Consider the following 72,089-nt stretch of genomic DNA (forward strand, 5'->3'; position numbering starts at 1 on the left):
GATGACTCTTTTTTTCCCCTAAATTATAAGATTGAATACTTGATCTGTTGAGAAATCTGGGTTTTTTTTTTGCTGTATGCAATTGTGAATCATCAAAGTAGACTTTGTCATTGGGAAAATAAATAATGCCTTTATCCCTTCTGGACTGGAAAACGTTTGCACCAATAGATAATTAGATCAGTCAATATTGTCTAGGCATGCCTGGTATTAGTACTGGGATTAGTCTGATTATACAAACATTTTTTTTTCTTTTTGGCCACACCTGGTTATGTTCAGATCTTATATTCCTGGCTCTGTGCTCAGGGATCACTCTTGGTAGTGCTCAGGGGACCATATGAGCTAGAAATCCAACTTAGGTTAGCCGCATAATATCCAAGTACCTATCCTCTGTAATATCTTGTCATACACATGGAAAATCACTTTACTTTTCCCTTTTATATATTCTGAGTTAATTAGTACAAGTACTCTTTTTTTTTTTTTTTTTTTTTTTTTTTTAGATTTTGGGTCACACCCGGCAGTGCTCAGGGGTTACTCCTGGCTGTCTGCTCAGAAATAGCTCCTGGCAGGCACAGGGGACCATATGGGACACCGGGATTCGAACCAACCACCTTTGGTCCTGGATTGGCTGCTTGCAAGGCAAACGCCGCTGTGCTATCTCTCCGGGCCCTAGTACTCTTAATTACATCAATTCTGTCCCTCAGGTGATTTATGTTCAAATATGGATAATAGGGGCCAGAGAGATAGCACAGCAGTAGGGTGTTTGCCTTGCATGCAGCCAATCTAGGAGGGATGGTGATTTGAATCTCTGCATTCCATATGGTCACCCATGCCTGCCAGGAGTGATTTCTAAGCACAGAGCCAAAAGTAAACCCTAGGTGTGACCTAAAGCCAAAAACAACAACAACAACAACAACAACAAAAGTATTGATAATAAAAGAGACAGAGAAAGCAGAAAAAAACAGAGAGAGAAGCTTAGCTTACTCAGTAAGATCCAAGAAGCTGCTCAACAACCCCTGACTGAAATGAATCTTTTCCTGTGATTCTGTCTGATTTCTTGTGTGAACCTGTAAGCTGAGATCCCACATACAAAATATCTCTCCAGCTCAGTACACAAACTTTTAAAAATTATTGGAATGTGGGGTTGGTGAGGTGGCGCTAGAGGTAAGGTGTCTGCCTTGCAAGTGCTAGCCAAGGAAGGACAGTGGTTCGATCCCCCTATGTTCTATATGGTTCCCCCAAGCCAGAGGCAATTTCTGAGCACTTAGTCAGGAGTAACCCCTGAGCATCAAACAGGTGTGGCCCGAAAAACCAAAATAAAAATTATTGGAATGAAAATCATTATTAATGAATACAAGCTGAACCAGTCTAAGGCAGATAGATAATTCAATGGCATTTCATCTATTCACAATCTTGGGCAGCCTCCATTTTCTCTATCACCCAAAAGGAAATCCCTCACCACCAAATGGTCTGCTCCAGGCTCCTCCTGGCAATCACAAATCTGCTTGCTGACTCCTTGTATGGTGTGACTCATAGGGTTACCTATGCTAGATAGTCCTTTTTAATTAGAACCATACATTAAATTTACTTTTGTGACTGATTTTTTCATTTAGTATAAGTTTCTCAAGAGTTTCTCAATATTGTATCCATATATCAAAACACCATTCCTATCCAAGACTGAATAATAGATAACTCCATTGTGCCTATATTCTGCATTTTACCTAGACTCATTTTACTTCTTTTTTAGTTATTATGAATTTGGGTTACTATGAACATGGTACATATGCTGTATTTTTATGAGATTCTATGGAGGAATGCTTGCAAAAGGTAACCCAAATTTCCTGACATGATGATGCTAATTTTCTTCCAAAAGCTAAAATGTCAACTAGCTGATAAGGCCTGTAGAAGAGCTTGCTCCATTTCATACGAGGGTAACAGAATGAGTTTCCACAAAAGTAGAGAAGCAGGTGGACATCCACAAACCATTTAAGACTGCTTCATGTAGAGAAAAATGGCCAGCAGATAATAGTCATCAAAATATCCCCAGTGCATATGGGGAATGCCAGAGAAAGCTTCTCTAAGAACAATGGAAGGGCATTCTTTTTTTTTGTTAAAATGGGGAGTAATAGGATTGTTGGGGTATAGGAGAGGATTTCCCATCATTTAGACAGCTTAGTCAAAAGAAGAATCCATTTAATGCCTTACAAAAATTTTATTTGGCAGTAAATCCCAAAGGAAAAAAAAAATAGGGCAGATCTTGGATATTTGCCCTGTGTTAAGGATCCTGAGGTGTCAAGCTGACAAAATGAGGAGATGGCCCACAACAAACAAGAGAATGACTTGACTCGAAGGGAAAAAGAATGAGTTTCCAGATAGGGGAATTTATGTTCACTGATAAACTTACACCAGTACAATACCAAAGCCCAACATCATTTTTTTAAGTCATAACAGGGGGAGGGAGGGTCAGAGGTTGCTTCAATTAGGAAAAGGGCAAAGTAATAAGAACAGGCCGTGGCTAATCCTCACTTAAAAGAATCTGCATTCCTGAATAATGGGGCCTACTTCTCTGGAGGCCACAGGAACTTCTTTGATCATCACATCCCTAGAAAAAAGTGACATTTATTAGATGAGGCCTACTCTGGACAGAGAGAAAGTGATCTTTTGGAGGAGAGTTATACTATAGTACTACTTTTCTCAGGTTGTTTTGAAGAGTAAATGAGGGGGAGTTATAGATTATCATGTACCATAGAATCTCTTACTACTACTACTACTACTACTACTACTACTACTACTACTACTACTGCTGCTGCTGCTGTTGCTGCTGCTGCTGCTACTAATACGATTACCACCACCATTACTACTGGTGATGATGGTGGTGGTGGTGGTGAAAGAATTTGCTAGTTTAGAATTAGCCCCTCCTACCTGATCATAGAGATTTTGTCTGCTTTAAAATAGGCAAGATCTGTGTATAGATTATTCTTCCTCTGAGAGAGATCTTGAACCAGGTATTCCTGAGTTTATCATGGGACATAAAAGTCTTCATTAAAAAAAAAAAATTAGAGAGTGTTAGGACCAAAATTCTCCCCCTAAGTCCATGAAGACAAGCCTGAACCCTAGTAAAGTGTACTTTTTTACTCCTAGCTGAAAGCAGAAAAAGAGTTAACTCAGAAATAAAACCAAAGTTAGTGCCCCAGGAATAAGGAAGTAGGTAGGGGTTAAGTGAGCTTGAAAAAGGCTCCCTTAACAACCACCCCTGGGCCCTGAATAAAGTTGTTGCCTATGTCAAGGACTGCATTAAGTTCTGTGCGACTCTTAGTATTAAGTCAACAACACCAAGTAGTACTGGAGGAAGATTCCTCAGGTAAACCAAAAACAGGGGAGAGTGTGAAGCCCAAGAAGTATAAGCTTGGGAAAACAAGGGGGAGTGTGGAGCCTAAGAAGAATAAGCTTCGGAAACAGAGTGTGGAAAACTGCTTTTGTTATGTGCTTTTGCTATGTGTGTCAAAAGCAAAACCTGTGGGGCCCAGAGAGATAGCACAGCGGCGGTTTGCGGCGTTGCCTTACATAGCAGCCGGTCCGAGGACCAAAGGTGGTTGGTTCGAATCCCGGTGTCCCATATGGTTCCCCATGCCTGCCAGGAGCTATTTCTGAGTCAGACAGCCAGGAGTAACCCCTGAGCACCACCAGGTGTGGCCCCAAACAAAAACCAAAAAAAAAAAAAAAAAGAAGCAAAACACTGTGCTTGTTGTTTTAACAAAAAGTTAACTCCCCACAGCCTCCAGGGTGATCTGCACCCCCCCCCCTTTGAGTGTACACAGGATGCCTTTAAGAGACAGGGATGTGCTGACTACCACAGACCTTCAACAAGAATGAGTGACCCAACATTGGAAAACTTGTATAACTCTTGTACCAGAAGCTGTACCCCCCCTCCTACCTCCCCTTTCTGAACTATAAAAGTTCCCTCTTTTTCCTTGTTCTGTGCTCTCTGGTCTTTGTCCAGAATCCCTAGCTAACTAGAATTAATAAACCAGCTTTGCTGTCTGCATCTGGTTGAATCTGGAGTCTTCATTTGAGGTAGTTGGGGCTTCCACAGACCCAACAGAGAGCATGAACTTGTGTGCAGTAAGATTAAAGCTAGTATTGCAAATAGTTAATGACTGAAAATAGGTAAAGAGTATCTGAGAGATCTGTGTAATGTCTTTCTTAATTGAAATTTGACTGTAAATATAAAATAATTTTTATTCAAACTTTTAATAAAACCCCTTTTTGTTTGTTTTCTTGCTTTTGTTTTTGGGCCATGCAATGCTCAGGGATTACTCCTGGCTCTGCACTCAGGAATTATTTCCTGTGCAGGCTCAGTGGAACTACATGGGATGCCAGGGATCAAATTCAGGTCAGTCACCTACAAGGCAAGTACTCTAACCACTGTACTATCTCTCCAGTCCCCAAACTACTGTTTAATTAGTAGATATTAAGATTTATGATTTTATGGCATAAAGGGAAATAGACTGAAGTTTCTGCTTCAGGTGACACTTCTTGTTTATGCTGGTGCTTTCCTTGATGTTACTTGGACTTCCATTGGCTTTAGGATTGAATACATCCTATTTTAGAATATTTTTCTTTTCCAGTTAAGAATTTGGCTTTAGTGCATATTTATTCACACAATTTTTTCAATGAAATTCTTTAATTTTTTGTGAACTCTTCAAAAATTTGTTGACTATTGTTAAAGTCCAGGAGAACGATGCGCCGTTCAATAGAGACACCAAGACCACAGTCTCATGGCAAAAACAGGGGGTTTTATTTTCTATTACAAGCATGGCAGGGGCTGTCTAGAATCCAGCATAAGCCAGAAACTGCCAGCCCTGAGCCATGAGCTTACAAGCTGTATATAGTATTTTCAAACAATAAAAGGTACAGTAAGATTGATTGGCTTTAGGGGGAAGTACATGACATCTGGCATTTGCTCAATCACATTTTTGCAAGGTACAGGTGCAAGCTTACAAGGGTAACATGACCAGGTTAAAACCATGTAGTGAACAGAAAGAGAAGTTAAACTATAACAGGGTCTACACTTCCCACAATTGTGAAGATAGGGGAATGATTTAAGGCGGTCAGGAAACTCAGGGGAAACTTAAGTTCCCAGAATTGTGAAGGGGGGTAGGTATCAGGGCAGTCAGCAAATCCAGGGGAAACTTTTCCTTTACATCCCCCCCTTTTCTTTTTGTTTGATCTCTAATCCTAGAGATCTTGGGCTATTTGATTGAGTGCCTCATATTTCTGCCTAATAATCATAAGGTCCTATAGTCAGTAATAGCAGCAGGAGCACAAGTGGGCCTGTAATGGCAGACATTAGAGTTGTTAGCCAGGGGGACTACTTGAACCAGGACTGAAACCAGTTGTCTTGAACCCGGGATTTTTGTTCTTTTTTGTCTAGCCTTTCTTTAAATATGTCCATGGATGCCTGTACAACCCAGTGTTTTTTGAGGGCCACGTATAGCCCACTTTTCTGTTCAAAGAGGAGATTTAACCCCCTTCTATTCTGGAGCACAACTTCTGACAGGGAAGTTAGCGAGTCCTTGAGAGCTGGAACTGAGGTTTTTATTTCTCTTAGGTTTTGCCTGACGGTTGTTTTAAGCTTACTGATTTGATCTGCCCCCCTTAAGAGCGCAGTTGTTCCTGTTTTAATTTCAGCAGCTAACCCCATCCCTAGGATGACTGCGAGGGTGAGGGAAACTAGTTCTCGAGGGTAGAGTAGCTACTAAACCTTGCCTTAAAGAAATCAGAATTATAATATAGCACTCTGGGCAGTTTCTGAATTAGCACATAATAATGGGAAGCCAGATTAAAAACTTCAAGGGCAATGCAAGGCATTTCTTTTTATGCCCCCTTCCCCAGCTGCTCTTCAAAAAGTGTGATTCACTACAAATCTGGTTATCACGATTCAGTCCCAACTGGAAGGGAGCTTCCAGTATGCCTGACCGGTGGTTTTACAGTCCCATGCTGTCATCTGGTACAGTAGGTGATCTTCATTTTGCCCCGGTCCAGGAAGTTGAGTCAGATGGAAATGCAGGGGGGTCCTTTGAGGTCTCAGATAGTCCATCCAGGCCACTGACCACCTGGGCTGTGGGCTTCTGAGAAGTATCTGAAAAAGACTTATGAAGAGGTTCTTGGGGGGTTTCTTACTTGTTCTGTATCTAAGAGAACTGTCTCTTACACCTGGCGTGTAACAATTAATGATAACACAAGTTAAACAACAGAAATTAAAGCATCATAGCATTATTAACAAACAGCTCTAAATTATTTTTAGTTGGACTTATGTTTGCATTTATAATTTATGATTTGTTCCAGTACAATTAATGAGAATGCTTTTACACATAGGTTACTTTACTTTAATTATAAAAATTATTTTTCTCTCCACCTCCACCCTGCACCTTACCAGATATTTGAAAAAATTTTGGCTCTTTTCTTTGCATAAACACAATACTACTGGAGAAATCTTCATTTGGGGCACCCCCAATACTCACAGAGAATTTTTGAGGATAGGGTGGGGACACAGCAGGTTTGTCACGTTACAATCACTTAGGCAAGGCTGATGTAAGAACGAGTTGGTTCTCGGATGGCTGTTGTCTTCTCACTCACTGCAGGATTTTCCTAGAGGTAGCCTGTTCCACTCCTCTTCAGGGTTGGAAGAGACTCTGACCTCAAGTCCTTTCTTGAGACTGAGAGTGAGGGTGAGAGTGGTCGTGGCCAGTTAGTGCAGGTTCAGAAATCTCCCATTTCCTTTTTCAGGCCATTTATCTTGATGTCTTTCCTGGTTTTGTTAGCCAGATGCCTAAAAGTGCCTGCTTGTCACAACCACCTCAAAGCCTGATTATTTCCCCAAAAGAGGGCTTTGGGGTCCCCTTACTAATTTTAAGATTCCCTGTTTGCACGGGGATTATTCCTCATGCAGAGAGGAAATTTATTTGTTTGTATTTTATGCAAAGCAAATTGATGCCATGACATAAATATGGAACTAAAAGTGCTAAGGAGGAGAGAAAAAACAAATGTTACTTAATTTTGCACAGAAAATTCTAAACCTGATTATTGTCTGGAGGCTTTTACAATAAGATTTTTCATATTTTTAATTCTTTAAACCATGACTATATTCACAAAGTTCCTTGTGATACACTTATTAATATTCTTGGCAGCAAATAAATTTACATACAGAGAGTAGAAGTTTGCTTATTCTTTTGGACTCAGCTTAAAGCAGAAAACATATTAGACACCAGCAATTTATATTTTACAAAATTTTCTGGCAGACTTTAGACTTTTAAAAAATTTACAATTAACAATTACTATATTTTTAAACACCTTTAAACTGAACCTCAATATTTTAAATTCTTGATTATTTTCTTTTAAAACCTTTATATATATTTTAGGTGTTTATAATACCTCATTATTATTTCATTTTCACCCAACAACATATGAACACTATAACATGGTTTAAAACATTTAAACTTCTTTTACATGAACATTGGCTAATTCCTGAGTTAGAGGCATTTTAATAATAATAATAATAATAATAATAATAATTCGACTTAATCTGATAGTTTCTTTCTTAGTACACCTCCTTAGTTTTTTTTTTTTTTTTTACACATTTTTACATTTTTTCTTTTTAAATTCACTTTACAAATAGTACACTTCCTTCAGTTTTACCAACTGGCTACTCTTTCTCAGAGTTTTTTTTTTTTTTTTCAGTATTAAATTTATATCTTTTTATTTTGCATAACCACATATTTTCCTACATAAATAATATTTGATAAGACTTTTAATTGAAACATTAAACAAATTTTTAAAAGCTATGCTTTCATATGTATTTCATGTTAAAATTTCTATATGCCAGATTTGACTAAATTTTTAGACCAAAGCAAAACATAAATTTTCTTAAAAGTATTTTAAATTTACAATTTAGAGAAGTTATAGTTCTTAAAGTCTGATCCTTCCACTCAATTTTAATTACTTTATTTTTGTGAACAACTTAGTACATTATCCAAAATGGTCTTTTGTCTTTAACTATTTTCAGACATAGCATTTTGCAGTTTCTAAAAATTTATTTTACAATTTTTTACTGCTTTATAACTTATCATAGGTCCAAATGAGTTTACTGCAAATATACCTTGTTTATTGATTAAAATGCTAAATTTATGACAGTGTTCAGAACATATTATATCTTAAATTCCAGTTACCAAGTTACTTAAGCTTTACAAGATGCAACTTCAGCAAATGAGAGGAAGGTATTGTAACCATCCAAGCACTACAGTATAACTTAAGTTATAAAAACCTTAGAGATATTAAATATGACTAATTTTACTTCAATTTTAAAAGGTCTGCACTTTATACAAATACCTAAAACTTTTATTTCTTTTATTTTTCCAATTAGAAAACAAATTGCTAGAATTACTTTTATCTGACAGGAGCAAGTTTTTTTTTTTTTATCACTTAGTAAAGACAATCTAGGCATTTTTACATTAAGACCTTAAAACCACATTAAATTTCATATTGTTATTTAGATTTAGTTATTTCAACAATATTAAGCGGTCACAAGATTAACAATATTATCAAAATGCTAACCACAACATTTTTTTACACAGTTTTGGCCTCTTAAAATTAATATTATTTTTTTTTTTTTTATATATTTTTTATCTTTATTTAAACACCGTGATTACAAACATGATTATAGTTGTATGATTACAGTCATGTAAAGAGCACCCCCCTTCACCGGTGCAACATTCCCACCACCAATTTCCCAGATCTCCCTCCTCCCCACCCCCCTACACCTGTACTCGAGACAGGCTTTCTACTTCCCTCATTCATTCACATTTTATGATAGTTTTCAGTGTAGTCATCTCTGCAACTGCACTCATCACTCTATGTGATGAGCTGCATGTCCTGAGCTGCACCTACCAGCCCTCATCTCTCTTGTCTCTGAGATATTGTTAAAAATGTCCTTCATTTTTCTTAAAGCCCATAGATGAGTGAAACCATTCTGCGTCTTTCTCTCTCCCTCTGACTTACTTCACTCAGCATAATAGATTCCATGTACATCCATGTATTGGAAAATTTCATGACTTCATCTCTCCTGATGGCTGCATAGTATTCCATTGTGTATATGTACCACAGTTTCTTCAGCCACTCATCTGTTGAAGGGCATCTTGGTTGTTTTCCAGAGTCTGGCTATTGTAAATAGCGCTGCAATGAATATAGGAGTAAGGAAGGGTTTTTTGTATTGTATATTTGTGTTTCTTGGGTATATTCCTAGGAGTGGTATAGCTGGATCGTATGGAAGCTCAATTTCCAGTTTGTGAAGGAATCTCCATATCGCTTTCCATAAAGGTTGTACTAGACGGCATTCCCACCAGCAGTGAAAAAGAGTTCCTTTCTCTCCACATCCCCGCCAGCACTGCTTGTTTTCCTTTCTTGTGATGTGTGCCAATCTCAGTGGCGTGAGGTGGTACCTCATAGTAGTTTTGATTTGCATCTCCCTGACGATTAGTGATGTTGAACATCTTTTCATGTGCCTTTTGGCCATTTGCCTTTCTTCTTTTTCAAAGTGTCTGTTCATTTCTTCTCCCCATTTTTTGATGGGGTTAGTTGTTTTTTTCTTGTATAGTTCTGTCAGTACCTTGTAAATTTTGGATATTAGCCCTTTATCTGATGTGTATTGGGTGAATAATTTCTCCCACTCAGTGGGTGGCCTTTGTATTCTGGGCACTATTTCCTTTGAGATGCAGAAGCTTTTCAGCTTAATATAGTCCCATCTGTTTATCTCTGCTTCCACTTGCTTGGAAAGTGCTGTCTCCTCCTTAAAGATGCCTTTAGTCTCAATGTCCTGGAGTGTTTCACCTACATGTTGTTCTATATACCTTATAGTTTCAGTTCTGATATCAAGGTCTTTAATCCATTTGGATTTTACCTTTGTATATGGTGTTAGCTGGGGGTCTGAGTTCGCTTTTTTACAAGTGGTTAACCAGTTGTGCCAACACCACTTGTTGAATAGGCTTTCCCTGCTCCATTTAGGATTTTTTGCTCCTTTATCAAAAACAAGGTGGTTATATGTCTGAGGAACCTTCTCTGAGTACTCAAGCCTATTCCACTGATCTGAGGGTCTGTTTTTATTCCAATACCATGCTGTTTTTATAACTGTTGCTTTGTAATACAACTTAAAATTGGGGAAAGTAATGCCTCCCATATTCCTTTTCCCAAGGAGTGCTTTAGCTATTCGAGGTTGTTTGTTGTTCCAGATGAATTTCAGAAGTATTTGATCCACTTCTTTGAAAAATGTCATGGGTATCTTTAGAGGAATCGCGTTAAATCTGTACAATGCTTTTGGAAGTATTGCCATTTTAATGATGTTGATCCTGCCAATCCATGAGCATGGTATGTGTTTCCATTTCCGCGTGTCCTCTCTTATTTCTTGGAGCAGTGTTTTGTAGTTTTCTTTGTATAGATCCTTCACATCTTTAGTCAGGTTGACTCCAAGATATTTGAGTTTGTGTGGAACTAATGTGAATGGGATTGTTCTCTTAATGTCCATTTCTTCCCTATCATTATTAGTGTATAAAAAGGCCATTGATTTTTGTGTGTTAATTTTGTATCCTGCCACTTTGCTATACAAATCTATTATTTCTAGAAGCTTTTTGGTAGAGTCTTTAGGGTTTTCTAAGTAGAGTATCATGTCATCTGCAAACAGTGAGAGCTTGACTTCTTCCTTTCCTATCTGGATTCCCTTGATATCTTTTTCTTGCCTAATCGCTATAGCAAGTGCTTCCAGTGCTATGTTGAATAGGAGTGGTGAGAGAGGACAGCCTTGTCTTGTACCAGAATTTAGAGGAAAGGATTTTAGTTTTTCTCCATTGAGGATAATATTTGCCACTGGCTTCTGGTAGATGGCTTTGACTATATTGAGAAAGGTTCCTTTTATTCCTATCTTGCTGAGAGTTTTCATCAAGAATGGGTGTTGAACCTTATCAAATGCTTTTTCTGCATCTATTGATATGACCATGTGATTTTTATTTTTGTTGTTGTTTATGTTGTGTATTATATTGATAGATTTACGGATGTTAAACCATCCTTGCATTCCTGGGATGAAACCTACTTGATCAAAGTGAATGATCTTCTTGATGAGGCACTGGATCCTGTTCGCCAGGATTTTGTTGAGGATCTTTGCATCTGTGTTCATCAGGGATATTGGTCTGTAATTTTCTTTTTTTGGCAGCATCTCTATCAGGTTTTGGTATTAAGGTGATGTTGGCTTCATAAAAGCTATTTGGAAGTATTCCTGTTTTTTTCGATTTCATAAAAGAGCCTGGCCAGAATTGGTAGTAGTTCCTCTTGAAAGGTTTGAAAGAATTCATTCGTGAATCCATCAGGCCTGGGCTTTTGTTTTTGGGTAAATTTTTGATTACAGTTTTAATTTCCTCAATAGTGATGGGGTGTTTAGATATGCTACCTCTTCTTTATTCAACCGTGGAAGGTTATATGAGTTCAGAAATTTATCCATTTCTTCCAGGTTCTCATATTTAGTGGCATAGAGTTTCTCAAAGTATTCTCTGAATACCCTTTGAATCTCTGCAGTATCTGTAGTGATCTCCCCCTTTTCATTTCTAATACGCGTTATCAAGTTCTCTCTTTCTTTTGCTTTGTGAGTTTTGCCAATGGTCTATCAATCTTGTTTATTTTTTCAAAGAACCAACTTCTGCTTTCGTTGATCTTTCGGATTGTTTTTTGGGTTTCCACTTCGTTGATTTCTGCTCTCAGCTTTGTTATTTCCTTCTGTCTCCCTATTTTTGGGTCCTTTTGTTGAGCACTTTCTAGTTCTATTAGCTGTGTCATTAAGCTACTCAGGTAAGCTCCTTCTTCCTTCCTGATGTGTGCTTGCAAAGCTATAAATTTTCCTCTCAGTACTGCTTTTGCTGTGTCCCATAAGTTCTGATAGTTTGTGTCTTTATTGTCATTTGTTTCCAGGAACCTTTTGATTTCCTCCTTGATTTCATCTCGGACCCACTGGTTATTGAGTATGAGGCTGTTTAACTTCCAGGTGTTAATTTTTTTCTTCTGTGTCCCTTTGCAGTTCACATCTAACTTCAGAGCCTTGTGGTCAGCAAAGGCAGCCTGCAAAATGTCTATCTTTTTTATTTTATGGAGGTATGTTTTATGTGCCAGCACATGATCTATCCTGGAGAATGATCCATGTACATTGGAAAAGAATGTGTATCCAGGTTTCTGAGGATAGAGTGCCCTATATATATCTACTAGGCCTCTTTCATCCATTTCTCTTTGCAGGTCTAGTATATTTTTGTTGGGTTTCCATTTGGTTGACCTATCAAGTGTTGACAAGCCTGTGTTGAGGTCTCCCACAATTATTGTGTTATTATTGATATCCTTCTTCAGATTTGTCAACAATTGTATTAAATACTTTGCTGGACCCTCATTCGGTGCGTATATGTTTAGGAGAGTGATTTCTTCTTGCTGTACAAATCCCTTGATTAGTACATAATATCCATCTTTGTCCCTTACAACTTTTCTGAGTATAAAGTTTGTGTCATCTGATATTAGTATGGCCACCCCCGCTTTTTTAAGGGTGTTGTTTGCTTGAATGATTTTCCTCCAGCCTTTGATTTTGAGTCTATGTTTATTCTGACTATTCAGGTGAGTTTCTTGTAGACAGCAGAAGGTTGGCTTCAGTTTTTTGATCCATTTCGCCACTCTGTGCCTCTTAACTGGTGCATTTAGTCCATTGACATTGAGAGAAATAATTGTCATGGGATTTATTGCCATCTTTGTGTAGAAGTTTGGTGTGTTTTTTGTTCTGTCTTGTTTTTAGAGTAGATCTTTCAGTTTTTCTTTTAAGGCTGGTTTTGAGTCTGCAAAGATTTTGAGCTGTTGTTTATCTGTGAAGCCGTGTATACATCCGTCAAACCTGAAACTTAGTTTTGCTGGGTGCAATATTCTTGGCGAAGCATTTATTTCATTGAGTTTTGCCACTACGTCCCACCACTGCCTTCTGGCCTTGAGTGTTTCTGGTGACAGGTCTGCTGTAAATTTCAAGGATGCTCCGTGGAATGTAATTTCCCTTTTCGATCTTGCTGCTTGCAGTATTCTATCTCTATCGGTGGGTTTCATCATGGTGACTAGGATGTGTCTTGGGGTGTTTCTACTGGGGTCTTTTTTAGCTGGTACTCTTCGGGCATGCAGGATTTGGTCACATGTTTTCTTTAGCTCTGGTAGTTTCTCTGTGATGATGTTCTTAACCATTGATTCTTCCTGAAGATTTTCTTCTTGGGTCTCTGGAACTCCAATGATTCTGAAGTTGTTTCTGTTGAGCTTATCAAAGACTTCTATTTTCATCTTCTCATATTCTTTGAGTAAATTTTCCATTGTCTGATCATTTGATTTGAGGCTTTTTTCTAATCTCTTCTGCTGTGTAAAGTTGTTATGCATCTCGTCTTCTAAAGCACTAATTCTATCCTCAGCTGCTGTTAACCTGTTGGAAAACTCATCCATTATGTTCTTCAATTCGTCTATTGAGTTTTTCAGACCTGTTATCTGATCTGATATTTCAGTTTGGAGTTTTCTGATTTCTATCTTCATATTCTCTTGATTTTTATTAGTGCTCTGATTTATACTTTTTTTGATATCTGTTAGCAACCTCCATATTTCGTCTCTAAACTCCATTTCTGAAAGACTGCTTAGGTAGTTGGTCGTTGTTGGGTCATCAGAGTTTCCATCTTCATTCTCTATGGTTGAAGTTGGTCTGCGTAGTCTCCCCATTGTCTCGCTTACGCTGTGGGTTTTTCTACGTGTTGTGGTGGTACTCATTGGCGAGGTGGAGTGCGCGGCCGCGAAGCGCAGCGGAGCGGCCGCGCTCCGGCCCCCAAACACTCACCTCAGCCGAGGCAAGCCGTCAGGGGATGCCTGGGGAGGCCCCCAAGTGTCAGCCAAGCAAAGGAAACCAGCACAATCCACAACTCCAACAGAAAACACAGCCTCAGCGAGACACGCCTTGAAGAGATTAATGCTGAATGAGGTCAAAGTTCCCAGGTTGATGCAGGCTGGGGGAGGTCCCAAAATGTCTGCCGGGCCTAGGGGTCCAGCAGTCAGCCTGATCCGCAACTCCGGCCCCCAAACACTCACCTCAGCCGAGGCAAGCCGTCAGGGGATGCCTGGGGAGGCCCCCAAGTGTCAGCCAAGCAAAGGAAACCAGCACAATCCACAACTCCAACAGAAAACACAGCCTCAGCGAGACACGCCTTGAAGAGATTAATGCTGAATGAGGTCAAAGTTCCCAGGTTGATGCAGGCTGGGGGAGGTCCCAAAATGTCTGCCGGGCCTAGGGGTCCAGCAGTCAGCCTGATCCGCAACTCCGGCCCCCAAACACTCACCTCAGCCGAGGCAAGCCGTCAGGGGATGCCTGGGGAGGCCCCCAAGTGTCAGCCAAGCAAAGGAAACCAGCACAATCCACAACTCCAACAGAAAACACAGCCTCAGCGAGACACGCCTCAGCCGAGGAAAGCCGTCAGGGGATGCCTGGGGAGGCCCCCAAGTGTCAGCCAAGCAAAGGAAACCAGCACAATCCACAACTCCAACAGAAAACACAGCCTCAGCGAGACACGCCTCAGCCGAGGAAAGCCGTCAGGGGATGCCTGGGGAGGCCCCCAAGTGTCAGCCAAGCAAAGGAAACCAGCACAATCCACAACTCCAACAGAAAACACAGCCTCAGCGAGACACGCCTCAGCCGAGGCAAGCCGTCAGGGGATGCCTGGGGAGGCCCCCAAGTGTCAGCCAAGCAAAGGAAACCAGCACAATCCACAACTCCAACAGAAAACACAGCCTCAGCGAGACACGCCTCAGCCGAGGCAAGCCGTCAGGGGATGCCTGGGGAGGCCCCCAAGTGTCAGCCAAGCAAAGGAAACCAGCACAATCCACAACTCCAACAGAAAACACAGCCTCAGCGAGACACGCCTCAGCCGAGGCAAGCCGTCAGGGGATGCCTGGGGAGGCCCCCAAGTGTCAGCCAAGCAAAGGAAACCAGCACAATCCACAACTCCAACAGAAAACACAGCCTCAGCGAGACACGCCTCAGCCGAGGAAAGCCGTCAGGGGATGCCTGGGGAGGCCCCCAAGTGTCAGCCAAGCAAAGGAAACCAGCACAATCCACAACTCCAACAGAAAACACAGCCTCAGCGAGACACCAAAATTAATATTATTTTTAACAGAAATAGAAATACAAAAATTTGTATTATTCCCACATTACAATGCTGTTGGAACCTGTCTCTGAACTGATTGATAATTTCTTAGAGTGAGTGAAATTCCTTATGGCAGGTGGCATTTTCCAGTCTGTATTTGAACTTAGTTTCATCAGAAAAGTTAATTACAATAATTTGCAACATTTTCCCACCAAATTATTTATTCTAAGAAACCTTTAAGTCAGAGGAATTTTTCAAAGAGATTTAAAGACCCAATTTTTCCTTTTGGACTTCCAGCCACTTCCAATTTCTTTTTTTGATATGTAAACCAGGGAGGGGAGGGAGTTTGGTAAGTTTCCCTTTCTTGGATAAGCTCCAGTAAATAATTTTTTTAACTGACTAATTTCTTAGCTTCCCAGCCAGAAGCAACAAGACGGCAGCTCTCAAGATTTTTCTGATTTTTACCTTTTTGGCTGAGGTGTTTAGTCACAAAGTCCAGCCCCTCAGGACAAATTTAAGTCCTGCTGGCCAGCAAAGAGGCAGAGTTTGCGACCACCACCTTGCCCTGTCCCTAACAGAGTTTGCCTTGAAATACAAAAACACAACGAAACAGAAAATAACAAGGAAGTATAGAAATTGCCACTTAACACCAATTTTTGCACCTCTGGGAAGTTCGCCAGCAAGAGACCTTGGACTGAGCAGTCTGAGTCTGCTCCATGGTTGACTGAGAAAAGGCAATAGATAATAACAATCAAGAAATCAATTATCACACAAATTCCCCACACATTCTGCCAAGCACTTCACCACTCACACTGACCGGTCTTCACTCTCACTTTAAAATTTACAAATTTCTTTTGCTCTCTGAGCCATGCCCAATGAACTCCACACCTCTCCAGGACTGGGAGGGATTTTTCCCTCACTGAGTAACTTTCAGTTTTGAAGAGAGAGACAGGAGAAAATGAACCAGAGAAGTGGAAAGCCAAAAAAATAAAACCAAATCTAAAAATGAGATCAAAATGAAATCAAACCAACCTGAAGGATCTGCGAAGGGCTCACGCCCACTTTGGAAAGCCCGGCCGGGACTTGCACTGATCCTTGGAGCTCCGTGGAGTCTCCTACGTTTGGAGCCAAGATTTCTGTTCCCTGCTGAGGAGGTCTCGCCCGACCTCCTCCCCGATGAGAAGGGCCCCTCTGGCCACTTCTCCCTAGGGCTCCTTAATAAAACAAATCACACAAGACAAGGAGAAACAACTCACACAAAACAGTAGACAGACAAACAGAATCTGACCTAGGTCCCGATACTTGGGCAGTTTACCAATGTATACCCCACTAAGGGTCATACATACAGAAGGGCTCCCGAGCGTCCTCGGGATCCCCAAACCTCACTGAGGCGTCCCTCAGATCTGTGACCTGCGGCCCTCTAGACACGTCTGTCAGCCGCCACCGAGAACCCTCACGGGCTCGTACGGCAGTCACACTGCCCACACCAAGTGCACATTTTACCTCCTAGGCGCCGGTGTTCTCAAAACCCCGAGGTGAAGCGTTGATGTCCCTGAACAGGCGTGAATATCTCGGTGGGACCTCCAAATGTTAAGTCCAGGAGAACGATGCGCCGTTCAAAGACACCAAGACCACAGTCTCATGCAAAAACAGGGGGTTTTATTTTCTATTACAAGCATGCAGGGGCTGTCTAGAATCCAGCATAAGCCAGAAACTGCCAGCCCTGAGCCATGAGCTTACAAGCTGTATATAGTATTTCAAACAATAGAAAGGTACAGTAGATTGATTGGCTTTAGGAAGTACATGACATCTGGCATTTGCTCAATCACATTTTTGCAAGGTACAGGTGCAAGCTTACAGGGTTAACATGACCAGGTTAAAACCATGTAGGAACAGAAAGAAAGTTAAACTATAACTGGGTCTACACGTTCCCACAATTGTGAAGATAGGGGAATGATTTAAGGCGGTCAGGAAACTCAGGGGAAACTTAAGTTCCCAGAATTGTGAAGGGGGGTAGGTATCAGGGCAGTCAGCAAATCCAGGGGAAACTTTTCCTTTACACTATAAAATGAAACAGATGCCACAGAGGAGACCACTTATACTAGCATCCCGGGGAGTGAAGGAAGGGGCTATGGATGCATGCTGGGAACAGGGGTTCAGAAAGGACAACATTGGTGGTAGGAATGCCCCTGATTCAATGTCACTATGTAACTAAAATATTACTGTGAATTAAAGAAAATAGAAAAATATATGTGCTTTAAAAAATGAAACAGATGCATAAACCTTGAAAAAGTTTAGTATAAATAAAGAAATATAAGTCTTCTATATTCTCATTACTCAAGATACTATTGCCATACATTCATCTGCCAGTCTCTCTCTATGTATCTATACACGTTTCAAAATGCAGTATACAGTGTTAGGCTTATTACCACAAAACACAACTCTATATACCCTTGTATAAGCTCTCATAAAAAATTTTTTTTTACAAAAACTGTAAATTTGAATTGTTGTAAGAGATTTTGCCTTCCACTTGGTCACTTGTTACATTATTTTCCCTATTCTTGAACATTTCAGTTGTTCCTTGAAAAACCACCCCATCCACCCTATCTCCAACCCCAAGTGAATGAGTCTAAAGCAGAGTCACTGCCCGAAATAATCCAGACCAGGCTGAGGGTGAAACACAGGTATTTTGGCAATCTTCTACCTCCTATCAAGAGGAATTGCCTGCCAGAACTATGGTTTGTGTTGAGTACAGAGGCCACCCCCAGGTGGGGCAGTAAAGACATAGTAAATGCAGATAGCTCAAACTATTCTGAGCCAATCCTTCCCAGGTTTACATGTAAGACAAATCTCTATTTTGGTTGTAAACAGATACAAAGAAACCAGGGATGATATTTGTTTTGGGTGAAACCAAGATGTAAATAAACAGATAGATACAAAGGGGCCAGAGAGATGGCGAGGAGGTGAGGCGTTTGCCTTGCATGCAGAAGGATGGTGGTTTGAATCCCAGCATCCCATGTGGTCCCTCAAGCCTGCCAGGAGTGATTTCTGAGCATAGAGCCAGGAGTAACCCCTGAGCGCTGCCAGGTGTGACCCAAAAACCAAAATAAATAAATAAATAAACAGATACAAAGAAACCAGGGGTGATCTTTGTTTTGGGTAAAATAAGGTATAATCTAACAGTTTGGGGGATGTTTCTATTAGAAGTAAACATTTCAAAGAACTGAGGTAAGTAAAATATTGGATCTAATGTTTTTTGTTTTTTGGGGCTCACACCCAGCAGCACTCAGGGTTTCTTTGAGAGGTTTGTTTTTTTGAGGGTTTGTTTTGAGGGGTCACACCTAGTGTTCAGGGGTTACTCCTAGCTCTACGCTCAGAAATCACTTCTGGAAGGCTTGGGGGACCATATGGGATGCCGGGATTCGAACTACCGTCCTTCAGCATGCAAGGCAAATGCTCTACCTCCATGCTATCCGGTCCCAAGTTATTTTTTTTAAATGATACACATATAGAAGATTGTGAAGATTTAGTCATTAGAAAGTGTTTGTACAACTTTCATTTTTAAGGAGCCGGAGAGATAACACACTGGTAGGGAGTTGCTTTGCACTCTGCTAACCCAAGGTGGACCCGGGTTTGATATCCAGCATCCCATATTGTCCCCCGAACCTGTCAGGGGCAAGTTCTGAGCGCAAAGCCAGGAGTAACCCCTGAACACTGGGTGTAACCCCTCAAAACAAACAAAATAACAACTTTCATTTTTTAATTTTACAGAAGTCATGCGTCTCTGCTCTTTGTAAAAAGGAAAACTCAGTCAAGAACACACTGAGCAATAAAATAAAAACCATTCTTCATTTTACATTGAAAGATGATTATTGTTGATTTTTAAAAAAAAAATTTTTTTTTATTGTTTTTGGGTCATACCTGGCAGCACTCAGGGGTTACTCCTGGCTCTACACTCAGAAATCGCTCCAGGCAGGCTCTGGGACATATGGGATGCCAGGATTCAAACCACTGTCCTTCTGCATGCAAGTCAAATGCCTTACCTCCATGCTATCTCTCCAGCCCCATTGTTGTTAATATTTGGGGGGCAAATTTAGGAGTAATTCAGTTGAGATGGGAAATCATAAAGCAGAGGAGAAATGCTACCCATTTCCTACGAAGTACCCAGAAAAAGAAATCTAGTTTAGGATGGGAGTTCTCAGGTCTACCATCTGCAAAAAAATGCAGTTATCTGAATGAATGGGTGTCCCTAGACCTCTAGCTCAGTGTTGAGCTTCAGCTCATGCGGTCCAGTTACTCATGTCCTGAGAATCCCCCAAATCCTGAATAAGTCTGTAGAAAAACAAGCATTGAAAGACCCTATCTAGGAAATTCACGAATAATTGATACATTGACCTAATCTGGGAAAGCCAATTTACCAATACAGAACAATGGAAAGGAAATGGAAAGACTTTCCTTTTGGTTATTTTGGGCCACACTCAGCTGTACCCTAGGCTGTACACCTGGGACTCCTGGGACGACAGAAGATGCCGAGAGAGACTCCAACCTCTATCCCTGCAAGGCAAGCATCATGGACCCTGGACGGCATCCCTGGTCTCCACCCTGTCAAATGCTGGTTCACTTCCCGTGAAAAAGAAGACAAGCAGTCACAAAAGTCTCTCCAGCGACACTCTCCCAAGGCATTGATACAGCTATGCACAGGAGTGCAGCTTTCAGATAACGCTTTAGAACTTTAAACTTTGACTTGACTAAGAACTTTTGGAAAATCTCCCAGCTGCCCCGAGAACTTCTCTGCCCGGATCTTAGCAGAGTTCTGGGGGCAGCCCCGCCCCGGCTCCTCCCTCTGAGCAGCGCTATTTACAGGGCTGAAGCGCCGCAGGCTCAGAGTGCTGCACTCACCAACCATGGCAACTTTTGTGGAACTCAGTACCAAGGCCAAAATGCCCATCGTGGGCCTGGGCACCTGGCAGGTAAATATGTTAATATCTGAACTCTGTCCACCTGGAAGGACCTTGGGTTCTTTCTCTTCTGTGTCTTTCTTTCCTTGTCTCTGTCTCTCTCATTTCTCTCCCTTTTTTTCTTTTTCAGTCGCTCCTCCTGGCCTTGGGGCGGGGTAGGGGGTTCTAACGGCAGAAATTAGTTGATTTTTCTAGCTTTCAGGAAAACAAAACAAAACAAAACCAGCCTTTCTCTGAAACCCCACCCTTGTTCTAGGCTACTGAAAGGGTAGCCCTTGGGTTTGCTGCCACCTGGCTGTCTGAATGAAGGAGGGCTTCTGTGTGGAACCCCACAACAGTATGGCCTGGTGGGGCAGGCTCCTGACCCAAACACACAACGTGGTCCTGAGAATGGTCTACTAGTTTGAGTTTGGGCAGAGGGAACTGGGAGCCCATTGTTCAGGTTCTGGAGATGGGCCAGTTCAGAGAGTGAAAGCCAAGGGAGGCTTTTAGACTGTCAAGTCATGTTCTTAAATTGTGACATAGTTTTATTGGGCAGAGAACATGATTAAACAATGGAAAATTACTAATTCAATGCACAGTGCAGGGCAGAGAGAGGAGTGTGACCTTCCAGGATGAAGGTGATGTGGAGGCTGACAAAACAGCAGTGGAGGTCCAGAATTTTTCTTCAGCTGTTCACAAGAGGGAGAGAGCCCTTGCCTGAAGGGGAGCTCCTAATGGTCCTTTGTTTGTCTGTTTGTTTGTTTTAGGCCACACCCTCGGGGGCTCAGAGGTTGCTCCTGGTTCTGTGCTCAAAATTCGCACCTGGCAGACTCAGGAGACCACATAGAATGGAACTCAGATTTGTCCTGGGTCGGCCGGACCACATAGAATGGAACTCAGATTTGTCCTGGGTCGGCCGCATGCAAGACAAACACCCTACCACTGTGCTATCGCTCTGGCCTCTTTTTATATTTTTTAAAGACTGTGACATAACATTAGTGATAGTTGAGCTTGGACCTATGATGTTTTAGCAGCAATCCCATTACCTGTGTCAGTTTACCTCCTCCAGTGTTGCTAACCCCCACACTCTGCCACCTTGACAGGCACATCCACATAGTTGGAGCTCATGTTTTTAGAGGTGTTGGTTCTGTGGTTTAGCTATGTAGCTATATCACCCCCTCCCTTGACCTTCCTGAGCTTCTCCCTCCACCTTGATTTAGTTTTTTGTTTGTTTGTTTGTTTGTTTTTGGGGGTCACACCCAGCAACACTCAGGGGTTACTCCTGGCTCTACACTCAGAAATCGCTCCTGGCAGGCTCGGGGACCATACGGAATGCTGGGTTTCTAACCATCGATCTTCTGCATGCAAGGCAAATGCCTTACCTCCATGCTATCCTCCAGCCCCTTCTTTCCTTCTTTGTCCTCCTCAAACTCTGTAGTCAAAGGTGACCTAGCATGCCCTCATATGTTTATACTACAGATAAATGAGCTCATCCTATGTTAGTCTTTCTTTTGGCTTACTTCACTCAACATGTTATTTCCTAGTTCCAACCAGATTGCTGCAAATTGCATGATTTCATTATTCCTTCAGCTATATAGTATTCTATTATGTACATATCGTATCTTCTATAACCTATCAGTTGGATAAATAGGTTGATTCCATATCTTAGCAATTGTACCAGTTGTACCAAATTGTACCAAAAAGTGCTGCAATGAATACTAGGGATCCTTTTTTTTTTTTATTTTTGGGTCACACCCGGTGGCTCTCAGGAGTTACTCCTGACTCTACGCTCAGAAATCGCTCCTGGCAGGCTCAGGGAACCACATGGGATGCAGGGATTCGAATCACTGCCTTTCTGCATACAAGGCAAACGCTTTACCTCCATGCTATCTCTCTGGCTCCTAAGGATCCTTTCTTAAGGCTTTACGGCCATAGGGAAGTCCAGAAGTCTCAAATCTGGTTCAGTAAAATACCTCACTCATTGTGACTGTGTGAAAGAATTGTAATTCACTTTGACCACAATAAAAAAAAAAAAAACAAAAAACCTACAAATCGTAACATATTTCAGGGGGGTATTATTAGAAATAGATGATTAAACACCAATGAACTAGATAAAATAATTATTTTAAGTTTATATCTATTCTTGCATTCAGTCTGTTTCTATTGGAACATAACTGTCTTTAATACCTATCTTTGTATCCATGGGGTGCAATGATCCATCTCAAGACCCTCACTATAGTATCAGCCAGTGTTATTACAATGCCCACACATGAAACAATTTGATATGTCAGACACATTACAAGATCAGTACACACAATACCTTCTTTCTCTAATTAATGATAGAACCATTAATTTGCCAATGATAGAAGTAGTTTCCAGGAGTTGTTCTTTGGTTTCTTGCTTCTCTCTAGTCCTTCTGTTGATTTTTTTGTTTCTTTTCTTTCTTTCTTTTTTTTTTTTTAGGGGGGGGGGCATACCCAGTAAGTTATCCTGGCTATGGGATCAGAAATCAATCCTGACTTGAGGGACCATATGAGTCGACGGGGATCAAACCGAGCTAGTCCTGGATCAGCTGTGTGAAAGGCAAATGTCCTACTGTTGAGCTATCGTTCTGGTCCCCTCTGTTGATTTTTTTCTATCCCACTATCTTCCCAGTTTTAGGCCCGGGATAGGTCACCCTCGCATGCATTATTGGTCCATCTCTACAAACAGGTCTTATCCAACTGACATCAATGTCTGGCTTCTCTTTTTGGGATTATTTGGTCTTTTTTTTTTTTTTTGTATTGTTTTTTTTTGTTTTTTTGTTTTTGGTTTTTCGGGCCACACCCGTTTAGATGCTAAGTGCTCAGAAATTGCCCCTGGCTTGGGGGGACCATATGGGACCCCGGGGGATCAACCGCAGTTGCGATCTTTCCTTGGCTAGAGCTTGCAAGGCAGACACCTTACTTCTAGTGCTACCTTGCCGGCCCCGGTCTTTTTTATTTGTTTTTTTTTTGGCGGGGGGGTCATACCCCGTGGTGCTTAGGGGATACTCTTGGCTTTGTGCTCAGAAATCACTCTTGGCAGGCGCGGGGACCATATGGGATGCCGAGATTTGAACCACTGTTCTTCCTGGGTTGACTTCATACAAGACAATCGCTCTACAGCTGTGCTATCTCTCTGGCCCCATATTTAGAAGTTTGGACTTTAAATCAGATCTTGGACCTCATTGTTGTGGTGGCAAAGAATTGTTCCCAACTTACTCATGACTCTTAAGTCCAGAGACATTTATAAAAAATAAATATTGGGACCAAAGAGATAGCATGGAGCTAGGGCTTTTGCTTTGCATGCAGAAGGATGGTGGTTTGAATCCCAGCATCCCATATGGTCCCCCGAGCCTGCCTTGAGCAATTTCTGAGTGTAGAGCCAGGAGTAACCCCTGAGTGCTGTTGGGTGGGACCCTAAAAATAAAGTAAAATAAAATAAAATAAAATTTCAGTGTTTGACATAGAGACCGACTGGGGTGTGGGGCATGGAGAAATATGGGGACATTGGTGGCAAGAGATGTGCACTGGTGAAGGGTTAGGTGTTGGAACATTGTATGACTGAAACTCAATTATAAACAATTTTGTGTATCTTATAGAGATTCAGTTAAAAATTAAAAAAAATAATTTTAGAATTAGATGTCAGATGATGAGGACCTTGCTTTTTGGGAAGATGTGAGAGGATTTATTTTATTTTATTTTTTTGGGTTTTGGGTCACACCCAGAGGTGCTCAGGTAATAGTAAATGCCTTACCACTGTGCTACCACTCCACCTATAATTTTAAAGGACTATAGGTAAGGTAAAGGAAGGTATAGGGATTTGGAGTGGCCTCTGAATGCTTATCTTTTTAAAATAAAAGAAGTTTTCAAAATATTAAAAGATGCAATTAAGTACTTTTTCTCCTTGTTAGCTTTGGTTAGGTTAGCCAGTGGTCGGCAACCTTTTTTCAACTGAGCCAAATCTCACCAAAACCACGATTGAAATTTATTTTGAGAGCTACACAGGCCGCGCACTGACAGAGGCTAGGAGCAGAGTCCTGATTCCTGGAGCGGCACACAGAAGAGCCAAATTAAAAGTGTAAAGAGCCACATGTGGCTCGCAGGTTGCCAACCACTGGGTAAAACTGAATGCAATAATTCTCTTTTTTTTTGGGGGGGGGCACACCCAGCTGAATTCTGGGATTACACCTGGCTCTTTGCTCAGCAAACACTCCTAGTGGGATTGAGAGATCTATGGGGTGCTGGGGATTGAACCCCAGTCAGTAAATAAATGCAACTACCTCTATCATTGATCCAAGAATGTATGGTATTTCCAGTATATATGTTTATTTGGGGCGGGGTTGGACCAACCTGGTGATGCTCAGGGATTTCTCCTGGCTATACACTCAGAAATCCCTCCTGTCTTGGGGGACCATATGGGATGCTAGAGATCAAACCAAGGTCTGTCCTGAGTCAGCTATGTGCAAGGTAAATGCCCTACCACTGTGCTATTGCTCCAGCCCCTTCCAATATCTTTTTAAATTTTTCTATTTAAATTATATTCTAATGTACATTTTTGCTTGTTTTGAGAGGGAAAAGAGACTCTGTTCAGTGTTGGTTCAGTGCTCAGTGCTCAATCTACGGCACAGATTCAGTGGATCTGAGCCCCCAACCCAGGGCCATCTAGCAGTGCTAGAGAGCGGGACTAGAGATTGGCTTTAGGGCCTCATACAATAAAGTATACTTGCTAACCCAGAGATCTATCTCCCTGTCCCCCCAAAACTCTTGTTTTTATTTTTTATTCATACCCAGAGGTGCTCAGGAGTGAATTATTGCTGGTTCAGTGCTCAGGGACTTTTTCGGTGCCAGGGATTAAATCTGGAGTAACCACTTGCCCACTCTCTTTCTGATCCTAAAACTCTATTTTGGAGGGGGGTTATTTTTGGGCCAGGGGTTTGATGCTCAGGGGTTACTCCTGGCTAAGCACTCCGGGGGATCGAACCACGGTCTTTTCTTGGCTAGCACTTGCAAGGCAGACACCTTACCTGTAGCGCCGCCTCGCCGGCCCCTCTATGTCCTTTTTCAAACAGATAATTAGATATGACTCAGCATTCTCTGATCTTAGGTCTGTGCTAAAGATTTTGCATTCACAATGGTGGAAAGCCTGGGTTTGGAGGGGGTGAGCAATGTTGAAGAGTCAGAGTTGGGCTAGGAATAAGATTCCAGGACAATAAATTCTATGACAATAATAATTGGAATTGACCACTCTGGACAAGAAGTGGGAATTAAAAGGAAGTTGATATGTGTGTTACTTTCAGTAACAGTATTGAAACCACAAAGCCTAAAAGGAAAAACAGGGAAAGGAGAGAGAGATGGATAGAGAGGGAGAGAGAGATGGGCAGAGAGAAGAGGGAGAGAGAAAGAGAGAGATAGAGAGAGAGAAATGTCTGCCATAGAGCAGGCTGGGGAGAGGTGAAAGGACAGGAGTGTGACTGGGGAAATTGTTGGTAGAAAATGAGTTGGTGGCTGTGAAGGGTTGGGTGTTGGAACACTGTGATCAAAACTCAACTATCAACATTTTAACTCTACATCTCATGGTGGATTTAAAACAAACAAACAAATAAATAAAAAGTTAAAAAAAAGAATCCAGGATGATTAATTTTTTTCTTGCCAGTCTCCCCTAGGTCAGGTCAAAGAAGCTGTGAAGTTGGCCATCGACACAGGCTATCGCCACATTGACTGTGCCTATGTCTACAAGAACGAGAATGAGGTGGGCGAGGCCATCCAAGAGAAGATCCAAGAGAAGGCTGTGAAGAGGGAGGACCTCTTCATTGTCAGCAAGGTGCCTCTGGATGGGCTGGCTGGTGCTTTAAGGCAGATGGAGGCAGGAGGATGTATTGCTCAGCATCACAAATTCTGTCATCTTCTCTTCTCAGGATTTCTCTCATATAGCTCTCTTCATTGCTGTCTTTCTTTTGTTTTTGTATTTTTTGTGTGTGGTTTTTGGGTCACACCGGCTTTGCTCAGGGGTTACTCCTGGCTCCATGCTCCTGGCAGGCACGGGGACCATATGGGACGCCGGGATTCGAACCGATGACCTTCTGCATGAAAGGCAAACGCCTTACCTCCATGCTATCTCTCCGGCCCCTTGGCTGTCTTTCTTACAAGGATTTGGTGCTACCCTGAATGGAAATGACTCCATAAAACCAGAGCTGTGTCCTTGGGGTGTGTGTGTGTGTCTGGTCTCCATCAGTGGGGATACATCTGCCCTGGAAATAAGGATAAGGTTGTTGTCAGAGACAGATAGAGGACCCTGCTTTTCAGCAAAAGCTTTTTTCAGCATTGGGGATCTCAGTGGCCATCTCCAGCCCCAGGGTTCTTAGTCAGGGGATTTTTAGAAGTGGTGGGCACATTATTTTTATTGACACATGTGAATTTATTTATTTTGGCTTTTGGGCCACACCCAGTGTCGTTCAGGGGTTACTCCTGGCTCTGTACTCAGAAATCCTCCTGGCTGGCTCGGGCGACCATATGGGATGCCAGAAATCGAACTCAGGTCTGTCCAGGTCGCCTGTGTGCAAGGCAGATTCCCCACTGCTGTGCTATCTCTCCAGCCCTCACATGTGAATTTCTTTTAGCTCAGTCTAAGAAATCATGTATTACAAAATGTGATTTAAAGAAAAAAACGTGTGGTAGGTGAGACGGTTGGTAGAGGATTGAGAACACTGGGTGTGTATCATATCCACCTGGTTTTAAAAAATGACAACAGTAGTTTGAGGCACTTGGAAAGGCCATACTTGTATCTGTAGGGGCAAGCAGAAATCACTGCATGTGGCTGAATCTGGATTAACTCCTTGTTTAGCCATCACTGAGAGCTTGTAAATGGGCTTGGGAACCACCAGAGTTCAAAGAGTGCTTGAAATTTCAAAGTGAGCCCAATTCTTCCCTTAGAAAGATTACAGTTAGGAATGGAATATCACACTTAAGGCATTATTAAATCAGGGCTCTCAAAAGGTAATATGAGATGTAGAGAACACAAGAAGAGTTGATAGCTAGCTTACCCCCAATTCTTACCAAATACTACTGGTTGGCTGTGCCTCTTTAAGATCCCATACACCTGTATCTGATCTCTCAGCCAACTTTGCTAAAAGTGGCCAAAGCCTCCAGGTAAAAGGAAGATGCATATTCCAAAGCAGGGAGAACAAGTGCAAAGTAGCCTTGACCTTCCCCAGAATTGTTGTCTCACTGTCTCTCACCTTTGTACTCCGCAGTTATGGTCCACCTTCTTTGAGAAACCCCTAGTGAAGCAAGCATGTCAGAAGACCCTTAAGGATCTGAAACTGGATTATTTGGACCTCTATCTTATCCACTGGCCACAAGGATTACAGGTCTGAGCTCTTCACCCCCAGTTGTGATTGTGCTAGATTTGGGCACTAGAATCAAGGGAAAAATCAAGAGGTCTTTTAATTTATGACTTGACCTCTAAGAAGAGATGATGGAGCAGAAAGGCACTGGCTTAAAAGGGAGGCTGTCCCCTTGACTGTCTCCAAGACAACCACTTGTTAGCCTTTCTCCCTGCTGTGCCTGAGAGAAACCATGATTCTGACATCTCAGATAAGCTGCAACTATCACATCATCTTTAGTCCAAATTCAGGACAAGTGGTCTCTCTCAAGGGAGCATTACACAATATTTCAGGGAAGGCCTAGCTCTCTTGTTAATCAAGGCACACCCTGATAGTGCCACCTTGAGGACATGTCCAAGTATGAAAGGAAGAAGCTAGTCCCTGCTAAAGAAACAGCCCTATTGCCTAGGGCTTTCCTGCCAACTCTGAGAGATGGAAGAGACCATGTTTCCCAGTTTTCTTACCTCTTGACTAGCTAGAGGAATGCTATCTCTAATCCATGGCTTCTTGGTGATATAAGATGCCACTCCTTTTGGAAGTCTCTGATGATTCTGAAATTGAAGTTTGCCCCCTGAAGATTTTCTGCCAGAAGCAACTAATAGGAAAATTAAATAGAAATTAAAAATAAATATTAAAATAGAAAAATGCTAGTGTTAAATCTAATAGATTTTAAAACCAGACCAGCTGTTTCTCAAAACTACAGTAGATTGATGTTGAGATTTTATTGGAACTTGCCTTCTTAGAAGGTGTTTGGGGTTGGTGGGAGATGGTAGGTTTCTACGAGTGTTTAGCACAAGGTAGGATCCTGAAACCACATTTTTCAGAACAAATTGTGCAGATGTATGTCACATTAATCTTTTTATTCTTTTATAGGCCGGGGAGGTCTTTGTACCCAGAGATGATAAAGGCAATATCATTCCTAGTAAATTCACATTCTTGGATGCCTGGGAGGTAGGTCTTATTTTTGTCTAAGTGTGCTGGCAGTGTACTTGTACTCACACACCCACAAGGACCTGTCCCAGCATGAAAGAGCCTAGGGAATTTGTATTACTTCCTTTATTATAATCCTCATTATTCTGTACTTCTTTCAGTTCCTTCCTAATTGCCTTTGACTTTGGGGGTCTAACAATATCATTTCCCTTTTCAAAGGCTAGACCTGACTCCTGAAACTAGAAATATCTTGTCATCCATGTGAAGTCTCTATTGGAGGCTACAAACTCATTCTCCAACACCTCAGATGAAGGATTAGCAATAATTTTTTGCCCTGAGTTTGCATGTATAATATTAGCTGAGTAACTTGAAAAACATTAGTTGACTTGTTCCAAACCTCAGTTTCTACCTTTTAGCATGCCATTTTCTTTCTTCCTTCCTTCCTTCCTTCCTTCCTTCCTTCCTTCCTTCCTTCCTTCCTTCCTTCCTTCCTTCCTTCCTTCCTTCCTTCCTTCCTTCCTTCCTTCCTTCCTTCCTTCCTTCCTTCCTTCCTTCCTTCCTTCCTTCCTTTTCTTTCTTTCTTTCGTTTTTGGGCCACACCCGGCAGTGCTCAGGGGTTACTCCTGGCTGTCTGCTCAGAAATAGCTCCTGGCAGTCATGGGGGACCATATGGGACACCGGGATTCGAACCAACCACCTTTGGTCCTGGATTGGCTGCTTGCAAGGCAAATGCCGCTGTGCTATCTCTCCAGGCTCGCCGTTTTCTTTCTTTTTCTTTCTCTTCCTTCCTTCCTTCCTTCCTTCCTTCCTTCCTTCCTTCCTTCCTTCCTTCCTTCCTTCCTTCCTTCCTTCCTTCCTTCCTTCCTTCCTTCCTTCCTTCCTTCCCTCCCTTCCCCCTACCTCCCTTCCCTCCCTCTCCCCTCCCTCTCTTCCCTCCCTCCCTCCCCTCTCTCTTTCTTTCTTTCTCTCCCTCCCTCCCTCCCTCCCTCCCTCCCTCCCTCCCTCCCTCCCTCCCTCCCTCCCTCTCTCTCTCTCTCTCTCTCTTCTTTCTTTCTTTCTTTCTTTCTTTCTTTCTTTCTTTCTTTCTTTCTTTCTTTCTTTCTTTCTTTCTTTCTTTCTTTCTCTTCCTCCTTCCTTCCTTCCTTCCTTCCTTCCTTCCTTCCTTTCTCCTCCCTCCCTCCCTTTCTCCTCCCTCCCTCCCTCCCTCCCTCCCTCCCTTCCTTCCTTCCTTCCTTCCTTCCTTCCTTCCTTCCTTCCTTCCTTCCTTCCTTCCTTCCTTCCTTCCTTCCTTCCTTCCTTCCTTCCTTCCTTTCTTTCTCCTCCCTCCCTCCCTCCCTCCCTCCCTCCCTCCCTCCCTCCCTCCCTCCCTTCCCTCCCTTCCTTCCTTCCTTCCTTCCTTCCTTCCTTCCTTCCTTCCTTCCTTCCTTCCTTCCTTCCCTCCTTCCGCCCTCAGAAATTGTCTTGGCAGGACTCAGGGACCATGTAGGATGCCGGGAATCAAACTCGGTTGTGTCCAGGGTCTGCTGTGTGCAAGGCAAATGCCCTACCACTGTGCTATTCCTCCAGACCCCATTTTGTCTTTCTTTTATATTTCTTATTTTTTTTAGAGGGAGAGAGATTCCAAGTGGTCCTTTAAGGATTCTTAGTGAATCAGACTAATAGTTCAAAACTAAGGCCTAAGGATGTGGTGCTGCTCAGGCTCTGAATACTAGAGATTACCCATGTCACCCCTCAGGGTTCAGGAGTTTTCAGGAACACACCTAGCGGTGCTAGGGATCAAACTGTTGTTGGGTACATATAAGTCATATGCTTTCACCACTATACTATCTCCCCAGCTCAGGATGTGACAGTTTAAGGGCTAAGATAGTAACATCTACTGAGTGCCAAGGGAGTTCATCGTTAAGTTAATTTAATCACCCAACCCTAGAGGCCAGTTCTATTATTATCCCCGTTTACAAATAAGGAAATTGATACCCAGAAAGGTTGGTGACTTATTTCAAGTCACATGGCCATGTGGGGGAACATGATAGGATATAGGTCTAACTGTCTCAAAAGTCCAACACCCATAAATACTCTGAGCATGGAGCTTGATGTATATTGAAGAGCCAAGTCCAAATATCAAGGGGAAACAGATGTTCCATTTCTCACACCAAATAATGACTGCTTCCACATAATTGGTATTTAACATTTCATTAAGGAATGGAGGTCTTTGATCATTTTGGGGGCATGGCCACACCCAGCAGTGCTCATGGGTTACTCCTGGCTTTGCACAGGAATTACTTTTGGTGGACTCAGGATGCTAGCTTGGAGTTGAGCAGGTCAGCCATATTCAAGACAAGCATTATTCCTGTTCTACTATGACCTCCACCCCTGATCTTGTTGTTTTTGTTTTTGTTTTTTCCTTTCTGTAATCACAGTTTTCTCTTGTAAATACCAGTAGAAAACAAAGTTAACAAACAGATTATAAGTGGTTGGAACCACTCTAAGAGTTACTGACATCATTTTTGGCCACTCTGAGTGCAGTACTGAAGTCATCAGTATTGAGTCCTACAGATTACAGCCTAACCTGCCTTAAGCCTAACCTTTTTGAAGAGTTTAGAATTGATGTAATTAACTGAAGGGTAACTTTTGAAGGGATTGTTTTTGACAAAATGAGTGTATGGGAAGTATTCTTGTTGCTTTGAACACCCAGTAGAAAGAAAATTGAGGTGGCAAAAAGTAGGTTTGATAACTGAAAGAGTTATTAAGTAAAAAAAAAAATCAGTCACTATAATGGGAAGGCTAGGTTTCAAGGGATTATCTTTGGCAAGTAAATCATTAAATCTGACTGGAAAGATTATGGGAAAAATGAAGTGGATATCTATGTGTGGTTTTCTTCGGGAAAGTGGAGGCACATCTAGTGGTACTTGGAATTCGCTCCTGGCTTTATAGCAAGATGTGATGCCAGTTTCCAAATTGGAGTTAACCACGTGTAAGACAAGTGCTTTTAACCTGTAGACTATCTCTGACCCCATTGCGTATAAATTTTCAGGAATATTATAAAGTCTTCTAGATTGTATATAAATGGATAAAAACAAAATATTACTATTATTAGAGTCTTCAACATTACCACTGGGATCTAGAGAAATAGTTCAGCAAGTAGGTTGTTTGCCTTGCATGTGGCCAACCCAAATTAGATCCCTGGCATCCTATGGTCCCCTGAATTCACCAGGAGTGATCCCTATATACAGAGCAGAGCCAACCCCCACTGAGTGTGGCCCTTCAGCAAAATTACCATTGGATTTACTCTGATAGGAAAGAAACCTTTATTTTTAGATTATCTACACCAAAATTAGTGATACTAAAAGAGAAATATTGAGCATAATTAAGAGCCATCCTGAATAATAAATGATTGGAAATAGATAACATGAGCAAGAAATGATGCATAAAAGATAATCCAATACTCCTAGGAAATCTTAAGATACAGCCACTGATTGTATATTTAATTATCTTGATTCTTTAAGTGTAAAATCTAGGGTGAAATGCAACAGAACATCATTGCTGTACAGCTCATGAACTTACTGAGATTATAGACTTGAAAGCTCCAAGTACTAGTTGAAAATGATACTTTTTAATATTCATACACATTCTTTTTTGCCTCAGAATAACTGCATTTTATCCTCCAACTACAAAGTCTAAAATACTTGTTTTTCAGAATACATATTTCGAATAATATATATTTTTGGTTTGGGGTCACACCTAGCGGTGCTCAGGAGTTACTCCTGGCTCTGTGCTCAGAAATCGCTCCTGGCAGGCACGGTGGACCATATGGGATGCCTGGAATTGAACCACTGTCTGTCCTGGGTCTGCTGCGTGCAAGGCCCTACTGCTGTGCTATCTCTCCGGCCCCATTGAATATATTTTTATTGTATTTATTTTGCCATAAAAGATCCTTCTTTTTCTTTACTGGTGACAAAAATGTAGCCTTCTGAAGAGTCTTGTGGGTCTGGGGAGATAGCAGAAGAATCACTGGCACTATAGTTCAATCCCTGACACACTGTTGACAAATCTTCCCCCAGCACTATTTGTGGTTCTTGGCACCACAGGACTGAAGTGACTGCATCTTGAGGTCCTAGTGTCCAATTATCCGGGTATGGTGAGGAGTGGTATCTCTGATCACTGTGTGGAAGCCCCTGCCCTACCCACTCAAAAAATAAGAAAGTTAAAATCTGGCATTTAATTGTACAAAAGGTCAACATTACTTTCCCCTGCACAATTTAATGAATGCTTCCCTGTAAAATCACCCCACGCACTGTATTTCTTACCCCAGGTGAACAAGTCTAAAGCAGAGTTGCTGCATGAAATAATCCAGACCAGGCTGTGGGTGAAACACAAATATTCTGGCAACCTTCTACTTTGTATAGAGAGTGAGTTGCCTGCTAGAACTATGGTTTTTATTGAGTGCAGAGACTACCTCTAGGTGGGACAGTAAGGGCAGAGTAAGGGCTCAGGCTATCTTTAATCTGTCCCACCTACATTTGCATATAAGACATCTTTGTTTTGGGTGAAACCAAGTTGTAAACAAATAAATACCAAGAAACCAGGGATGATCTTTATTTTGGAGATATTCAAAAGAATGAGAATTGTGATGAGAGTTCTATCAGTCAATTCCAACAGATTCTGCCTTTTTGATAGGCAAGATTTGTCTTGCATGACACCATGACGTAAAGCCTCATAAATATCTTAGAAATTTTGCATGATGAGAGATTTGGAAGCTGGCTTACTCCCTAGTTCATATTGCATGTGACATTTTTGTTGCCATTCTCGAAAAAATGTCTCTTTATTTATACAGTGCTGATGATACCTTGAGAATGACAGCTAAAATACAAGATTTGGGAGACAAGAAGAGATGTTAATGGTCAGCAATAGAGTGTGTAAGGAGAAATAGCCAGGACTAAATGGAGGAGAGCCGTTCATGTGGAAATTTTACCAGCACTGTATAAATGTCCTTTAATTGTCCTTGGAGAAAAATGGAAAGAAACAGAAAAGAAATCAGGTTGAACCATACCCCAGGACACCTGATCTGGCCTTGCAGAATCTTTTCCCTGCAGTCTTCTGTGTTATTTTATTATCCTATACTGGCATTTCAGGAACCTTCAGATCTCATCCATTCTAGACTTTTGCCAAAAGGAAGACCTATATCATCTATCTTCCTGGTGAATCTCACATAGCATTTGCATTTTATTTCACCTGGGGAGTTTAAAAAATAAAAAATAATGCCCATCTCCCATAGCCCATGCTACATCTTAGACCCAATTTAGTAAGAGTTGGGCTGGGAACAGGAAAATATTTAGTATATTTGGGGGAGTTCTTGAGTCATACCCTGCAATGCTCAAGGATTACTCCTGGCTCTGCACTCAGTAATCACTTCTGTCAGTGCTCAGCGGACCATATGGGATTCAGAGGAGCGAATGCAGGTTCGCTGCATGCAAGGCAAGTGCAGTAACCATTGTACTATCACTCTGGCCCCTAGTATCTGTATATTTTATTTATTTATTTATTTATTTATTTATTTATTTATTTATTTATTTATTTTTGGTTTGGAGGCAACACCCGATGACACTAAGCAGTTTCTCCTTAGTGTTACTCCTTAGTGTTACTTAGGGTTACTCTGCATTCAGAAATTGCTCCTGGCTTGGGGGACCATACGGGATGCTGAGGGGATCAAACAGAGGTCCGTCCTAGGACAGCTGTGTGAAAGTCAACTGCCCTACCACTGCACCACTGCTCCAGCCCCAGTACATGTATATTTTAAGGCTCTCAAATTTTAGTTAAGTTTTAGAATCATTGGACATAGGTTCTAGCCCTCATGATTATTCTTCCTCAAAACCTTCTTTCTTCTCCAACCTGCTTTGCTTCTTAAACTCTTCTCCAAGTCAACCTTTGAGTCTTAAAAGCCATGGTTTGTCCTTTTCTGACCTCCCTGATTCCTTGTGCAATGCCTGCTGAGAGATCTAGGTAACCTTTTTGTCTTGGTTATAAGGTCCCCCAAAGGAAAGTTAGCACATTCAATGGGCTTTAAGATTTACAGAAGTCAGGAACCCATCATTTACTTCTACCTATTGACAACACCTGCTCAGAATTCTGGACTTGTAGTCAATGAATGATGAATCCATTTTGCATTAGGAGTTTCTGCTTAAACATTAAGATTTTTTGGGTAAATTCATAAAAGTAACCTTTCTGGGGTGAAAATTATTAAAAGTTGCCTGTCATCAATGCAGATTTTGCACCAAAGAAGGTTTCCTAATGATATGGTGGTCAAATTTCAACTTCACCCAACCTCTTCACCTCCACTAGCAATAGGTGATTTTCCTAGTGAGATTAATATTACTACTACCACCCTAGTTTCTGTGGGAGAAGGTGTCCCAGAAATGTAGGTCATTAGGCAAGAGTAGAAGAGCAAAAGAATAATAAAATTTCACCTTTTATCCTTAATTTCATAGGTCTGAGAAAGTTGGTAGGGCTGGAATATTGACCAACACTTATAAACTAGATTGAGATTTCACTTCTTTCCCTTTTGGGGGGCATACCTTGTGATGCTCAGGGGTTACTGCTGGCTATGTGCTCTAAAAGCACCCTTGGCTCAGGGGACCATATGGGATACTGGGGATTGACCCCAGGTCTGTCCTGAATCAATGGCATGCAAGGCAAAGACCCTACCCCTGTGCTATCGCTCAGCCCCTTGAAATTTCATTTCAATTCTTCGGTTTACATTCTTGCCATGGATACTTTGTCAATTTTTACCCCAGAGAACTCTCATCCAAGCCAAGGTCCTCATAGTCTCTCCAAGACTACCCATGTTATATTCTTTTTCTGTGATAGGCTATGGAAGAACTGGTGGATGAGGGATTGGTGAAAGCCCTTGGGGTCTCCAACTTCAACCACCTCCAGATTGAGAAGATCTTAAACAAACCTGGACTGAAATACAAACCAGTGACTAACCAGGTAAATTCTGCTTAGCTATTGCCTTTTTATTTTATTTTATTTTATTTTATTTTGGTTTTTGGGCCACACCCGGCGGTGCTCAGAGGTTACTCTTGGCTGTCTGCTCAGAAATAGATCCTGGCAGGCACTGGGGACCATATGGGATTCGAACCAACCACTTTAGGTCCTGGATCGGCTGCTTGCAAGGCAAACACCACTGTGCTATCTCTCCGGGCCCAGCTATTGCCTTTTAATGGTGTAGAATCTTATTGCCTTTTTATGGTGTAGAATTGAGGAGGGAGCACTCCTGGCTATGCTAAGGGTTCATTGCTGACTGCTCTCAGGGATCACTTCTGGAAGGTTCAAGGAACCATATGTTGTACTCAGGATTGAACCTGGGTCAGCTACATGCAAGGTTGGCACCCTGTCTTCTATATTATCTTTCTGGTTCATGCCTTTTAAACTGTTGATGGCAACTTAAGTGTAAGCAATCTCGTTTTAGGGATCTGTTTTTGATTCAGACACTTTGGTTAGTAGTCGCTAGAGGGATTGGGGGTCTGGATTAACCAGTCTAAGAGAGAGTGTTTGGGGATGTGTGTATGTGTATGCGTAAAGAATTGTCTATGAGGAGCTGAAAAGACAGGTCCCCTTTCCAAGTGATAAGAATTACTTGCTTTTGCAGGTTGAGTGTCATCCCTACCTCACCCAGGACAAGCTGATCCAGTACTGCAAATCCAAGGGCATTGTGCTAACTGCTTACAGCCCTCTGGGCTCCCCCAATAGACCTGGGTAAGACTTTTAAGGGGTCTTTCTCTTGAAAGCATTCTAACCTTATTTAATAATTGGTCAATGTTGGCCTAAGACTACAAATCACACAAGAGAATTGTTACTGAGATGATGTGTCTGGCACACCCAAATAATGGGGGAAATGAACACTTAAAAGAAAGGAAGCAAACCAACAATATGCCTGACCTTTTGGGATTACTCCTATTTAGTTGCTCTCTGCTGGGGTAGATTTGGGCTTTTTTGGGTCTATTTCTGTGTTGGGGTTGTACCTGGTGATGCCAAAGTGTTAATCCTGGCTCTGCACTTACGAATTACTCCTGATGGTGCTTGGGCAACTATATCGAATGCTAGGGATCAAACTCTGGTCAAGTATGTGTAAGGCAAGCACCTTGCCTGCTGTACTATATTTCTAGTCTGCATGCTGGGGTAACTTTGAAAAATGCTAAAGCTTCAGAGCCCAAAAGTGGGCACTTGGGAAACAAGCAAAGATTTCAGGGCCTCCAAAGAAAACTAATGATTAGCCGGAGAACTATCATTGGAATAATCATCATCTACATGGGGTGACTATGATAATGATTCACCCCAGACTCTTTCTACCTACAGAGCCAAGCCAGGTGAACCTTCCCTGCTGGAGGATCCCAAAATAAAGGAGATTGCTGCAAAGCATAATAAGACTACAGCCCAGGTACCATGTGTTGCTTGGCTGGTTGGATACCTGCCCCCAACTTCCAGTTGCCACCCACCATTCCCTAGAAAAATCAGTCTTGGGTTTAAATCCTTGTGTTGTCTTTATTTTTATATATACATATATTTTAATATATATTGTATTTTTAATATTTTTGGGGGGATGGTCATATCTGGCAGCGCCCAGGGGTTACTCCTGGCTCTACACTCAGAAATCGCTCCTGGCAGGCTTGGGGGACCATATGGGATCTGGGATTTGAACTGCAGTCCTTCTGCATGCAAGGCAAATGCCCTGTCTATGCTATCTCACTGGCCCCTTTAATATATATTTTTAACACTTCAAAGAGGAAGGGAAGAGGCAAAGGAGTCCTCTACTCTTTTTGAAAATCTTTTTGGTCATCAGGAGATAAAAGTCATATCTGAAAGGATAGCAACTGTCTGATGGCTTTTGGTTAAGCTAGCTGACAGCTCAGTAATGAGACTGTGAATATTAGACCACAGAGACTGTTCCAGTTCTAGCTCCACCATTTCATTAGTCTTATAACTCCCACATGATTCCAAACTACTTTAGTTATTATTGTTGTTGTTATTATTGTTATTATTATTATTATTTTTTTTTTTTGGTTTTTGGGCCACACCCGGCGGTGCTCAGGGGTTGCTCCTGGCTATCTGCTCAGAAATAGCTCCTGGCAGGCACGGGGGACCATATGGGACACCGGGATTCGAACCAACCACTTTAGGTCCTGGATCGGCTGCTTGCAAGGCAAACACCGCTGTGCTATGTCTCCGGGCCCGTTATTATTATTATTAATATAGAAATCAAGCTCAAGCTTTGGAAATTTTCTTTGTTTTCAGTTGTTGGTCTATTGTCAGGATGGGGGGGAGCAGGAGGAAGGGAAGTTTAGTTTTTTATTTTGTTTAGGTTGGTTTTACTGTGCCAGGAATCAAACTCAGGGTTGCATGCATAGGCACTAAGCCCCATTAGAGGCTCCTCCTTACTTTAAAAAGAAAGAGAAATCTGGAAACCAGAAAGATAGTACAGGAGTTAAGGCACTTGCCTTGCATCCCAGCCATCTTGAGTCAAATGCCCAGAACTAACTATATTCCTCTGAGCATAACCAGGGATCATCTGAAAGACTACTATGCTAAACACTACACTACAAATATGCCAGCCAGGGATCACTTCTGATCACAAATCTAGGAATAGTTCATGAACCCCACTGGGTATGGCCCCAAATATCCTCACCAAAAAAGAAAAAAGAAAAGAAAAGAAAAAGGAAAATCATTGTGCTATGATGATGATGATGAAAGATGATTGAACAGAAGAATTAGATGTCGGGGCCGGGTAGGTGGCGCTGGAGGTAAGGTGTCTGCCTTGCAAGCGCTAGCCAAGGAAGGACCGCGGTTCGATCCCCCGGTGTCCCATATGGTCCCCCCAAGCCAGGGGCAATTTCTGAGCACATAGCCAGGAGTAACCCCTGAGCGTCAAACGGGTGTGGCCCAAAAACCAAAAAAAAAAAAAAAAAAAAAAAAAAAAAAAGAATTAGATGTCTCAGAATTACCAAGGGTTGGAGGAGGGAGAATTGGGACTTGGGTGACGGGAATGTTGCACTGGTGATGGGTGGTGTTCCTTTTATGACTGAAACCCAAACACAATCATGTATGTAATCAAGGTGTTTAAATAAAAAAAAAAATAGAACTATTCCAAAAAAAAAAAAAAAAAAAGAATTACCAAGGGTTTAGCCAGTGTTTGCTGTTGTAACTAGAAATATGGGGAACAGCAGAGAGAATTTATTTTCCCATGTCAGTAAGTGAATAGGGTTTTTTAGATGAGTGGGAACAATGATTTTCCTATGTCTGCACAGATTCTGATCCGGTTCCATGTCCAGAGGAATGTGGTCACAATCCCCAAGTCTGTGACCCCTTCACGCATCATTGCCAATTTTCAGGTGAGATTTTCTGGCTGGTGACCCTGATTTTCTTTACTGGACAGGGATAAAGTATTTGGGGAAGATTTCTTTTCTTTTTTTTTTTTTTTTTTTTTTTTTTTTTTTAACTTTTTGGGTCATACCCAGTGGTGCTCAGAGGTTACTCCTGACTCTTTGCTCAGAAATTGCTCCTGGTAGACCGTATGGGATGGTGGGAATTGAACCTGGATATCTCCTGAGTCGGCTGTGTACAAGGCAAATGACCTACCGCAGTGCTTTTCTCCGGACCTGGGGAAGAGTCCTTATTCTGATCTGTGTGGTTAAAGGTTCCGAGCCTTATCCACCATTGTGTTGATTCCTAAGCCAGGGAAGTCATATGCCAAGCTACGATGACTAACCTCTGGACCAAAGATATATCAGTGGGTAGCATCCAGGAACCTCCTGATAGATCTAAGTGTAATTGTATTCCTCTCCACAGAGCTGAGCCTCCAGTGGTCCCTGAGCACTTGAGTCATAGTTTACACCCCAAGGTAGAGATGCTTTTGCCCCATATTCTACCTTCTAGTTACTAGGGAGGTATGAGCCACACCTGAAGAATGTTCTGGGAAAACCCATAGTTTATCAGGGACTACTGTGTATACCTGAGCTCTGATGCCTCTATGTTTGATGGTTCTCCCTTTGAGACCACTAGACCCTATCAATATAGCAACCTTCATGTAGAGATTCTGTGAAAATCAAATCTGTATCCAGTAAACATGTAAAAAACTTTTATAGTTTAAAACGGCTGTGGATGTGACTGGCTCCTACCTATTACACCTGAAAATAACTTGCCAGTGATGTTGCTTTTCTCTCCAGGTCTTTGACTTTAAATTGAGTGATGAAGACATGGCGATAATATCAAACTTCAACAGAAACTGGAGGTTCTGCAACATAGAAGGGTGAGCTACTCTGGGTGATGCTTCTGAGGATTTTCAGAAGTCTTTCTAAAGTGCCAGAGAGTTTGTGAATGGCATGTGGGGCTACTTTTTTCTTCAGATATTATTTTCTGGTAGTTTTGAAAATGAAAACTCTACCTGGTAATTCCTATTAGAAAAGACACAATCCTAATGGTGGCTTATACCCAACTTTCTGGACACGGAGCTAGAATTTTGAAGGGGGCTTTTCATTCCTTCATTAGATCAATGTTTACTGAACATTAACATGGCACTTTATAGGTATGTAGATCATCAGATTAAATGTAATTCTTGCCTCTATTCTGACTGACAGCCTAGTGAAGATGTAAAGAAATAAACTCAAAATAAACATGGTGAATAAAAATGAGTCCTACAGTAGACAAAGAAGACAAATTGTAAGAAACGTTATCTAGGGGCCAGAGAGATAGCATGAAGGTAAGGCGTTTGCCTTTCATGCAGAAGGTCATTGGTTTGAATCCCAGCGTCCCATATGGTCCCCCGTGCCTGCCAGAACAATTTCTGAGCATGAGCCAGGAGTGACCCAAAAAACACAAAAAAGAAGGAAGGAAGGAAGGAAGGAAGGAAGGAAGGAAGGAAGGAAGGAAGGAAGGAAGGAAGGAAGGAAGATTATCTAATTATTGTTTCATTCATTTCTTTATTTAAGAAATACAGAAAAGCTCAAAATATATGTTAAGAGAATAGTAAGTGCTATACAGAGAGGGTAGGGCGTTTATTTTGCACATGGCTATCCCAGGTTTGATCCCTGATATTCCATATGATACCCTGAGTCTGCCAGGAGAGATTTATGAGCACAGAGCCAGGAGTAACCCTGGAGCACTTCTGGGTGTGGCTCAAAACCCAAAACCAACCAAACAAAAAAAGAATAAAGGAGTTAGATAATGCATTTTGTTAGCAGGAAAATTACCAAACCTTGCTTAGTGACACAGAAATAACTAAACTACGGAGCTGAGCTTATGAAAAGCTAGTTTATTTATCCAAGCTAAGGGAAACACAAATGTATAAATGGAAGAAATCAGGATTATTGATTAAGGCTTTTAGACAAGTTCCTCAAAACTGCTTTTGCAGCAAAGGATTTTTATAACTCTGGTCTCAGAGGTCAGTCCCTGACATCTCAGTTTGGCATTTTATCCTTAGGACTGAAGACTGTGTTTTGCATGTAGAAGCTTGTGTTCAATTCCCAGTACCACATAGTCCCCTATTGGGAGTGACCTTTGAATATTGAATTGTCCCAGCTACAATCATGCTTATAATCATGGTGCTTAAAGATTTATATATTAAAAAATTAAAAAAAAATACTGAGTTGCAAGTGGCCTACAAACACCACAGGATGTACCCCTAAAACAGTCTTGCTTGAGTTTCTCCCTGAGGTGTAAGGGGAGAAATGGACAGAATTGGAAAAGGCTTGCCTGGCTTACAAAGTCTAGAAACTTAAGGAGAAGGGCCCCTGGTACTAACTCTGTACAGATCACAAGGGGTTATAAAATAGTGAATAAAGTATAAAGATATGATAATGCACTAACACCTTTGCCCACCCCAAAAAGGTAACTTGTTAAAGCCATAAGTAGAATTTATTCAGAAACAAAATAGCAGAAATAGAAATTGAGAGTCACCTACACTTCTTCCCCCCACTCTCTTATCTCTCTTTTTTAAGATCTACAAGATCCATCAGCTCAGTGCTTTAGGAAAAGGAAACTGGGAAATTCAAGGCATTATAGGTTTAGTTTTCTAGATTATACCAACATGGTTGCCTTCTAGCCTCCTTATGTAAGTAGGGTTCTAAATAGTAATGCTTTTATTTCCTCTTCTTTTTTTTTTTTTTTTTTTTGGTTTTTGGGTTACACCCGGCAGTGCTCAGGGGTTACTCCTGGCTGTGTGCTCAGAAATAGCTCCTGGCAGGCACGGGGTACCATATGGGACACTGGGATTTGAACCAACCACCTTTGGTCCTGGATCGGCTGCTTGCAAGGCAAACACCACTGTGCTATCTCTCCGGGCCCTTATTTCCTCTTCTTGCTGGATCTTTCTCTGAAAGCATTGCAATCAAAGGTCAGGATTAGTTCAGAGTTAATGATCTTTTGTGCCTCAGTGCCAAGAAGAAATTTCTAGTGTATGCTGTCTAAGTTTGTCTTATTGGAGTCACAAGGGATGGAGCTCCTTTGGAAGTATTGCTTCAGCATCACTTCTTTGAAGCACATTATTTCTACAAAGTGCTATAAAAAAAGGATATGGATAAACAATAAGATACAAAAAAAAAGAAAATGGCAATATGTTAGGTCCAATTTGTATGATAATATAAAGTCAGAAATTCAAACTAAAAAAATCAATTAGCTCATAGATTAAAAAGAGCAAAGGTCTATTGGTGTGCTAGTGATAGTCTATGCACTTATCTCTAAGGTTAGTATAATTAAAACTTGCTTTTCTAGAGGCATTTACTCATGTGCAACAGGTGGCATTGTTAATATACAAGCACTTGTATCACACAGATCAATGCCTTTGTTGGCACACTTGATCAATGGACTCTTGTTGTTCAAATATTTTAGTTATGGGTGAAACAATGGTTGCTCATCTATTAATACTATGGTCTATGAAAACTATTAAGACTAGGATTTGGTTAACTCTCCCAAGCTTAAAGTTTCAAACTATCACAAGAAGTTTCTTCCTCTTATAATAGATTAGAGTGCAGACAAGAACATTTTTTAATTCAAAGGAAGAATTGAGAGAGAAAAAAAAAAAGCATGAACCTAAAGAGAACAACAGTAAGAAAAACACATGCAGGTCTGGGTCTGATAATTTTGGGAAAGCTGTCTTTTCAGTTGTCTGATCCCCATTTCCTGGAACTCTTTTTGTGAGGTCACTGGATGCTGTGCAGATCCTATTAGGAGGTATTGCTATTAGTGGAGTGCCATCTGAGCCCCTGAATCTATTCCCTGAGGTTTGCTGCTCAAGAGGTCTTTTCCAATGAGCTAGATTTTACTGAAGGATTCTTTTCCAACAAATAAAATTTCCAGGTTGTAGGGCAGTGGTTTAAGTCTTTGGCTGCTGCTTGGAAGGTCCATTGTTCTACCAGAATACCATCCTCTCTCTATACCTTTTAATTCCCTTTGTGGTTGCTGTGATGCACTAGGGGTGTGTGTGTGTGTGTGTGTGTGTGTGTGTGTGTGTGTGTGTGTGTGTGTGTGTGTGTGTGTGTGTGTGTGTGTGTGATACTTTTGGTTGAGATGCTTGCACACTTGGTTAGGGTATATGGGGTAGGACTAGAATTTGGTCATGGCACTTGACTATGCTGTGGGTCAGGATTGCATTTGTTGTGGCATTTGATTGAGAAGCACAGTCAGTCAGGGATTGAATTTTAATGCAGAGTGGGGTTGGTACTGGGTATCCTACATGCAAGACAAATGCTCTACTAATGATCCATAAAGCTGAGACTCATCAGACTTTGGTATTTTTTGAAAGAGTCAACAAAGTCCTGGAATGTAGCTCACTTAATTAAATGTGAATCAAACAAAGGTACATAAATGTCCAGTGACTCAGCATTTAGAAGTTTATGAAATTTTTTTTAAAAGTACGGACCTGAGATTTAGAGGTTCAGATGGAATGTTTTGTGTCACACTATACAGAGAACTTTTACAAATTTGAGTCAACAGTGGTCAGAGTGATATGTTAATATAGTGCATTGGGTATTTGTTTTGTATTTATGTAGTCAACCTGGGTTCAATCCCCAGCATCTCCTATGATCTGCCAAGCCCCATTCCTGAGTGCCAGGAGTAAGTTCTGAGCATAGCAAAGTGTGACCCTAAAGCAAAACAACCCAATTTGGTCAATTGGGGTTTAATTGAGTTTTAATAGTGCTGTAGGTCAACTCAACAAGATGGTAGAGGATAATAGAGAAAAGAAAATACTGGAGGATATGAAAGGGCAAAACTTACCAAAGAGAAGATGCAGTAATATGAGTTCCTGGAGGAATATAAATAAAGTTCAAGAAGAAAACTGTCAATAGGTATAATTTTTTCTGAAAGAACTTTGGTAAAAAGGACTGACATTTTATTGGTGAAAACATGATATAATCAAAGTATCATGATCAGAAGTGAACACTTTAAACTCTCTGATAGAAATAAGTTGTTATTTGTTTCAAATCAGAACTTTCTCTTTGTCAGCCCTACAGTCATAAATTTTCTATCTTTCCTTCACACAGGAGCACCTATGGTTCTCTCTGAGCAATTTTCTAAATTCCTCTTTGGAGAACTGTCTCTTGGAACCCTCATTTTTTTTTTTTTTACAGCAGCACTTCCAGCAGAATTATCAGCAAAGTGATTTTATTTGTTTCCAGAGTCTTTTAGTTAGGCTGTCTTGAAATCTTCATTAGAGCTTAATTTGAGCAGCAGCTGGAAGAATAACATCCAGTAACTCCTGAACATACGTGGTACCATATCTGTTAGTTGTACCCTTCAAATATGAGCAGTGAGATTTCAGCAGCCCCAAAGACATATTATTTGCAGATCCTCACATGAAAGTAGGTGAATTTGCTGGTTAGGGACAGGCAGTCATGAGGTATTTCTTTGTTGGCAGCAAGAAGGTTTAGGTTATTAACTATGTTAATAACAATTGTTCTAGGTAGTAAGATCCAGGATTGTGTCTCTTGCTGCTTGAAAGCCAGTTTTTGGGAGACAAGAGTTGGTGAAATAAAAAAACAAACAAACATATTTATTCAAGTGCCAGAAATTTGAGAAAAGGGTAGGCTCATTGTCCTCCTAAACTATTTGACTCTGATACACTCACTATATTGTTCTTGGTAGAATTTAAGATAATGCCAGTATGCGGTGTCTGCTCTCTGTCCTTGGAGATCTGTGTGACAGCAGTTCAGATTAAGACTTCTGTTTGTTCTTTATCTCTTGCTCCTTACATATTAAATACAGTTAATAGGAGTGTTTCTTAGCATTGAGAACAGAACAAGGTTGTGTGTGTGTGTGTGTGTGTGTGTGTGTGTGTGTATGTGTGTGTGTGAGAGAGAGAGGAAGAGAGAAAGAGAGAACTAAAATTTCTGTGGCAAATAATATAGAATTTCTAGGCACTGCACACTCCTAGTCATCAGATTTTTGAACAATAAACCAAGATTGTGTCTTTTCCTTACCATACAAAATGGGAGAACAAAATGTGATCTTTGGTATAAAGTGGAAAGGTCTTTGCACTTACAGAGTATTGATTTATTTGGAGAAAGTTACAGAAATCTATTAAATTTTTTTTCTTTTATTAAGGCACCATGGTTTACAAAGTCCTTTATAGTTGACTTTAAGGCATATAATGTTCCAACACAATCTCATAACCAGTATCAACCAATGCCCCCAGTTTCCCTGCCAGTTCCCAATCTACCGCCTTGCAAAGCACATTTTTAAGTTTGGTTGTTGTAGTTTGGATCTTTTTTTGTTGTTGTTGTTGTTTTGGTTCTATGCTTCAGATATATAGATAATACAAAGCTTTGCACTGCCCCTATTATGTCCCATTTGCATCTTCTTATCTACCCCCGCACCAGTTTCTTTCCTTCCCTATGCTTCTCTGTTCAATATCTAGGAAACAGTATAATGTAGGTATTCTCACCTTGGATACCTTAAATTTCCTGTCCTCTTAATCTATCTACCACTGATAAAGAGATCATTTGGTATTTGCCCTTCTTACTTGACAACATAATATACTCTTGTTCCATCAAAGTTGCAGAAAATAACATTATTTATTTGAAAAAGACTTTAACTTGAGGTGAATTTGCTTATGAGAAGGATGGTATCTGAGTCTACAGCTGCAACCAACTTCCTCTCCAAAACCACTTACATCTTAGAAGCAGGGCAGATCTAGAATCTTAAAGGGAAAATTAAAGAAGTTTAAAGGCTTAATCAATCACATTGATTGAATTTTAATTTTTTTACTAGCAACCTTTAGGATTATTTCTTTCTCTAGGGAGAGAGATTCCAGTTTGATAGTATATTTAAGAGTCTCCAAATAGTCATTGAACTGAACTAGAGACAGAGGAACTGAGAAGGAAGAAGATGAGTCTTTTTCAAAGACCTGAACTGAAGAAATAGTTTCAGAAACAGCTTTTATTTCTTTGTTTACTTATTTCTCTATATTCTAAAGAAAACTGTTGGGGCCAGGAAGGTGGCGCTAAAGGTAAGGTATCTGCCTTGCAAGCGCTAGCGTAGGACGGACCGTGGTTCGATCCCCCGGTGTCCCATATGGTCCCCCCAAGCCAGAGGCGATTTCTGAGCGCATAGCCAGGAGTAATCCCTGAGCATCAAACAGGTGTGGCCCAAAAACCAAAAAAAAAAAAAGAAAAAAAAAAGAAAAGAAAACTGTTGCTGCAAAATTGTCTTGATTTGCTTTGAGGTTAGTGATATTTCATAGCTATACAGTAAAATATAGAAACATAACTTCAGTATAAATAAGGACAGACTTATTTCCAGTGGGAGAGTTCTTTCCCCCAATGTATTATGAGTCAGGCAGGACTGGGTTGGGATGGGGTTAGAGGAGAGGAAAATCTTTCTGTTTTCTGGCAATCATGTTACTGGGAATTTGAAGGCATTTGGAAAACTGCACAACTGAAATTCCTGAGTTTGAAGAAAGAGTCTTGCTTTCTGTATCCTAGATTTTCACACAAATGGCAAAATCAGTATTTTGATTTCCATGTAGAACCCTTTATCTCTGGTGATTTAACAGAAAGATTTTGGGAAGGGGCACACTCAACAGTGCTCAGGGCTTAATCCTGACCTCTGTACTCAGGGGTCATTCTTGGCAGGGCTCAGGGACTATATGTGGTACCAGGAATTGAATCCAGAAGAGCCACTTGCAAGGCAGGCTCCCTGTCTACTGTGCTATGGCTCAGTGCTTTTTTCAATACCAGGCTTGTGATTAGTCTTGTGATTATTCTTCATGAGTTTGTTCTGGCATCCTACTCCTTGTTGGTCTGCTGTCTTTTTTTTTTTTTTTTTTGATTTTTGGGCCACACCCGGTAATGCTCAGGGGTTACTCCTGGCTATGTGCTCAGAAGTTACTCCTGGCTTGGGGGACCATATGGGACACCGGGGGATCGAACTGCGGTCCGTCCAAGGCTAGCGCAGGCAAGGCAGGCACCTTACCTTTAGCGCCACCGCCCGGCCCCTGGTCTGCTGTCTTAGCACCCAATATAAATTGACAGAAGATCTAGGTTGGTGACTCCTTTGTTCCTACAGAATCTTACAAAGAGGAAGTTTTGAGAACACAAAAACTTGCAGAGAACACCAGAGATATTTGCCTTTGAAACCAAAATTCACAGATTATTTCTCCTTGTTTCCTCTGCAGCACGTCACAGTTAAAAGAGTACCCCTTCCATGAAGAATATTAAAGCTGAATCTCTGACATGATGATGATCCTGCAGAATCTCCACCCCACCCCTTCTGACCTAAAGCGTAATCCTCTAACAGAGAATTACAAGTTTTCTTCAAGCAAAACTTGAGGTCCTCAGCTGTGTCGCTTCTAGACAGATCTGGTCAATCCAGAGTAAACTTGGACAGGAAAATTTAACTCAGAAAATCAAATCCAGGTTATTTTTTATTCTCCCTCCCACCCACTATTTGTTTGACTGACTATAAAAACTATTTGGATCAAGGTCACAAAGAGTAAAAAGAATAAATAATATTAATGACCAATGTGTATAAAGAGGTCACTATGCACCAACACTGTTTAAGATGCTCTTGAGTAGGCAACTCCCTAGAATCTTGCAACCACCCCATTAGAGAGAAGCAATCTGAAGTTTGATAGAAAAGAGCATGGAGGGATGGGGGAGGTCAAGAAGCTGCTCAGGGACCCAATCAGTGCCCGCCTTTCTTAAGATCAGTGAGCCAGAAACACACATGGGTCCTTTTGTCTTCTTTCTGCCAAGTCTTCTGTTACTTAGTCTTACTTCTGTTACTTCTGTTACTTAGTCTTCCTTACTCTCCTTTTTTTTTCTCTTTCTCACTCTTTTTGTTTTTGTTTTTTGGTCTACACCTGGTGGCACACAGGGGTTACTCCTGGCTCTGTGCTCAAAAATCACTCCTGGTAGGTTTAGGGGACCATATGGTATGCTGGGGATTGAACCTAGTCCACCCCAGATCATCCACATGCAAGGCAAATGTCCTACCATTATGCTATCACTCTAGCCCCTCTCATTCTGTTTTTGGATGGCCTGGAATACATTTGTCCTATTTATGGCATTTAGAAGAAACAGTTGGGTAGAGTAGCTTTGCAGTTGGAAGAGAAAGTTGGTGAGAGATTCGGTTGGCAGTTAGACGTGGACACGCCCCTTAGCTCCTTGTATGAGGAAGAGGGGGCAGAGTTTGGGGGAAGAGTTTATACCCTACAATGCTCAGTGACTATTCCTGGATCTATACACAAGGGTGACACCATAGTTGTGATTTAAGGGACTATAAGTGGTGCCAGAGATTCATAATCAGGATCATTACCATTGTAGCCACATCCCCTCTCTAGCTCCAAGCTTCCTCCTTTAAAAGCATCTGAGTAAAGAAGTCTTGCTGTCATGCCAAAGTGTTGGCTGGGTGATGATTGATCTCATTCATCAAAGAAGGGATATGATGACATCTCCCAGGGGTGGGGTGGTGAAGGGAAGCCTCTCTGAACAAGGTACAGTGGAGACAAACTTAAAATGGAAAATGTTTGCTACTGAAATTTATCTGAAACATTTCTCTTTCACTCTAATACTCTCTTCTTAGTAAATATTCCAATGATATAGAAATGTCTACTAAAGGCTTGGGGAGATAGCACAGCAGTAGGGCATTTGCTTTGCGCTTGGCCAACCCAAAACAAATGGTGGTTTGATTCCCAGCATCCTACATGGTCCCCAGAGCCTGCCAGGGATTTCTGAGCACAGAGCCAGGAGTAACCCCTGAGTGCCACTGGGTGTGATCAAAACAAATAAACGTCAACAAAAGAACAACATGGGCTTCCAACCGCCACCTCCCAAATTTAGCAAATGCTACTAACAATCTAATTTTTTTTTTTTTTTTTTTTTTTGGTTTTTGATTTGCTCCTGGCAGGCTCAGGGGACCATATGGAATGCTGGGATTCGAACCAATGACCTTTTACATGAAAGGCAATGCCTTTCCGCCATGCTATCTCTCCAGCCCCTCATTTTTCTATATTTGTTTTAAATTTTAAAAGATGTGAGATTATCTTCCAAATCCTTTCTTTGATTCTCTTAGGATTCTTGTCTACCATTTTTGTTTTCCAATTATATCATTTCATCTACATTTATTAGTTGGTAATTTTCTAAGAAACATTTTTCTATTCTCATTTTGGTATATCTAGTATACACATTTGTTTGTCTGGTATATTTATTTTCTATTATTTATTTTGATTCAATCAATAATCTCCAATTATATTCAATGGCTCAGAATTCATTTGTGTTTTTTATTTTCTCACTCAAAAAACAGAAGTCTGTGTGATCTGTAAGCAGGACACTATTTGTTGAGCACCTTCTTACTTTCTGGTAGAAAAAAACTGTCTTCTGCTTCTGTCCTGGAATGAGCCATTTCTCCCTGCCACCTGCTTTTCTCACTTCCTTTTTTTTTTATTTTTTTGTTTGTTTTTTGGATCACACCCGGCAGCGCTCAGGGGTTACTCCTGGCTCTATGCTCAGAAATTGCTCCTGGCAGGCTCGAAGGACCATATGGGATGCCAAGATTCGAACCACTGTCCTGCATGCAAGGCAAATGCCCTACCTCCATGCTATCTCTCTGGCCCTCTAGCTGCCACTTCTTTTTTTTTTTTTTTTTTTTGGTTAGCTGCCACTTCTTGCATGCTACAAATTTTAGGAAGCTCCACTGTAGCTAGCTCTGAAGATGAAAATGCCCTAGGCCAGGGCCCGGAGAGATAGCACAGCGGTCCAGGACCAAAGGTGGTTGGTTCGAATCCCGGTGACCCATATGGTCCCCTGTGCCTGCCAGGAGCTATTTCTGAGCAGACAGCCAGGAGTAACCCCTGAGCACCGCTGGTTGTGGCCCAAAAACAAAACAAAAAAACAAAACAGAAAATGCCCTAGGCCAGAGGAATGAAGGCTAGTGAAATTCTTCAATCACTGTAGGCAGCTGGGGCAGTGACACAAGTAAGGACTCACCTTCCATTTCTGCCGCTTCCCAGGACTCCCAGACAAAATTTCCATGTCACAACAAGGCAAAAGAAAGTGCAAAGTCATGGTACTGGGACAGTAGCCAACACTTACAAACACAGCTGGCAGTGCTTTGCCTTGGATAAGAGAGCAGGGAGCGATGGGAATCAAGAGAATCACTTGGACAGAAACCAAGAGACAATTGTGGAAGGTGGAACCCAAATCTGATTCAGATGATGTAGACATGCTATTTTAGCTCTACGTGAAACAAATCAAGACCAGAGGTCAGTTCTGTTCAAAGAAGTCCACAAATGAATTTTCACAGTGGCCATTCAGCTATGGACCTGGTAATAACTTAATTGCTGTCCTAAGTAGAGAAGAATCTCCACAAAATAGTTAAAGTCTATCTAGTGATCTTGAGAATAAATAAGTTGACTATGTCTTTACAGATATTATGTTTTTGCAGATACTTTGCAGATATTAGTTGATTATATCATTGCAGATATAATGCTCTTGGTGAGGTGTTCTTAGAAGAAGAGATATATGTTTTGTTTTTTTTTTTTGAGTCACACCCAGCAGCATTTAGGGGTTACTCCTGGCTCTGTGCTCAGAAATCATTCCTGGCAGGCTCGGGGAACCATATGGGATGCTGGATTCGAACCAATGACCTTCTGCATGAAAGGCAAACACCTTACCTCTATGCTATCTCTCCAGCCCCTATATATGGTTCTTAAGTAAGAAATTATTATTAGGGCCCAGAGAGATAGCACAGTGGTGTTTGCTTTGCAAGCAGCTGATCCAGGACCTAAGGTAGTTGGTTCGAATCCCGGCATCCCGTATGGTCCCCCGTGCCTGCCAGGAGCTATTTCTGAGCAGACAGCCAGGAGTAACCCCTGAGCACCGCCGGGTGTGGCCCCCCAAAAAAAACAAAAACAAAAAAAAGAAATTATTATTAAATAAAGAAAAGATATAGAGACAGGAGTGGTACAATCTACCAGGCTTCTCAAGGCTTTCTGCCAACCTCTACAAGATAGCAGAGTCAGTGGAAGGATGGTGCTTTCCTAGTACCATGCAGGAAACCCTGCCATCACCTTGATTTTGGACCTCCAGTTTCTAGAATTATGAAGAAATAAGTTTCTGCCAAAAAGTCACCCATTCCTCTTAGAGATATGCAGAAATGGGATTGTTAGATCAAAGGGAAGCTTGGAAGCTTCTAAGTATTTTTCAAGTGTGGTTGTTCCATGTACATTCCCACCAGGAGTACACATGAGCTCTTTATTCTCCACACCCTTCCCAATATCTACTTGTTTTACCTGCTTTTAATATAATACAGTCTCACCAGCATGGGATGGTATCTGACTACATTTCCCTGACAACCAGGGCTACTGGGAAATCAGCAGTTTTTCCTATGCCTACCTGCATACCCTTTTTTGGAGAAGTGTCTATTCAAACTTTCTTCCCATTTTTCTTTTAGATTGCTATTGTTTTTTCATTTTGCTTTTTTGGGTGGCCAGTGGTGCTCAGGGGTCATTCTTGGCTCTGTGTTCAGGAATTACACCCAGCAGGACTCACAGGGCTATCTGGGAAGTCAGGAATGGAACCTGGATTGGCCATATGCAAGAAAAGCACCCCAACTCTGATGTACTATTTCTCTGGCCTTTTGGATTGCTTTATAAAAAAAAATATATTTTTTTGTTTTTAAAATCATACCAGTTGATGATTTTTTTTTCTTTTTTTTTTTGTTTTTTTGTTTTGTTTTGTTTTTGGGTCACACCCAGTGTTGCTCAGGGGTTACTCCTGGCTGTCTGCTCAGAAATAGCTCCTGGCAGGCACGGGGGACCATATGGGACACCGGGATTCGATTTGAACCAACTACCTTTGGTCCTGGATCGGCTGCTTGCAAGGCAAATGCCGCTGTGCTATCTCTCCGGGCCCTGTTTTTTGTTTTTTTTTTTTTTGGGCCACACTTGGCAGTGCTTAGGGATTACTCCTGGCACTGTACTCAGAATCGCTCCTGGAAGGCTTGGGCGTCCATATTGATTGCTGGGGATCAATCCTGGGTCTGTCCCTGGTCAGCTGCATGCAAAGGAAGTGCCCTACCACTGCCCTGCCAAGAATGATCCCTGAGTACAGAGGTTGATACCACTTATCAAAAGACAAATATATTTTTGGTGAATTTCTCTAAGAGATAATACTAAAAGGAAGCTTAACAATACCATGAGGGCCTCTTGGAATCCTAGGAAAGACCCAGTAAGACTGCATAACTCTTCTGGCAACTTCCACTGGTGCAGCCCCACTGCTCAGGAACTTTCCAACTACAGAGTCCTCCCAGCCAAAAGTCTGTTCCTTCTCCTGCTTATCTGGAATCACTCTGCATTCTGGATTCCCCAGGGCCTGACCGTTTTCTTTAGTATCATCCTGGCAGTTACTTCTAGGCTTGCCAATTTGTTAAAGTCACTATAAATATCTTGGCCCAGAGCCTGGAGAGAGAGCACAGGGGTTAGGGCATTTGTCTTGCACAGGTCTAACCCTGGTTTGATCCCTGGCACTGGATGTCATGCATTGAGTCCTGCCAAGAATGATCTTTGAGTGCAGAGCCAGGAGTAAGCCCTGAGCACCACCAGGTGTGGCAAAAAGAGTGGGAAAAAAATCTTGGCACTATCCATCTGCTCCTCATTTTCCCAAGAGCAAAATTCTATGATCTGAAAGAACAAATCATTTTATGGCCATTATTGCTATCCATTGCCAACTGGGCAAGGTTTATTATTATGATGATTTTATAAAAAGATTTGGTTCTATCTCTAGGTTTCTTGGGGGGAGGGGGGGTTGGGCCAGCAGTGCTCAGGGGTTACTCCTGTTGAGCAGGGAGGGCCATGTAGGATTCTAGGGATAAAACTTGGGTCGGTCCTGAGTCAGCCCCAAGCAAGGCAAACACCCTACTGCTGTGCTATCATTCCAGCCTCTCTCCAGATTTCTAAAGCTGCTTCTAACCCTAGCCCAAAGGATGAAGACGGTCTTATACTTCCAGTCATGTCACAAGTTCACTATTTTCCCGCTGTTTGGAATGTGTTGGCCCTTCCAGCTGCCTGACAAAATGCTTCAATCCTCTTGGGAACTGCTCCTCCACCTAAAATTGAAGTCAATAAAAGCTCCAACCTCCTAGGAGTGATGTGAGAATGGACCAAACTACTGTTTGCAAACTATCACCAATGGTGTCTGGCACTTAAGTCAGAGCTTATAAAACATTTGTTGAACAAACAGCAAAGAAGATTTAGTTGGACTATTTTGATTCTCTTCAATACAACAGCTTCTGGCCTGGCACCCAGAGATCATTGGTGCCTCCCCAGGGGCCTGGACTCCTCTCAATTTGGAGGCCACTGCCCATTCCCATAGTTTGTTGTGTTGTTTGTTTTTTTGGTTTTGGGGTCACATCCAATGATACTTAGGTGTTATTCCTGATTCTGCACTCAGGATCATTCCTGACAATGCTCAGGAAACCATGTGGGGTGCCGGGGATGGAACCCAGGTTGGTCAGCTGTGCTCCAGACCATACCTTGACTCCCTTCTTTCTCTAGGATGTGCAGAGATGCCTTGGCTTCACATGGGCCTCCTAGAAGTCAGGGGAGACAGGGGAGGCTGGTCTACTTCTTTAAGGGTTTTTCTTTACTTAAGAGCAATGAAGATGTAGTACAGTGTGCAGAATGCTGCCTTCACATTCAGGCATTTGTAGCTCGATTCCTGATATCTTGTGTGGTTTCCTGAGCACTACAATCACCACATGCACAGGATAAGCCATGGGTATCGCAGGGTATGGCCTAAAATCTGAAATAATAATTAATATTATTTACAATTAATTATAATTTAAATTAATATTTATAATTATTTACAATTGATTTATTTATTTACTGGGGGGGTTGAGGTTTTTTGTTGTTGTTGTTGTTGTTGTTGTTTTGGTGTTTAGGTCACACTCAGCAGTGCTCAGAAATCATTCCTGACAGGCTTGGGGAACCATATGGGATGCCGGGATTTGAACCACCATCCTTCTGCATGCAAGGCAAAGGCCCTATCTCCATGCTATCTCTCTGTTCCCAATTTTGTTGTTGTTTTTTTTTTTTAAGATAAGCAATCTAGGTGCAAGGAAAAAAAAAAGACTAAGCAACTCACTAAAGTGGCTTCAGAAAACTTTTAAATGGCTAAATGACTACATTACAGGTGGGTTCAAAGTAGGAAAAGCAGTTGTGGAATATTACCTGGAAAGGCTCAGCAAAAAAGATGTGACTAGTGAGAAGGCAGAAATAAAGTCACTGAATTTAAAATAAAAAACAAAGAATTTAACCAGGTGGGACTGCTTTGCACATATTAATTTTGTCTTTGCTATGGAAGAGTTAAAGAACTTAGTTTTTTTGTTTGTTTTTTTTTTTTTTTTTGTTTTTGGGCCACACCCGGCAGTGCTCAGAGGTTACTCCTGGCTGTCTGCTAAGAAATAGCTCCTGGCAGGCACGGGGGACCATATGGGACACCGGGATTCGAACCAACCACCTTTGGTCCTGGATCAGCTGCTTGCAAGGCAAACGCCATTGTGCTATCTCTCCGGGCCCAGAACTTAGTTTTTTTTTTATTGAGATAATTGTGAATTACAAGTACTTCATAGCTGGATTTCAGGCATACAGTGAGAGTACTAGGGCCATTCCCACCACTAGTTTTGACCTCCCTCTACCATAGTTCCCAGCATGCATCCCATACTTTCACCCCTAGACCCCTGATCTACCAGTGTAACAGGTCCATTTTGTGTTTAGATTGTTATAGTTTGGGTCTCTTGATTCTATTGTTGACTTTGGCTTGGGTATTAAGAACTTAGCTCTTGGGGCCGGGCGGTGGTGCTAAAGGTAAGGTGCGCCTGCCTTGCCTGCGCTAGCCTTGGACGGGCGGTTCGATCCCCCGGTGTCCCATATGGTCCCCCAAGCCAGGAGCAACTTCTGAGCGCATAGGCAGGAGTAACCCCTGAGCGTTACTGGGTGTGGCCCAAAAACCAAAAAAAAAGAAAAAAAAAAAAAAAGAACTTAGCTCTTTCTAAAACAGAAGGAATACTTCCTTAAAGTATTTCTCCATTGGTCATTTTTTTAAAGTACCTTCCACCTCAGTCTTCCAAGCAAGCTTTCTTACAATATAAGATTTTCACCAACCAATATTTTGAGATGGCAGATGTTTGCTCACTTTTCCCATTCTGTTTCTGAAACCTCTCCAGAAATTCCACAGTTAAGAAATTGAGTTACGGGGCCGGGAAGGTGGCGCTAGAGATAAGGTGTCTGCCTTGTAAGCTCTACCAAGGAATGGACCACGGTTCGATCCCCCGGCGTCCCATATGGTCTCCCCAAGCCAGGGGCGATTTCTGAGCACATAGCCAGGAGTAACCCCTGAGCGTCAAATGGGTGTGGCCCAAAAACCAAAAAAAAAAAAAAAAGAAATTGAGTTACTCATTTCTTTCATAGAGCCAGTCTCTGTAATGAATGCAGATTACATCCTAAACCCAATAATTAGGGACATGTTGATGAAAAAAGTTTTTCAATTGTTATGAAATTCATTTTAGTAATTTACATTATAATAATGTATTAATAGTTTACTTAATATATTCTTTTTTTTTTTTTTTTTGGTTTTTGGGTCACACCAGCAGCATTCAGGGGTTACTCCTAGTTCTACACTCAGAAATCGCTCCTGGCAGGCTCAGGAGACCATATGGAATACCAGGATTCGAACCACCATTCTTCTGCATGCAAGGCAAACGTCTTACCTCCATGCTATCTCTTCGGCCCCATATATAATATATTCTTTTTTTTTTTTTTTTTTGGGCCACACCTGGTAACGCTCAGGGGTTACTCCTGACTATGTGCTCAGAAATTGCTCCTGGCTTGGGGGACCATATGGGACACCGGGGGATCGAACCGCGGTCCGTCCAAGGCTAGTGCAGGCAAGGCAGGCACCTTACCTTTAGCGCCACCGCCCGGCCCCTTAATATATTCTTTATATTGAACTTACACATCAATTAATTGAATTCCATGAGTGCAGAGTTTAAATATAGAAAAACACCTGGTTCCAATAGAGTCTTGCATGTACAATTTCACTCAGTCCCAATATTTATCTAAATAGAAGCCTCAGCTTCCTAGGGGTGCAAAACTAAAGTGATCTGGCATTTCCTCTAGGGAGACTTTGTATGGTCTTTTACTTGTTAATTTTGTCCCACCCTTGTTCTTATATATATGGAACCAGCACAGTTTTCTGCATGAGCACGAGGAATCAGACTTTTACCAGCAGGGAAGACCCAGTGCTACCGGGCACCAACTTGTTCCAGAGTGGGATATATGACTCCCTGATGACTTGATCACAGCAACAACTTGCTTTCAGGGCAGGGTTCCCTGAATTGCCACCTACATGTGAGATGAAACAAGATGCTGCTGCATGTCACCCTGGCTTCGACATAAGATCTGTACAAAAACCAAGATATTGGGAATGGAGAGATAGCATGGAGGTAAGGCATTTGCCTTGCATGCAGAAGGTTGGTGGTTCAAATGCCAGCATCTCATATGGTCCCCCGAGCCTGCCAGGAGCTATTTCTGAGTGTAGAGCCAGGAGTAACCCCTGAGCATTGCTGGGTGTGATGCAAAAACAAAAACAAAACAAAAAAAAACCCGAAAAAAAACAAAAAACAGAAACCCAGGATATTTAATTACAGAAACCTGATCATGACAACTGTGATTAAGAAGAACTTTTACTAGGGCCACAAAAAAAACTTTGGGGTTAGACAATTCAGTATTTTTGTGTGTGTTTTTTGGGGGGTTTGGGTGGGGTCACACCCGGCAGTGCTCAGGGGTTATTTCTGGCTCCAGGCTCAGAAACTGCTCCTGGCAGGCACAGGGGACCATATGGGACACCAGGATTTGAGCAGATGACCTCCTGCATGAAAGGCAAACGCCTTACCTCCATTCTATCTCTCCGGCCCCAGACAACTCAGTATTAACGGAGCCTATGAATTGGTCTTATGGCAAGATGTTTCATGGGTAGGGCCTCCCTATTTTTATGTCAAAGGTTTTTCCTTTTTATTTTCACCATCTTTTGTTGTGCTTATGGAAAACAACAACAAAACAACAAATAAAACACAACAACAACCTGCAACACACACACCCTTTTTTTCTTTTATTTCTTATCTTTTAAATAAGGGCTTCCACCGTTTTTATAAAACCTGGGGACATGGATTACTTTGTTTTGCCAAATATTTCCACATTTTTCTATAAAACTAAGAAGAAAGGAATAAAGAAAGGCTGGGGGCCAGGGGCCAAGTGGTCTCAGATCCATTGATGGGAAAAATATAAGGACAGAACTAAATATCCAAGCCAAAGTCAAAGACAATAAAATTAAGAGACCTAAACTGTGGGGCCGGAGAGATAGCATGGAGGCAAGGCGTTTGCCTTGCATACAGAAGGTCGGTGGTTTGAATCCCGGCATCCCATATGGTCCCCAGAGACTGCCAGGAGCAATTTCTGATCATAGAGCCAGGAGTAACCCCTGAGCGCTGCTGGGTGTGATCCAAGAAATGATTTATTAAAATTAAAAAAAAGAGAGACCTAAACTGTAATAATCTAAATTTAAATGGGCCTATTATACTGACAGGCCAGGAGGCAAAGAGTGATGGTATAGGATGCACTCTGGGTCAACTGGTGGAAGAAGGTTGACACGGGTGGTGGGAATGGCCCTGACTCACTGTATATCTGAAATTCAATTATGAAGGACTCTGGAGATCACAATTGTTTCAATAAAATTAAATATATATAAAACCCTTTTGTATTCTTTCTTTAAGTATCTAATAGTCAATTAGACCTCCACCTTTGTGAATTCTGTCTTTTTAGCAGCTTCAAATAGATGCGTTTTTGAATGAATCTTGGTGACTTTCCGAGACTAGATGGAAACTCAGAGAATGCCAGCCAGCACACTAGTAAGATCATTCTGAGGCCAAGGTTCATTGACAGTGTTGCAATTTTTTTTTTTGTTTGTTTTTTTGGCCATACCCATTTGACGTTCAGGGGTTACTCCTGCCTGGCTATGTGCTCAGAAATCGCCCCTGGCTTGGGGGGACCATATAGGACGCCGGGGAATCGAACTGCTGTCCATCCTACGCTAGCGCTTGCAAGGCAGACACCTTACCTCTAGTGCCACCTTCCCAGCCCCCAGTGTTGCAAATTTTAAAATTTAATTTCCTGTTAGTTCATGCAGAAGTAATGGAGGGTGGTGGTGGTGGTGCAGTAGTGGGAGTGCTGTGGCAGGAATGCTCCATAATAATCCAGTTCAAAAGAAACGGAAAGATTTGGTAGAAGAAAATTTCCATCGTTGTTCTGAGAGATGTGATTACCAAACAGACAAGAACACATATTTGTCTACTGGCCCCATAGTCTTTTTTTCACTAGCTTGAGAGCCTGAGAAAACTCTAACTCTCAGGAATGGTTTTAGTATAAATGTTGAGCCCAAGCCACTTCCTGTTTCACCTGTTTCACCTGCTCACCTCTGACCTCATGATCATATGTTTGCTGGCAATGAATGGCTTCTCTTTCCACAGTGCTGGAGGAGATTCTGACAAGTTCAGAATGAACACTGCTGCTTTTTTTTTTTTTTTTTTTTTTTTTTTTTTTTTTTTTTTTTTTGGTTTTTGGGCCACACCCGGTGACGCTCAGGGGTTACTCCTGGCTATGCGCTCAGAAGTCGCTCCTGGCTTGGGGGACCATATGGGACGCCGGGGGGATCGAACCTCGGTCCGTCCTAGGCTAGCGCAGGCAAGGCAGGCACCTTACCTCTAGTGCCACCACCCGGCCCCAACACTGCTGCTTTATTAGTATTTCTGACCATAGAGCCAGGAGTACCCCCTGAGTGCTGCCGGGTGTGACCCAAAAACCAAAAAAAAAAAAAAAAAAAAAAGGAGGAGAAAGAGAAGGAGAATGAAGGAGAGGAGGAAGAAAAAGAGAAAAAGAAGGGAGAAGAGGAGAAAGAAAAAAAGAGAAGTGGAGGGGAGGCAGAGTGATAGCACAGTGGTAGGGCATTTGCCCTGCATGCAGCTGACCCAGGATGGACCTCAGTTTGATCCCTGGCATCCCATATGGTCCCCCAAGCCAGGAGATATTTCTGAGCACATAGCCAGGAGTAACCCCTGAGTGTCACTGGGTGTAGCCCAAAAAATAACAACAACAACAAAAAAAAGAACAAAAAAATACCCCCAGAAAGTGGGGTCTCATCTCTTCACATGCACTTCCCACCCCAGGAAAGGTCATTTTAAGATACAGAAAGAAGGCTGCTGGCTGTAAACTATGAAAAGATCCCTCTACATTGCCTCATTCTTCAGCACTTTTTTTTTCTTTTCTTTTTGGGTCACATCCGGCAGCTCTCAGGGGTTACTCCTGGCTCTATGCTCAGAAATCACTCCTGGCAGGCTCGGGGGACCATATGGGATGCCGGGGATCGAACCACTGTCCTTCTGCATGTAAGGCAAATGCCCCATCTCCATGCTATCTATCTGGCCCCAGCACCTTTATCTTATACTTTCTAGTCTTCAAGACTATGAGAAATAAATAATCCAACCCAAGCTGTGCTGTTTTATTATTATTTCTATTTTTTATTTAAACATTGTGACTTATAATATTATTTTTTTGTTATTTTTATTGGGGGGACTGCAGAAGGCCGAGGGGTGCAAGGCTGCTAGGCCTGCAGATCCCCAAGACTGTCAGGGCCCAATTCTGCAAGACTCGCAGGGGTCCAAGAGGCCCAGCTGCCGGGTGGGGCCTTGAGCCCACCTAGGGATGCCAATTTATAGTGATCATCAACCCCAGGACTGAGAGGGAGAGAAGAGAAGAAACCAAGTATACCTTTTATTCCTTTTGGTGTCTGAGGCCTACCACTGCCACCAGGGGTTCCCAGAAGAGGGAGAGAGAGTTAGATGGAAATTTACCTGCCAGAGGTGGCCAGAGGAGGCCTGGGGTCAAAGAGGTATAAAAGCAAATAGTTAATAAAGCAGGCAGCATTTCTCTGGTGCTTTATCTCTGCGACACCCCCCCCCACCCCCCATGAGCCAGCATGCTCTGGTCATTATCCTGGGCATTCCTGCCAACAGTCCAAGTTTTTCCTTATATACTGGCAGGACAAGGGGGCATGTCCAGGCCCAACTGTTATTTTTTCTTCCAACTGCCAACAGATTCTCTCCAGCTGTCTCTTCCAACTGTCATAGGGAACATACCTGATGTGTTTGAAGCTTATTCTTGGCTCTCTGCTTTAGGGTCACTCCTGGTGGTACTTAGGGGACCATATGCAATAAGCCATGCTGAGGATTCAAACCAGAGTCAGCTGTGTGCAAGGAAATCTTTGTAGCCCTACAATGCTGTTAATGGTAGTTTCATGCCTACATCATTCTAACACCACACCCATCACTAGGATGTCAGTTTCAAAATCCAAGTGCCCAAGATCAGATGTGTGGCTAAAGAAACTGGTACACAGTTTACACAATGGCATACTATGCAGCCATTAGGAGAAATTAAGTCATGAAATTTCCTGATACATAGATGGACATGGAGATTATTATGTTGAGTAAAATGAGTCAGAGGAAGAGGGACAGACATAGAATAATCTCACTCGTGTGGGATATTAAGAAAAATAAAAAATAGTATGGTAATAATATTGAGATAATAGAAATGAAGGCCAGGAAAACCAGTTCATTGTGGGAAGCTTGCCACAAAGAATGGTGAGTGCAGTTTTAGAAAAGTCCATTATGACAATGATAGTTGGAACTGATCACTCTGGACAAGAACTAGATGCTAAAAGAGATATAGTAACATGCATGTCATTATTAATGACATATTAATAATAGTGCAAACTACAGAATCAAAAGAGAGAGAGAGAAGCAAAATGCCTGCCCCAGAGAGAGGTGGGCATGAGTGGGTGAGTGGGAGGGAAACTGGGGACATTGGTGGAGGAAAAAGTGCATTGGTCAAGGGCAGTGTTAATTCAATGACTGAAACTCAATTATGAAAAATGTTGTAATCACTGTGCTTAAATGAAGTAATTATTAAAAAATAATATCAGTTTCCCTCCATTAATAGTCTAAAAACTGCTTCCAAGGCATACACTGATGTATGTGCTCATGCCAGGGTAATTGCCAAGGGGAAGTACTGGAATCAGTTGATGATCTTGTTTCTTGACATTCCTTCCCTGGCCTTCATGTCTTCTGGACTTCTCCCGGAGAGTGGTCCAATCCTCTCTGGATCTCTTCTGACTCCAGTTAAAAATCTTATAGGCCTTGGTCACTAGACTAGCTGTTGGACTAATTTTTAGACTATTATTATATTTATATATTATAAATAACTATTATTATTTCTGTGTGTGTGTGTGTGTGTGTGTGTGTGTGTGTGTGTGTGTGTGTAGTTCACACTTCCCTAATTGCCTGCTTCAGTAGGAAAATCATTCCTACTCTTATCCAGACCTGGGTTTGTCGTCTTTCCTTCACAAAAAAAGATCGTCAAGAGGAGATAAATAGTGAAGACAAATAGTGAAGTATGATAAAGTTATTGTAAATGAAGGAAGGGAAGGAGAGAGGCAGGCTAATATACATGCTCAAGAGAGCATGGGTTTCTCCAGAGCAGAGCCCCAGTACACACCCAAACGTTAAAGTATATAAGTACACATCTCAAGGGGAAGTTGCAGGTGGCTATGCACTGGCAGCCTGGATGCCCAGACATCATGAGATTAGGCAGCCTGGGCCTTGGGCAGCAGGTACCCTTCCATTACCATGAATTTTTTTTAACATTTTATTGAGAGCATTGTGAATTACAAGTCCTTCATAGTTGTATTTCAGGCAAATAGTGACAGTGAGTTAGGGCCATTGCCACCACCAGTGTTGACATCCCTCCACCATAGTTCCCAGCATGCATCCTGTACCTCCACCCTTAGCCCCCTGGCCTGCCAGTGTAACAGGTCCATTTGTCCATTTTAAGTTAGATTGTTGTAGTTTGGGTCTCTTGTCATTGACTGTGGCTTGGGTATTTAGTTCTGATCTTTTGTTTTTTCTCCACCAATACACTTGAGACCACTGGCCCCTGGGCCCCATCCTCTCTCTCTTTTTTTTCTTTTATCAATTTGTAGAAAAACACAGAACTATGTTAGTTTATATACAATTTACCCAAACTCACCCAATCTCAACCCCCATCCTCAGGCCATTGTTAGGACGTCATCGTCATTGTTGTCTTCTTTCTTTTTCTTTCTTTCTTTCTTTCTTTCTTTCTTTCTTTCTTTCTTTCTTTCTTTCTTTCTTTCTTTCTTTCTTTCTTTCTTTCTTTCTTTCTTTCTTTCTTTCTTTCTTTCTTTCTTTCTTTCTTCTTTCTTTCTTTTTTTCTTTCTTCTTTCTTTCTTTCTTTCTTTCTCTCTTTTCTCTCTCTCTTTCTTTCTTTCTTTCTTTCTTTCTTTCTTTCTTCTTTCTTTCTTTTTTTCTTTCTTCTTTCTTTCTTTCTTTCTTCTTTCTTTCTTTCTTTCTTTCTTTCTTTCTTTCTTTCTTTCTTTCTTTCTTTCTTTCTTTCTTTCTCTCTTTCTTTCTTTCTTTCTTTCTTTCTCTCTTTTCTCTCTCTCTCTCTCTTTCTTTCTTTCTTTCTTTCTTTCTTTCTTTCTTTCTTTCTTTCTTTCTTTCTTTCTTTCTTTCTCTCTTTCTTTCTTTTTCTTTCTTTCTTTTTTCCTTCCTTCCTTCCTTCCTTCCTTCCTTCCTTCCTTCCTTCCTTCCTTCCTTCCTTCCTTCCTTCCTTCCTTCCTTCCTTTCTTTCTGCTTTCTTTCTTCCTTCTTCCTTCCTTCCTTTCTTTTTCCTTTTCCTCCTCCTTCCTCTTCTTCCTCTTCCTTCTCCTTCCTCTTCCTATTCTTCTTCTTCCTCTTCTTTTTTGACTTTTTTTTTTTTTTTTTGGTTTTTGGGTCACACCTGTTTGACGCTCAGGGGTTACTCCTGGCTATGCGCTCAGAAATCGCCCCTGGCTTGGGGGGACCATATGGGACACTGGGGGATCGAATCACGATCCGTCCGCTTGCAAGGCAGACACCTTACCTCTAGTGCCACTTTCCCAGCCCCTTTTTTGACTTCTTGGTTGACCTCTGGCAGTGCTCAGAGGTTAGTATTGGTGGAGCATAGGGTATCATATTGGAGTCTGAGGATGGAACACCAGGTCTGCTGCATGAAAGGCAAGCACACAATCCTACCCATTGTACTATTACTGTATTTTCAGGCGTATAAGACGACTTTTGAAACAAATAAAAGTCAACCGAAAATCAGGGGTCGTCTTATACTCCGAGTATAACCCGAAAAATGTTTTGATATGCTGCTAAACGAAAATTGTCTGAATATTGCCACGAAAGGAATTTTCCAACTCGATCCTGCACCAATCACTGCAAGGCTGCTCGGACCGCCTCTCTAACTCAGCCAATCCAAGTAGGCTTTTTATACATGCAAATGAGACAATGTTCTGTACCGAATCTACACTGTAAAAAGCTTGCTCAGATCGGCCAGAGTCAGAGAGGAAGTCTATGACAGTATAACCTTTGAACCTTTGCTTGTTGTGATTGGCTCACTGTGGTACATACAGTTGCAGCACAGGAACATTCTGTCTGATACAGCGAATATAGGCCTAAACCTATGTTTTAACTGCAAAATTAGGGGGTTGTCATATACGGTGGCAAATACGGTACTCTGGTCCCTTTTGATATTCTTAGGTGGCTTTTGTTCCAGCAGAGGAGATTCTTTGCCCTGAGGGTCCAGACACCTGGTGGACGGGTGTCTGCATCTCAGTGGTTTTCTGGCTCCTGAGAAGAATTTTTAAATTCTTTTTTATCCCTTTGGTCTCAAAGGCCTCCATGTTTTCGGGCTGATTTAGGTTTCAAAGATAATTTTCTGGCAACACACATAACCAGGATTCTGTGAAGATGCTATTATTTCTGCCAGTGTGTAATCCTAACCACTTTTCTGGTTTATACTTATATATTAGGCTCAAGATCTTCTTAAACCTAGGACATTCATGTCCCTGTATTCTTTATCATTGGTTTAATTCCACTACTCTGACTCCTTCAAAGTTGAGGTGGCTTATTCATTATAAATATCAATGACCTGATTGTGCCCTAGTAGCCGGTGGACAACTGAGGCTCTGCTGCCACCTAGTGGTCTTTGATCACTCATTTACCCATAGTATTTAGGTAGTCTATACCTGCTATGGAGATGTCAAAACCAGGACTACTTCACACATGAGAAGTAAAACATCTCTGCTTCATCTTATGCTGAACCACATCACAGGCCATTAAAGAGTATATACACCTAGATATAAACCTTCAAAAGGTTCAAAATGAAATTCATAATAAGCATAAAGAAAATATTAGGAGGCATGAGAAAAACAGAAGTGGGGTTGGAGAGAAAGTATAGCAGGGAAGACACTTGTCTGATGGATCCAGGCTTGATCCCAGGTATATCATATGGTCCCCTCACATTGCCAAGTATAATTCCTGAGTGTAGTGGCAGGAGTAACCCCTGAGCATCACCACTGTGACCCCAAAACAAACAAAAAAAAAAAGAAAAAAGAATAAGAGTTTGTGATCTAAAAGAATTTCAGAAGATTATACATTTAGTTCTTAGAAAAATCTCGATAGGGGCCAGTGAGGTGGCACTAGAGGTAAGGTGTCTGCCTTGCAAGCACTAGCTAAGGAAGGACCGTGGTTCGATCCCCCTGCATCCCATATGGTCCCCCCAAGCCAGGGGCAATTTCTGAGTGCTTAGCCAGGAATAACCCCTGAGCATCAAATGGGTGTGGCCCCAAAAACCAACAACAACAAAAAAAAAATCTCAATGATAGAGTATAAGTATAATATCAAAGCAGTAGTTGTGTCCAGCTGAAATTGTCTTGAAGAAAGACAATAATGTTGAAGGTCCTCTAAGACCATTCACATTCTCCAGAGATGAGTGGCCCTTTGTGGCCAGGTTCCAAATATTTTTTATTTCACACACTTACCAACAGATGTCTATAAAATTGAGTTGACTTGAATGTCAGAAAAAATTAGGCGTGACTGTAGGGAAGGTGTGGAGATTGAAGGTGGGAACTGGCTGGCCTACATTTCTCCTTTGTAATTGTTCTATATAGACTTTTCATATAATCCAATTATTTAGTCACTTTAAACTTAGTGTTGACACCTCAAGTAATAACAGAGGTATTCATTAACTCATTAAAATAAGAAGGAAACTACTGGGAATTGCTTACTAGCCTTAAAAATAACTACTATTGATGTAATTCTAATGTTCTCAATGATCTGACCAACTGTTCTTCCCAAAGTCATATTTTATTTTATTTTTTACAATTTATATGTACATAATGGTTATATTTTTTCTTGATTGTTTAAAAATTAATATCCTTAGAGGTTTTAAGCACGATGATTACAAACATGCTTGTAGTTGGGTTTCAATTATAAAAGAACCAAAGTCGTATTTTAAACAGATTTGTTTTCTCTGGAAACATTTCTTCAATTCTGTAAGCACAATTTAATAAACACAGCTCTGTGGCTTTTCTTATTTTCTAACAAATAAGGCCCTTGGAAAATTAACTTTTCTTGCAGCGGCCTCATACACATTTTAAATTCTTATGAAGAAATCTGCTATAGTTTCTATTCCCATGTTGAATTTCTGCATATTCTTGACTTTTTTTTAGTAAATTTGGAATATGATGAATGCTGAGATATGGTAATGCTGACATATCTGCTGTCATTTTAGCACAGTTATATGTGCCATTGCATAATAAATGCAATCCAATAACAAAATAAACCACAGTTCACAGTTTCTCAAAAGTAAACTATTTGAAGTCCACTTTGTTATGACTTGAAGGATATGCCCTGGTAATGCAAAATGAAATAAAATGTCCTAGCCCAACAATATGCCTAACATTAGAAATGCTTATTTTGAGTGAACTGACTCACTGGGAATAGGATGAAGTGATGAGACTTCCACATCTGATCTTGGTTGTGACTTTTCAACTTTGCCATTAAAACTCAAATGCTGCCAAAGACAATAAGTAAATGAACAAGCTTATAAAATGTCAATTATAGACACTAAACTCCAGTTGTCAACAAATAATTGTCTTTATTTTTCTCTATCGAAAAAATGTGAAGAGCACTCTTAACCTGCAGACCAAAACAGCCCAAGGGGGCCACATGCCATAATCTGCCTGCCCATAATATAGAGCAGAGACAACATAAAAATTTCATGGATGTAAACTTGATTTCCTATCTCCTAAGGTTCACATCTCTTACTAGCTCATTCAGAGCTCTTGATAATTTTCTGCTACCAGATGCAGTCAGCAAGCAGCCCTCAATATAGTAGACCTATATAGCAAGTGCAGGTGATTAAGGTTCATAATTGTTGATCATGAACCTCCCTTGAAGCAGGGATCAAGCTGGTGAAGTGAATGGCTTCCACTGGAAGCCAATTATAATTTATAATTGTTGATGAGACCAATGGAGCAAGATGTTCTCTAGTTTTAACATACTATCTTTGCCCAGGAAGATAAAGGACTTTTGAGGATGGCAATTTATTTTTCCCAACCATAAACATTCACTTCATGGAGAACCAAAGTCAAGGTTATTCCAGTTGCTAAGGATTCTACTAATTTGGGCTCTGACTCTGTGTCTATAAACTTGTTTCTATACAATTTTCTAGACACCCTCATTCTAATAAGGAGTATAATGGCCTTTGGGGTCACTTGGTACCATATTTGATTATTTATACCCTCAAAATATCTGAATAGTCACTTTTTTCCCTATGTATATATTACATTTGATAAATGTCCGTAGAACCCTTGGAAAAGAGAGTGCTGATAGCCACTAATGGTGCATGCCGAGTTTTTTCAGAAACCTTCCTCTAGAGGACAAAGTCCTTCAGTCAGTAGGTTCCAACCTGAAAACTGTGTCAACTCTTGAAACTAGATAGACAAGTCGATTGACTGATGATCTAGTTTAGACATATCAACCAACTAATCCTCTCAATGACTACATTTATATCTTGCTTACAGGAGATTATGATTTTTAACTCCTCCCTCTGTCCCTTTGTCCCTCCTTCCATCCCTCCATTGCTCCGTCCTTCCCTCCATCCTTCCAATGCTTCCTTCCTTCCTTCCTCCCTCCAGCCTCCTCCCTCCCTCCCACCCTCCTTCCTTCCTTTCTCCCTCCCTCCCTCCCTCCCTCCTTCCTTCCTTCCTTCCTTCCTTCCTTCCTTCCTTCCTTCCTTCCTTCCTTCCTTCCTTCCTTCCTTCCTTCCTTCCTTCCTTCCTTCCTTCCTTCCTTCCTTCCTTCCTCTCTTCATCCCTCCTTCTTGAGCCAGACCTGGCAATCTTGACAATGGTCCTGATGGTACTCAGGAAACCATGTAGTGCTGGACTCAAGCTTCCTGCACAAAATGTGGGTGCTCAATCCTTTGAGCTGTCTCTCTGGCACTTATCTTGCTTAGGAAAGCAGATTTTTTTAGATTCAAAGGACCCAACCAAAGTGTACTGTGGTCTTTAACCATCAGAATAAGTTTTTGGTATCAACTTGCCTTCCCATAGGTATATTATAGCAATTAACACAGCTAATTCCATCAAAGAATAAACTGTATATGCTAAAAACTGACTTCAGCTTCCCCTAAATTCCTTTTCTCCATTAATAGCATGAAGCCCAGTTTCCCAGCAGTATCTCTTACTGTCATCCCTTCCTCAGAGGACAGACCATAATGAGCTTGCCAAGATACTGGATCTTCTTTGTGAAGTAGTGCTTCCTGTTCTAAAGAGAAACTGTTTCTTCCTGGGAAACAGTTATTTGGGGATTCCTTGGTCTTGTAAAATACAACAGTTTGAACATGCCCACATTTCTGATCTATTCTTTGACCAAGAAATTCCTGGCATCTCTCCCTCATTTTCTAAGGGCACTCTTCCACTCCTCTCCCAGCCCCACCCCAAGTGCTAAAGAGATATTCCAGAAGCTTATGAAGGCATGGCTTACTTCAAGTGAATTTGCCAGAATAAGATGACAGAGGAGCCAGCAGAACATGGATAAAGAGAAAAAAGGAACAAATATCATTCCCCAAATATTAATGTCTTCAACCCCAAATAAATTCTGGATAGAGTGAAAGAAAATTGATTGCAGTGGATAGAACTTCAGAGTATTTGTAGTACCTTTTAATCCCCGGGCAGAGGAATCAGCCTTTTTGTACCCCATACATAGTAAATGGACAATGAATGGAGATAAATTAGTCTTCCCACATTGTCCCTCAAGGCACTGAAAAAAAAAACAACAACAGTGTTTAGAAAGGCAAAGGTAGGAGGAAAATAGAACTGTGCCCTCTTGGTATACCCTCAAGGAGAAATTGCACAAGCATGGAAGTACAAAATGGCATTCCTGTTTCTAGTTCTTTGGGCTGTTTTTTCCACTTATGAAATGGGTTACAATGAGCAATTGTACAATTGTGAAATCATGAGGCAGACTGTTTTTAGAAATACTGGGAACAAAATACATTAAATTTATATTCCATAGATAGGAACCAGTCTTGGAAACTGAGAAAGCAGTAACATAAGTGCCATACGGAAGGAAGTCTTGTGACATCTGCTATGGATTTCAATGAAAAAAAAAAAAAGAAAGAAAGAAAAATCTTATCCATGTACAGGAGTGGCTGGTTAAAGAAGTTTTTGTGACAAAGATGGAATTTAAGAGGAATTTGAAATTCTGAGTATGATTTTGAACAAAATAAAGAAGCCTTTCTAAAGAGGGAGTTATAGGAATAGGCATGGTTGTGTGATGTTAGGCCAAGAAATCTAATTTAGGTGAAACAAAGAGCCCGTGTTGGCCTAGAATGAGAAACAGTGCCTTCAAGTCACAGTTGGCCTATATTTGGGGAGTCCTGTACAATAAGTGATAGGATTTTCATAGGAGTGATCGACTGAAATTCTAATATTTTTCTTAGTAATCTTTAAATAATGTCTTGAATACTATCTTCAAGTTTATGTTTATAAATGAAAAATCAGGCTTGGGGGCTGGAGAGATAGCACAGCAGTGTTTGCCTTGCAAGCAGCCCAGCCAGGACCTAAGGTGGTTGGTTCGAATCCCGGTATCCCATATGGTCTCCATGCCTGCCAGGAGTTATTTCTGAGCAGATAGCCAGGAGTAACCCCTGAGCGCCACTGGGTGTGGCCCAAAAACAAACGAACAAAAAAAAAAATCAGACTGGAGCAGTGGGCGCATGACTCTTTTGAGGCACCCATGGGCAGAGCTGTAGCAAGCCTATTCCCATGGCAAGTAGGAAGTAACTTGGATGGGGGCAACCTGGCAATAGGGGGAAAACCCTAAGGGTCTTGTTCTTTCAAGAGCTGAGCTGGAAAGAGGCAGGTTTGTCCTGGTCTGGGGACTGGACGTAAATGATAACCACCTGGAAGCTAAGGGCCTTGTCCCCTGAAATTGATCACGTAAACTTCTAAGTGGAATCCTGGGTCACAGAGACTGAACTCTGTATCCAATGATACACATTTAATCTCTTCCCTGGCCAAACCTTCCAAAGAAAGGATTGTGAGAATGCCACCAAAGTGTTAGAAACGCATGGGGTAGTGGTCTCACAAGTTCATTGAGGGATGAGATGCAAAGACACAAGGAAAGTATTAAGTGCCTCCTAAATCAGATCAGACACTCAAAGTAGGTTCCTTTCTGTTCTGTTTCTGTAGAGGGGAGAAGCACAGAGTAATTGAGAAGCACAGAGTAATTACAAGCACCTCCCTGGAACCTCCAATGGCACTCCAGATAACTAAAGACATGTTTCATTCCTCACAGATTCAATTCCCATTCCTGAAGACAGTTCTCATATTAGGTGACTTCATCCTTACACCTACCTCCTCCCTTTCTTCTGGACCCTCAATGTCGGATGCTGTCCCCTTATTAAGAAGAACCTGGAATAGCATTTAATTTCCCAGGAAAATGTTAACTAGATAGAAAGGAACTAGAGTTCCTTTGTCATGGCCTAGATACTATAAGTCTGTTTTTCCAGATTTCTTTAGGGTTTGTTTTGCTTTGTTAAGCAGTCACCACTTACTGTTGACTCATATTTAGCTTCCAGTCAACGGAAACCCCCAAATCTTGTCTTTTCTTTTTTTCCATAGGATGCTATTAATCCATCTAACCCCAACCCAAAGCTCAGAGTGTTGTTTGTTTTTTCTAAGCCTGGGCAAAAGATTTCTCATGGCTGTTAAATTCCATCTTATGCGATTCATTTTCTCCATTCTAGCCTGTAGCTCTGTTCCATCTCCACCCCAGGAGAACCCATTACATAGTTTTGAATTAGATTCATTTTCCAGTGATGTCCTTTATTAAAAACAGTGCTTACGAGTTTAAATAGGACAGAAAGCAGCCCAAAGGCCCAAGACCTTATGAGACAGAAAGGGAGTCTAGTAAACACTCTTTGGATATGGCCAGTAACTGGATATAAATTCAGCTAACAGATCTAAAATTCAGTTTCATTGTTATACATTATTCAAAATAAATTATGGGGAATCTTGCCAAATGCCTCATGATGATTTAAAATGGTGAAATATTATTTAATTTAATTATTTAATTTAAAATTATGGATTTGTGTAATGTTTGCTTCTGGAAGCTCTCTCAAAACAAAAATAAATCTATGTAGAATAGACTAACTCTTTGTGAGCACTGTACTCATCTGTATCAGACTGTGTGCTACCTCACCTAATCCTTCTTCCCTATGAAGCACGACTTTGAAATATCCTGATTTCACAGCAGTAAGTCTAGGACTAAAAGTCTGAAGAGATGAATCCTATACTTGAACTCTGGGTTTCCTAAGTACTGGCTGTGTGAACAGTCTGAGACTTGAGTTTCATTGCTAAGAGATAATAATAGAAGCCACATTATAGGGTTGGTGTGAGGACTGAGTAAGTGAATATTTGTAAAACATTTAAAACAATTTCTTGAAAATTACTAAGCTATATAAGAATTTTTAAATAAGTGATGTAATAACTTGAGTGCATTGGTATACAGATACCAAACCAATATCTATTTTTTTGGAGGGGGGGTCACACCTGGCAGTGCTCAGGGGTTACTCTTGGCTTTATGCTCAGAAATCACTCCTGGCAGGCTTGGGGGACCATATGGGATGCCGGGATTCAAACCACCATCCTTCAGCATGAAAGGCAAATGCCCTACCTCCATGCTATCTCTCTGATCCTCAAACCAATATGTAAAACACCAAGCCATGAACATTCCTATAGCAGTAGAAACAACAACAGAAGAAAACGTAACACAAATATAGTTGTGATTTACTTAATAAAACATAACCCACAAGCTATGTAACTGACTGGAAGTAGGTTTTTCTCATATGCTTTTCTCAAAAGTATTTCAGGCTCAATTTTTTTTTTTTTTTTTTTTGGTTTTTGGGCCACACCCGGCGGTGCTCAGGGGTTACTCCTGGCTGTCTGCTCAGAAATCACTCCTGGCAGGCACGGGGGACCATATGGGACACCGGGATTCGAACCAACCACCTTTGGTCCTGGATCGGCTGCTTGCAAGGCAAATGCTGCTGTGCTATCTCTCTGGGCCCTCAGGCTCAATTTTTAAAGAAGATCTATTACACTGATTATATGATTCATAAAATAGTGTATTTTATATGCTACTATTTTATTTATTTATTTATTTTGGGGTCACACCCGGTGGCACTTAGGGGCTACTCCTGGCTCTGTGCTCAGAAATCACTCCTGGCAGGCACAGGGGACCATATGGGATGCTGGGAATCGAATCTAGGTCTGTCCTGGGTCAGCCGCATGCAAGGTAAATGCCCTACCACTGTGTTATCTCTTCATCCCCTATATGCTACTATTTTATACTAAGGCAAAAGTCACATAATATAAAGTTCACCATTTAAAAATATTTTTAGGGGGGGTTTACATATGGTATGTTCAAGACTTATTCCTGGCTCTGTGTGTAAGGGTTACTCCTGGCAGTGCTCATGGGACCATATGCAGCAATACGAATTGAACTTTGATTAACTGTGTACAAGGCAAAAGTTTTAATCCTCATATG

General features: G+C 41.4%; 1 protein-coding gene across 1 annotated transcript; it reads left to right on the forward strand.

The window, feature by feature from the left end:
• Positions 1–20,080: 20,080 nt before the first annotated feature.
• AKR1B10 (aldo-keto reductase family 1 member B10) lies at positions 20,081–47,504 on the forward strand. The gene is made up of 10 exons (XM_049775229.1): positions 20,081–20,194; positions 25,841–26,008; positions 27,438–27,554; positions 28,443–28,520; positions 35,361–35,483; positions 36,145–36,251; positions 36,852–36,933; positions 38,798–38,881; positions 39,716–39,798; positions 47,158–47,504. Exons 1-10 carry the CDS (start codon positions 20,129–20,131, stop codon positions 47,198–47,200), a joined length of 951 nt encoding a protein of 316 aa, XP_049631186.1. The 5' UTR covers positions 20,081–20,128; the 3' UTR covers positions 47,201–47,504.
• Positions 47,505–72,089: the final 24,585 nt, after the last annotated feature.

Source organism: Suncus etruscus, chromosome 1 (genome assembly GCF_024139225.1).
Source record: "Suncus etruscus isolate mSunEtr1 chromosome 1, mSunEtr1.pri.cur, whole genome shotgun sequence".
Taxonomy (NCBI): Eukaryota; Metazoa; Chordata; class Mammalia; order Eulipotyphla; family Soricidae; genus Suncus; species Suncus etruscus.

Excerpts from the sequence above, each read along its gene's own strand:
- AKR1B10 (XM_049775229.1), top strand. The coding sequence starts at position 20,129 with ATGGCAACTTTTGTGGAACTCAGTACCAAGGCCAAAATGCCCATCGTG. Across the intron at positions 36,934-38,797 it reads ATAATAAGACTACAGCCCAG|ATTCTGATCCGGTTCCATGT; the intron begins GTACCATGTGTT and ends ATGTCTGCACAG. Across the intron at positions 38,882-39,715 it reads GCATCATTGCCAATTTTCAG|GTCTTTGACTTTAAATTGAG; the intron begins GTGAGATTTTCT and ends TTTTCTCTCCAG.